General features: G+C 41.8%; 2 protein-coding genes and 1 long non-coding RNA gene across 4 annotated transcripts in view; all 3 read right to left on the bottom strand.

The window, feature by feature from the left end:
* Nucleotides 1-7,903: 7,903 nt before the first annotated feature.
* On the bottom strand, nucleotides 7,904-9,069 carry LOC309860809. The gene is made up of 2 exons (XR_014309649.1): nucleotides 8,780-9,069; nucleotides 7,904-8,147 (listed from the first exon to the last, which is right to left on the bottom strand). It is a non-coding gene; the product is annotated as an uncharacterized lncRNA (long non-coding RNA).
* A 10,943-nt stretch (nucleotides 9,070-20,012) lies between these two features.
* ETF1 (eukaryotic translation termination factor 1) lies at nucleotides 20,013-51,755 on the bottom strand. Of its 2 annotated transcripts, none has more exons than XM_082725579.1 (11): nucleotides 51,598-51,755; nucleotides 51,207-51,437; nucleotides 30,538-30,713; nucleotides 29,875-30,014; nucleotides 27,441-27,579; nucleotides 26,450-26,640; nucleotides 25,083-25,212; nucleotides 24,374-24,529; nucleotides 23,944-24,008; nucleotides 22,997-23,144; nucleotides 20,013-22,331 (listed from the first exon to the last, which is right to left on the bottom strand). In XM_082725579.1, the coding sequence occupies exons 3-11, from the start codon at nucleotides 30,698-30,700 to the stop codon at nucleotides 22,249-22,251; spliced, it is 1,215 nt and encodes a 404-aa protein (XP_082581705.1). In that variant the 5' UTR covers nucleotides 30,701-30,713; nucleotides 51,207-51,437; nucleotides 51,598-51,755; the 3' UTR covers nucleotides 20,013-22,248. The 2 variants fall into 2 exon arrangements, with proteins under 2 accessions (XP_082581705.1, XP_082581704.1); XM_082725578.1 differs by having other exon boundaries at nucleotides 51,334-51,437.
* Nucleotides 51,756-64,209: 12,454 nt separating this feature from the next.
* The window catches only part of HSPA9 (heat shock protein family A (Hsp70) member 9), a 19,732-nt gene continuing 12,306 nt past the window's right edge, over nucleotides 64,210-71,635 (bottom strand). Inside the window, exons 11-17 of the mRNA XM_082725523.1 lie at nucleotides 69,306-69,533; nucleotides 68,319-68,423; nucleotides 67,656-67,773; nucleotides 66,971-67,065; nucleotides 66,552-66,644; nucleotides 65,892-66,032; nucleotides 64,210-65,568 (exon numbers count right to left, since the gene is read on the bottom strand). Of these exons, the coding sequence (XP_082581649.1) occupies nucleotides 65,491-65,568; nucleotides 65,892-66,032; nucleotides 66,552-66,644; nucleotides 66,971-67,065; nucleotides 67,656-67,773; nucleotides 68,319-68,423; nucleotides 69,306-69,533 (858 nt within the window). The 3' untranslated portion in view covers nucleotides 64,210-65,490. The remainder of the gene's footprint in view (nucleotides 65,569-65,891; nucleotides 66,033-66,551; nucleotides 66,645-66,970; nucleotides 67,066-67,655; nucleotides 67,774-68,318; nucleotides 68,424-69,305; nucleotides 69,534-71,635) is intronic.

Below are 71,635 nucleotides of genomic sequence, written 5' to 3'. Positions count from 1 at the left end.
AGGTTCTTTGCTGTGTGGATACAAATTGCCTGTTTCCTTGCAGGTGGGTCATTTGATGGAGGCTCGCAGAATAGAAGCACCCGAGAGCTGCTGCTGGCTTCTAAATTTGAGGGCTGAGGGTTTTCTAAAAATCAGGAAGGACTTGTTTTATTAACTTGCTGAGCTCCCTCAACTACGTCTTAGAGAACTCTTGAGATCTTGACCCATCTTTGAATTATCTCTCTCCCCATTTCCAATATACAATTCCTGCATGTTACTAGGCTCCAAGCCTTTCTCTTCAATTTCTTTCTTTTGTTTATTGATGAGTTGATGTTAACCAGGTGGTCTTGTTGGTTATTCTTGGATCAGACTGTTTGCTTTGTGGGGTTCCCACTTATTAAGCAATAAAAGGAAGAACACAAGTCTGGGTAAGGGTAACTTTAACTCAGCACTGGGCCATTCAAAGTCTATGCTGTTCCTTTAGCCCCAGTCTGTTATCCAAAAAGCATTTATAAAATACCTACCTCATGTTAGACCTTGAGCATGCAGAGATATATGCGATCGAATCTGGGGCAGCACAGAGTTGGGTGTGGGGGAGATTTGGACATAAATAAGTACCTTATAGTGTAAAATATTAGAGGTGTGTATGGAACAGGGAATGACTAATTCTGTCAAGGAGAAGCAGATGTAGGAAAAGGGTGTGGGAGAAAGACTGGGAGTTCACAGAAGGATTTGCAGCAAGGATTTAAAGGCAAGGCGGTCAGTGTGTTCAGAAACCAATGAATTAATGGTAGTGTGGCCAGGAAGCAAGGAGAGGAGGGGCAGGGAACACGGCTGGAAAGGCAGGTCGGGGCCAGGTTTGGAAGCCTGTACTTTTCCTAGAGGCAACAAGGACTCAAGTGTTGTGAGAGAGAAGACCAACAACTTAGTATGACAGTGTTTCTGGGGTGTTTTGAAAGGTCATACTACTTCCTGCCTCCCTGGGAGGGTCCTGGTGCCCTTGTTCCACTTGTAATTTAGTTATTGCAGTAGTAACAGTAATGATAACAATAATTTGGGCTGGTCATTTGAGATCCTACACATGCTCTTTAATTTCAACTTGTAATAAAGTATGAGTCACTCAAGCCCAGCTATTCGTTTCAGCCCATTTTCCTTCAAATAATTTAGAACGTGTAAATATGCTCCAATTTAATGGGTAATCAGTGTCTCATATATATATATATTTAGGTTTTATTTATCTTTTTCCCTTTTAAAAATATTTAATTTATTTATTTGACAGAAAGAGACAGTGAGAGAGGGAATATAAGCAGGGGGAGTGGGAGAGGGAGAAGCAGGCTCCCCACTGAGCAGGGAGCCTAATGTGGGACTCAATCCCAGGACCTCGGGAACATGACCCAAGCCAAAGGCAGACACCTAATGACTGAGCCATCCAGGCACCCCAAGGTTTTGTTTTTTTTTTAAGTAACTTCTGTACCCAGTGTGGGGCTTAAACTCATGACCCCGAGTTCAAGAGGCACATGCTCTCCCAACTGAGCCAGCCAAGTGCCCCACAAGCCATATATATATATATATATATATATATATTTTTTTTTTTTTTTTTTTTTTAAGATTTTATTTATTTACTTGACAGACAGAGATCACAAGTAGGCAGAGAGAGAGAGGAGGAAGCAGGCTCTCCGCTCCGCGGAGAGACTGATGCAGGGCTCCATCCCAGGACTCTGGGATCATGACCTGAGCTGAAGGCAGAGGCTTTAACCCACTGAGCCACCCAGGCGCCCCAAGCCTCATATTTTTTGTTTAAGTTTTTAAACATTCACAAAAGGAGGAGAGAATAGTGTAATAAACCTCTCTGTATCTATCAAGCGTTCAACAACTGCCAGTTCACGGCTATCTAGTTTTGTCTATACTGCCCTTCACTGCCACCACACATTGGATTATTTTGAAGAAATTCCAGACATTATATAATTTTCTGTGTGAATACTTCAGTATATATCTTTATGAAGTATTTTTTAAGGTCTTTGGTTAAATCAGGGCCTTAGATAGACCATGCTTTCCATTTGGTTTATATATCTCTTAAGGTTCTTTTCCTCTGTAATAGTTCTTTTTGGCCTTTATTTATTAAAGAAATCAGGTTATTTGTCCTGAAGAATTCTCTACTTTTGGACTTTGACAAACTTCACTGTTTTTTTCCCCCCTGTAAGGTTTTTTAATATGTCCTTCTATCCCATGAAGTTCCTATAAACTAGTTGTTATACCTAGAGGGTTGATTAGATTCAAGTTCACGTTCTTTTTTTTTTAATATTTCATTTATTTATTTGACACAGAGAGAGAGAGAACAAATGGGCAGAGTGGCCACAGAGAGAGAGAGAGAAGCAGGCTCCCTGCTCAGCAGGTGACTTGATCCCAGGACTATGGGATTATGACCTGAACCAAAAGCAGACAGACACTTCACTGAGCCACCAGGCATCCCTTCAGGTTCACTTTTTAAAAGACACTATTTATTTGCTGTTGTAACATATCCAAAGGCACATATTTTTTTATTGTCTAATTTTCTAGATATATTTTAAAAATTGAAATACATATAATGTAAAATTCCTCATTTTAAAGTATACAATTCAGTGTGTTTTAATATATTCACAACATTGCGGTACACTATGTTGTACCGCAATGTTGCATCTCTAATTCCAGAACATTACCATCACCCCTAAAAGAAATCTCATAACTATTAGCAATCACTCCCCATTCCACATCCAGTCCCCACCCCCACCAGGAAACCACTCCTCTTATTTTTCTGTGCATTTGCCTGTTCTGGGGATTTCATATAAATGGAATAATACAATATGTAGCCTTTTCTATCTGACTCTATTCACTTAGCATAATGTTTGTAAGATTCCTGTATGCATCAGTACCTCATTCTATTTTGAGGCTGAATAATATTCCATTATATGGATATACCACTTTTTGTTTACCCATTCATCAGTTGGTGGACATTTGGATTGTTCCCCTTTTGGCTATTACAAATAATGCTGCTGCTATGAACATTATATAGAGATTTCTATGTGGACATGTTTTCACTTCTCATAGGTGGTCTCTTTTTATGATGTTAAAATTAATTGGTGGATTCAAGTATTAATGGGATTAGAAAGTTCCTTTAGTCTTCCACCCAATAGAATTCCTGATGACTGGTGATCCTTATCTAAATCCATTATCTTACAGAGGTTACAGAATGGTGATTTTCCATTTCATTCCATTTCATTTATTAGCCAGAATCTAACAATAAAGAATTTAGACTAAATGACGTTTGTTAAGGGTTGTCTAGCTGGCTCAGTCAATAGAGCTTATGACTCTCGATCTCAGGGTTATATGAGTTCAAGCCCCATGTTAGGGGTAGAGTTTACTTAATAATAAAAAAAAAAAAATCAAACTTGTTCAAAACCAAAGGGCAGGATAAATACTTGACTGTTTTCTTTCTTTTATCAAATAACAATATTTTGAACTTTCCTATATAGAACCCTAATAAATTCTGGGTCCCTACATGGTTAAGGCTCTAGGTGGAGTTACAAATAGAGAATTATAATCCTGGAGCGAGAAAATAAATATTTTATTCCAATCTCTACTTGAGGAATTATAGGGGATCCATTCAATGCCTCATAGCGATAGTTCATAAAATTCCTCCTATTTCTCTCTTTCCAGCCCATCTCTTCCAATTCTCCATCCTCTTCCTGGTTCTTTCTTATATAGATCAGTTTAGCCTCTCTGTCCCAATTTTTCCCTCTCCCAGCCTCTCAGGTTCTACATCTCATTCTCTCTCTCTAACCAGCAGCACCCCTCTCCTCCTTCCCCAGCATTTCTGATTCTACATTTAAAAAGATCCAGGAACTGGAGTGGCAAAGACCAAACTCTTTTTTTTTTTCTTTAAAGATTTTATTTATTCATTGGATATAGAGAGAAATCACAAGTAAGCAGAGAGTCAGGCAGAGAGAGGGGGAAGCAGGCTTCCCATTGAGCAGAGAGCCCGATCTGGGGCTCGATCCAGGGCTCCATCCCAGGACCCTGACTGAGATCATAACCTGAGCAGAAAGAGGAGGCTTACCCCACTGAGCTACCCAGGCATCCAAGACCAAACTCTTTATACTAGAAAGTGGAAGTACCCGGCTAGCTCAGTCAGTAGAGCATGAGACTCTTACTAGAAAGTGGGATTGGATTCTAAGCTGGAAAACTTTTTTAAAAATGATTTTATTTATTTATTTATTTGTCAGAGAGAGAGAGAGAGAGAGAGAGCGAGCACGTGCACGTGAGTGAGCGGGTGCACAAGCCTCGATCCTAGAACCCTGGGATCATTCATTAGATCTAATGATCTGAATTAGATCTAATTATCTGAATTAGATCATTAGACCTGAGCTGAAGGCAGTGGCTTAACTGACTGAGCCACCCAGGTGTCCCTAAGCTGGAAAACTTTTGATGGATAGGTAAAAGGAGAGAAAAAAATGGAGGGATATTCACCTAATAAATCTTACCATCATATGTATTTTCTGCAATGATCATGCATAAAAAATACATTAAAGGAATAAAAAATACATAAATAAAATGTTAAAAAAAATTTTTTTAAAAGATTTTGTTTATTTATTTATTTGACAGACAGAGATCACAAGTAGGCAGAGAGGCAAGCAGAGAGAGAGGAGGAAGCAGGCTCCCTGCTGAGCAGAGCCTGATGCGGGGCTGGATCCCAGGACCCTGGGATCATGACCTGAGCCGAAGGCAGAGGCTTTAACCCACAGAGCCACCCAGGCGCCCCTTTTTAAAAAAAATTTTAAAAAGATTTTATTTATTTATTTGACAGGGATCACAAGTAGGCAGAGAGGCAGGCAGAGGGGGAGGTGGGAAAGCAGGCTCTGTGCGGAGCAGAGAGCCCTATGCGACGCGGGGATGGTGGGTGGGGCTCCATCCCAGGGTCCTGGGATCATTACCTGAGCGGAAGGCAGAGGCTTTAACCCACTGAACCACCCAGGCACCCCAAAGAAAATGTTTTTAAACATCAAAGGGATGGTAGGAAAAGAAAGAAAGGAGCACTACACTCTTTCACTTTCCAGTTCCCTTTTCTCTCTACATAGACTGCTGCATCCTTGACTTGCTATTCCTGGGAAAGTGAAGTGGAACCTTTCCTCTGACTCAGGATTCCAAGTGTTTCCCACCCCCACAGCCCTGCAGCAGGGGTGGGAGCAGTGGAGTCTTCTCCTGTAGCAAGGTACAGGATCCTCTGGGAGAGGCCACTGGGAGCCTTCCCAGGGGAGAGGCTGCAACTCTGTGGTCTCCCTGATTGATCACTGGGTTCTCCAACCTCTTCTCCAAAAAGGACCCCTGTTGGGCAATAAGGAGACCTCCTAAGGGCTGTTGTGTTTATATGTTTTTGCATCTCTTAGGGAAATGTCAAAGCATGGGATGGGGTGGGTAGTGGGTAGTGAAGCCCTCTCAAGGTTTCCTCTTGCCTTGGGAATCTGGATTGGAGATGACCAGAGCCCCAAGACACAAGGCCCATGTGAGCCAGGCCCATCCATCGAAACCCTAGAAATAGTCTGGTGGCAAGTCTGAACTAAAACAAGGGAACACTCCTGGCCAGGTTCTCGCTTGTGTGGCAAGCACTACAGAAATGTAGGTGTGGTCAGATTTTTGTGGTCTCAGCCTATGTGAGCAAAAGCTCCTGAGGACATGGAGAAGCCTTGGTGGCAGCAAGGCCAAGTGGTCAAGCCCAGGTACTCTGGAACCACAGAGTCAAGTTCTGATCCTTCAGTATGTTGTTCACATTACTTAGTGATCACAGACAAGTTCCCTACTTTGTGAGCCTTAGTTTTCACCTGTAGAAAATGGACATAATGGTTCCATCTCATTTGTTGCTGGTGAGGATTATATAAGATAATGTCTACAGAGTGCCTGGCCCACTCCCATTAATTGGGAGCTCGTGTTATTGAGGAGCCCACAAACTTTAGCCTCCTTATCTCTAAAACAGGGATAACAGTAGGATCAACCTGAGGGCAACGATTTGATAAGATAATAAATGTAGCATGGCTGACACAATATTTATACATAAATATTAACCATTAATACTATTAATACTTCCTTTGTTTTGCTTGAGGTCACTACCTGATAGTGCCCTTCTCCTATTGTTTTCTTCCTCACCCTGTTCTGGTTGCCAGGAGTCTTCTCATCTTTTTGGACAGAAGACTTGCAGAAAGAAAAATGATCCAGGAGTCTTTCTCCTTCCTGAGAACTGCCTCTCCTCCCCTCCCATCACAGTCAAATCCAGGGCTTTACTACTCATGTCTCTCCTGGGCAAAGCTCTTGCCCAAGGGTTCATTTTAGAGACTTCTATAATCTCAAGAGGATCAGTATTAATCTTCCCCACCTACAAGATGAGTGACAGCTTAAAGCCCAGTGCTTCCCAGCCAGGGAAAAAAATGGAAGTTTCCTTTTTTTTCTCAGTGTCTCTCCCCGCCTCCTTTTTGCGGGGGAGCTGAATGTGCTCACTCTGGAGGGAGTGAGGGAAGCCGGGGCTGGCTCTCATGCAATTTTGCCTAGACGAAGCTGGCAGCTGGGAACCACTTTCCCTCAGCTTGCCCTCTGCCGGGGAAACTCCATGACGGAGACAAGGCAGCTGGCAGGGGTTGCCTCAAGTTTGAGGATGCTGCTGCTGCTGCATTGCCACATATAGCCATACAGGACCCTGCGTCCATGGAGACCGATGTCAATGCCCATTTTGTTCCTGAGCACCTCCTAGAAGGGCAGTAGCTTGGGACCCAGGTGGGGTTAGGAATTCTTTTTCAGTAGCAAGGTAACAAATATAAAGAAACACAAGACCTAGTATAAAGAATATGAGACTGGGGAGGTGCCTGGGTGGCTCAGTCATTGAGCATCTGCCTTCAGGCTCAGGTCATTATCCTAGGGTCCTGGGATCAAGCCCAACACTGAGCTCCACATCGACCCCACATCAAGCCCCATGTTGGGCTCCCTGCTCAGCGGGAAGCCTGGTTCTCTCTCTCCCACTGGGAATCTGGAGACTCTGGGTTCAGGTCCCAATGCTACCACTCCATGACCATGTTATTTTTGGTCAATCTGCATAAGATCTTTGTCCAAATTTTAGTTTTCCCATTTGTAAAATGAGTGTCCTAATACCTTTGTCATAGGGACTTGGGAAGAATCAATTGAAATAATGTATGGGAAACTACAAAACAGGATATGGTTAATAAATATTCATGTATTCCACAGAGGGACTAAGGAGAAAGGAAATCACTGGCTTCTGGAGGCTTTATGGTTTATCAGCTTATTCTACAGAATTAAGCACTGGGCATCATGCCATTTGTTGGGTGCCTGGTTTTAGTGAAGATATGTGTTTATCGTTCACCACAAGATCTGAAGAGACTCCCTAAATATTCTGGGCCTCAGAACTGGTTTCTCTGGGTGGTGGAGGATCAACATGTAGGGCAGAAGGAACCTGTTCCTCAGAGATCCAATCAGCATCTCCCTTAAGTCCTTTGCTGCCCTCCATGAACCAGACCCTCTTTTGCGCCACCAGCACCATTCCCATCCTGGGGGAAGCCAGAATGACACAGCTACGTGTTACCCAACGATCGACAGTGCAGGGAAGGAGCTATGTCCCTGCTGGAACTGAAAAACATCCTTGAGGGCTGCAACTTTTATAGGAAAGGTTACCATGCCAACAACAGCCTCCTTGGCCAACAAGGATGAAAGGAAACAAGGCCGTGGGTGACACACATCTATTGTGTGTGTCCACAAACTTGCCTGGAACCTCTTAGGGGCTGCTAACTGCAGCTCAGCAGCATGGGGCTTGGACTAAAGGCAGGAAGATTCAGGTTAGATATAAGTGGGACTCCAGGACAGGCAGAACTGACAAGGGCAGGGCAGGAACAACAAGGGAAGATTGGGAAATATATTTCTGAGATTGATACCCATCTCTTGTTGAAATGTGTGGGTGTGGTACTGACAGCAGGTGTAGGAGGGGATGGTGTCCTAGATACCAGATTCTGGTTGTGATGAGAACTTCAACTTCCTATATGTTCTTTTTGTCCTTGCTGGATGGTCCTGGTCACCTATGCTCCAGGGTAGGTAGAGTAGAGCAGCAGCAGGGAGGACAGGTCACCTGTATGGTGGTGGAACTAAGAAAAGAGAGTATTAGGGACACACACACACACACACACACACACACTCCTCTGGTAAAGGTATCAAATCTTGGCAGTAAGGCCCCAGAGAAGCCAAAGAAAGGACCAGAAGAACAGCCAGCTACTCAAGCCCTTCCTATTTTCTTCTCCCACCTCCCTGCTGGGAAAGTGCACAGAGAAAGTCAATTAACCTATCAACTTCCCGTCAGGCACTTTATACACACACACACACACACACACACACACACACACACACCAATGCATTTGCTTATCACTACAACCTCACGAATCAGGAATTATTATCTCAATTTCACCTATGAGGAAATTGAGATTCAGGGAATCTCAATTCCCAACATCAACCAGTTGGTATGGGGAGAAGCTGGAATTGGAACCTTCTCTATGCGAATCTCACAGACTCGAAGGAAAACTAGACCTTAAAGTTGCCCTATTTTCGTCTGGAAAGATCTCTTCTGAACCCGTCGCCTCCCATATAGCCCTTCATCCAGGTTCCCAGGAGTTGCCTGGGAAAAGGCGTAAGGGACACAGGCATCTGGTGACTGGAAAAACCGGCCCACCTCCCCCGCCCCTTTCAATTGTTAGCGTTACAGAACCGCCAAGGAGGGCCTTACTCGCTCGTTGACGTGCTTAACGGGAAGCCTCTCATTTTCCGAGAGGAAACTGAGGCTCAGAGGAGAAGCCGCTGTACCAAGGTCACAGAGCGAGTGCCTGGCGGAGCTGGGAATCCAACTCCGCTAGGCCAGGCGGCAAGTCGGCTGGATCCCCCGCCGCGCCGGCCCCCGAGAGCCCCCTGCTGTCCCCCCATTCCTGTGGCCCCCGCCAGAGGAAAGGGTGGAGGAGGAGGGGACCGCTGGGGGGCGCCGGCCGCGGCCAGGGAGGGGCCCGGCGACCCAGCGCGCTGTGGGGGTGGCGCGGCGCGACGCGGCGCGGCGCCGGAAGCGGCCTCCATTCCGGGCGCACGGCCCGCCCCTCGCCATGTTTGGCGCTTCCTCCCCGGGCCCTACAAGGCGCTTCCTCCCTGTCCGAGGCCCATACAAGGCGTTTCCTTCCCGGCGCTTCTGGCAGACGGCCCGCGGGCGGCTGTGGGCGGGAGCCCACGGTCAGGAGACACGCTGCCAAGGAGGGGGCGGCCGGCGGCGCTGGGAACGCGCGGCCTGGCCTCCTCGCGGCCGGTCGTGGCTGAGGTAAACGCGGACAGGCGGACTTGGGAGTATACGTGCAGGCAACGTGCTTTCTTTTCGTCCCCAGAAGGGCTCAGGTTCCCACCAGCCCCACGGGTTTCATTTTTTTTGCCCCCCTGCCCTCCTCCATTTCTGAACACAGCACACTTTGCTGCAGAACCCTCCGCGGCTCCCAGCCTAGGGCCAGAAGCCCAAACAGCCAACTGGCGTGAGGGCCTGCCGCTCCTCCCTTGCTGCTTCTCTTGTTGCAAGTGGCTGTTTGGTGTTTGTCCTTTCCGCCCTTCTTGCTGTTTCTTGCGAGTCTTCCCGCCTTTACTAGAGCTGTCGGCTCTGGCAGGAATGCCCTTCTCACACCATTCTGGGAGAACTGCTACTTATCCTTTACTTGGTTGAGACATGTTGGCCATCTGGAAATCCTTCCCACCCCCAACTCCTAGGCATGTTATGTGTAATAACAGTATTGTACACCGTTTGTTTATTGAGGCTGCTATTTGATCTCACTCATCATTGCATTCCTGATACCTAGCTCAGTGAGAGTTTTGTTTTATCTGGGTGAGGAGAAAGAGGGAAGAGACTCTCTTTAGACCCCAGTGCCGTTTCACCATGGGCAGGGGTACCTGACTTTAGGTCTGTCCCCTATCACCCTGTGCTCCCTGTGGTTTCTTCAGCCCCAGAACTCTGCATAAGTAGTTTGACTCTGTAGGGAAGGTTGGAGGGATGATGTGGGAGAGCCAGAGCTGGGGCAGGTGTACATCTTCTGTGGGTCTGAGGTCTGGAGCAGTGCACACCGGCTGCCCCCACCACTCTGGAAGGCCCCGGTTGTTCAGCTTGACAACTCTGGTTTATCCACTGCAGGAACCCCAGCAGCAAGTCCTTACAGGCCTTCCCTGCAGCACCTCCAGGGACTTAAACCTGGCCCTGCCACGTGGTTACCCTGATCTGTCTGCCTGGAGATGAGCAAAGGTCAGAGAGAGGGACCAGACCTCAGCAGACCAAACCAGGAGCCTCTCCTGAACCCCTGCCCCCCAGCTTTTCCAGAAGTGCAACAGTCATCAGCATGCAGGCTTTCTGCTGGACCAGTGAGCGCGTGATTGTTGTGCCTCAGGTGAGGCAGGGAAACAAAAGCTCAGAGCTTGGGGCTGAATCAGGCAGGGAATATGCCCCAGAAAGGGCTTCTAGTGCCAAGCAGCCTTTGGGCTTGATCACTCACAGGCTCCCACTTTCTTGGTTGTGCACATTTGTGTATATGAGCGTGTGCACACTTGCCCTTACACACATGCTTATGCTTGCTCACACTCGCTCACACACACACACACACACACACACACTGAATAAGGCTGAAGGATAATGAGCTTTGTTGATCTCCCTGACTCCAGGTTGTCTGAGTGCCTGTGAATTGAATGGAGAGGAGATGAACTCTAAGGTTTAGGACTGAGGGTTTAGGGCTTAGATTTTTTTTGGGAAAATACCCCAAAACAACAAACTGCGTTTCAGGGCCTGGACTGCATACCCAGGGCTTTTGATGCCTCTGGCCTTGTTTTTCCATCTAAGGCTGCAGGCCCCCAGCAGCCTCCTCTTCCAACCACTGTCTAGGATTATGGGTAATGTAGTCCAGAGGCCAGCCTCTCTGTGGTGCTGGTTCCTGCCCTCCCCTCCTCTCCTTCCCCCTGCCAGCCACCACCCCCTTCTGCTCCAGGCTGAGGGCAGCACAGGGTGAGAAGGCGGAGCTTTCTCCTTGCAAGGCTGGGAGATCCCCTGCTGGAAACCAGCAATCTATTTATAGCTGAGCCTAGCAGAGGGGGAAGGCCTGATAGAAGCCAGGGAGCTCCAGCAGCCTTCTCTCTAGCTACAGAATTTGCAGGAACCCCAGGCCTCTGCTGGGCAGGCCTTGTGTTCTATTCTGGGTGAAAGGGCTTTGAGCCTCAGAAAGTCCTATGAAGCAGTAGGGGTCCTCGGCTGCTCCCTGCTTTGAGAGAAGTAGATTACTACGGTGGCCCTCAGACCTGGCTTTTGGGCCTAAGGTGGGAGTATTTGGAACCTGAGAATTGGTAAGGTGAGACTTTTTGCAGAAAAAGCCAGTGTGACACCCAGTATAATGCTTGCCTGGTATTTCTGTGCATTTTTGTTACTGTTTTTCTTTGCTTGCTTTCTCAACTAAGTTATATTATCTTAAATCACAGGAACTAAACCTTTTCTTGTCACCAACCCCTTCTTCATTCAGTTACAGGTGATCTTGCCAAAAGCAAAACCAAACCCTCCCTTACCAAGACTCGGTTGGATGCGATTTTTAGTCCCCCCACTGACCAATCCTTCCAGTGCCCTGTGCCTTTCTCATCAAAGCATGAAAGTTTTACTTGACTGGATTCCTCACTAGATTGGGCATTCCTTTCTGACATGGATTATGTCTCTGTTGTTGACTACAATAGCACCCATTGCCTGTCATCATAAACAATTATTGGATGAATATAAATAAATGAATATGAGCTTATGATAGCCAATATTGTTTGTGGAGTACTTGGTACATGCTTCACTCTCACCTTTAATCACAGTGTTTTACAGGTTGGAAAACAGCTCCAGCCATGTAACCTGTCTTTCACCAAGATCTTGATAGGTGTTAGAACTGTGATAGGAATTGGTATCTGACTTCAGAGTAGTGCTTAACTGTTGTAAGAGGCTGCTCTTATGGTGGTACCCAGCAGGAACATCTGGCTCCCAAACAGCAAGATGGAGGAGATGGTTAGATGAGGTGGACAGACATGTTTGAACTGACCTCACCCCATGACACAGCTAGTATAGCCAGCCAGGAGAGCTGCCAGGGAATCTTCCTAAGAAACTTAATGAGATAGACCTCTGATCTGCTAGAGGGTAAGTCCTGAGGCAGTGGCCATGGGGCCTGGAGATGACAGATGGGCTCTAGAGGCTGAGCAGTGGTGTTTGGGGACTCCTCAGATATACCAGGGACCTCTTATTTCTGAATCCAGTGGATTTTTTTAGTCTTCTTCTTACTTCAGTAATTTTTAGCAGCATTTGACTTGTATGTGATCATCTCTTCTTGAAGCCCTCTTTTTCATGGCTTGATAAACAGTGTTCTACTTGGATGTTAAGTGTTCCAGTGCTTTAAGACTCAGCTCCACATTGTCTTCTCAAATATGAAACAGATTTCAAAAATCTGCATTGTCATCCTCCTGCCTAAAACACCTGAATGACTTTTCATAATCTTCAGAATAAAGTTTCAAGTTCTCAGCAAGGCCTTGAAGCTTAGCTTGTTCTGTACTTGTTGGCCTCTCTTCTAGTTTCATTTTCTGTTGCACTCCTTCATTCTCTGAGCTTCCTCCACACTGGTCTTCACCTACCTGCTCAACTGTACTCTCCCCCTCCTTCCCAAGTGTTGGGAAGTTCCTCATCTTTGCCTAGTTAACACCTTTGTGCTTAGTTCAAGAGTCATTGTTCTTTTTTTAAAAATTTTTAAGAGATTTTATTTATTTATTTGACAGAGATCACAAGTAGGCAGAGAGGCAGGCAGAGAGAGGGGGAAGCAGGCTTCCCTCCGAGGAGAGAGCCCGACTTGGGGCTCTATCCCAGGACCCCGAGATCATGACCTGAGCCGAAGGCAGAGGCCCAACCACTGAGCCACCCAGGTGCCCCAAACGTCATTGTTCTCAGAAAAGCCTTCTCTGGGCTCTCTGGCTTGGTCAGAGTCCTGTGCAATAGACTTCATATGTGTTCATTGTAATAGGAATTTCACATTGCTCAGGCTTTAACTAGCCTGAAAGCCCACTGGGAAGGCAGTTGTGGTCTTTTGATCCTTATTGTATTGTAGGGTCTAGGATAATACTGCCTGGGGGTAGTCACTTATTTTATGGAACAAATGGAAGAAACAGTTTATTTAACAAAACACCCTATGTTAAATTTGAAGGAGGCGAAAGAGAAGTTGAGTAAGGTTAAGTTAAATTGTGTACAAGGTCACGCAGTTAGTAAGTGGCAGAGTTGGAACATAGTTGTCTGGTTCCAGTCCCTGTGTTCTTAACTCCCCGACCTGTGCTGCCTCTCTACCTGTTAAGTACTTTTTGAAAATAAAGAGAATGGAAGAAGGGAAGAAGAAGGGTATCTAAGAGACAAAGGAACTCCTGCTGTCTCCACTTATGGAAATGGCAGAGTTGGAGATTAAGAATAAAAGATTAGGGGAGTTTGTGTGGCTCAGTCGGTTAAGCATTCAATTCTTGATTTCAACTCAGGTCATAGTTTTAGGGTGGTGAGATTGAGCCCTGCATGAGGGCTCGGTATGAGGTCTGCTTAAGATTCTTTCTCTCCCTCACACCCTCTCTCCACCCCCTCCCCTTCTCTCTTTGGAAAAAGAATGAAAGATTAGGATATTAGCTGTGCTTGTAGTGAGCATAGTATAATTATAGAGTTGTCCAATCACTATGTTGTACATCTGAAGCTAATGTGACATTGTGTCAACTGTGTTTCAGTTAAAATGAAACATTAGAATAGAATAAACAAGTCTAGAGGAAAAAAAAGAATGAAAGATTACATTCTATCAAAAGAGCTGTAGGAATGGCTAATAAGCACATGAAAAGATGCTCAACATCATTAGTCATCAGGGAAATGCAAATGAAAACCAGAATGACACCAGCAGTGAACAATCCAAAAAGGAAATCAAGAAAACAATTCTATTTATAGTAGCATTCAGAAGAATAAAATACCCAGGAATAAACTTAATCAAGGAAGTGAAAGATTTGTACATAGTTGAAGGAAACTAAAGACCTAAATAAATGGAAAGACATACCATATTTGTGGATTGGAAGACTTAATATCTTTAATATGGCAATACTACCCAAAACAATCTACAGAGTCAGTACAATCTGTGTCAAAATTCCAGTGGTCTTTCTTGCAGAAATGAAAAAGCTAATCCTCAAATTCATATGGAATTACAAGGAGACCTCCCAATGCCTCAGTGGGTTCACCAACCTGGAAGCTCTTTGAACCCCATAATTTAGAAAGAGTTTTAATGGAAGCATCATTACACAGACATTCATTAAATCATTGACCATTGGTGATTAACTTAACCTCCAGACCTTCCTTCTGCTAAGTGGGGCTGAACATTCCAAAACCTGATTAGGCCTTTCTGGCAACCTGGCTCCATCCTGAAGCTATCTAGGGGGACCCTGCCACTAGTCATCTCATTAGCATATGAAATGCACTCATCACTGTGGAGACTTCAAGGGTTTTAGGAGCTATGTGCCAATACCTGGGGAAAGAGACCAAATATATATTTCTTAATGTATCACACTCCTCAGCAATAAAAGGGAGTAAACATGTAATAACATGGATGTTTCTTAAAAGTTAATTTAAAAGGAGCTAAATCAAATAAGTGTAACCATGTAAAAGACTACATGTTGTACTTGTCTAGTAATACAGAGTTTCTAGGAAAGGCAAACTAGGGAGTCAAAGCAGATCAGTGGTTGGGTAGGGCTGGGAGTGGGAGCAGGATTGACTGCTGAAGGGCACACAACCCTTTTGGGGCAATGGACGTTGGATTGTGTTTGTGCAGTTGTACAGATCTATTCCATAAACTATATTTACAGTGGGTGAACTTTAAAGTTTTTAAATTATATCTCAATAAAGCTGTAAATAAACAATAACAAAAGATGATAGCTGGGTGAAAATAATCAGTGTCCTAAAATCTGAGCGGCATCCTGGTCTTTGGATCAAGACAGGACCAACCCCTCTGCCTCTCCAAACCTAGTTCTCTCTCCAGGCTCCCCTCCTGCTTACCAGGCAGGTCAGGTAGTCCCAGATGAAGTGGGAGCCATTCTGCCCATCGCTTCTTTTCCAGCACTCCTCACTCTGTCATTCCTTACTACCTGCCTCTGCTCCTGAAGGACAGGGATAGTGCCTGCCATTGTTCATCACTGTATCCCAGCATCTTGCACAGGCCCAGCACACAGGATAGGTCTCTAAATGCTCAAATGAAAGAATAAGACCAGGTTAACCCAGATCTAATTTAAGGAATGGTGTGGTAGTGGACTGTGTCTGTGGAATCAGAAAGCTGGGGAGATTGGGTTTCTGAGGGCCTTTGCTCAGCTGCCAAGGGAAGGGCAACCCCCTTCCTTCTGTGCTACCTATCTTCAGAATTAGAGTTTGATAGGGGTGTAAGGGAGGGCCTCCAGCCCTGAGTACAGGAATGCAACATTATCTAAAGGAACTTCACCTCCTCTTCCCTAGATGACATCCTGCCCTATTACTGATAGAGTCCTTTTCTGGAGGCCTTTCAGTGGGGATTGTATCATGAGATGGTTGGTCCATCCCATCCCTTGGACAGCCTAGGCTGAGAATGTATGTGGCTCTGGATGGCCATGTAACATGGGGCAGGTGTCCCCACATCACACTGGTTATTCCTCCTTCTTAATCCCACTCCGATCTCCCACCTATCTTCTCCCATGTGGCGGATTGTCCCTGCTTCTTTGCCCTTACCTTAAAAGATCCTTGACATTGCTTGGAGAGCCTCTGTCTGAGGTTTCCACCCTCCTTTCTTGGTCTGTAGCCTCCCCTGGGGAATGGGCTTGCCCTCCAGGTTTCCTTTGTTTGGGGATGGAGAACTGAGCAGAAGGGGCTGAGCCCAGGGTATCTCAGCAGAGTGGAAAAGCTAGAATTCTGACAGGGAAACCTAGATTGGGCTAATCTGGAACCCTGGGAGCTGGAGAAGCAAGTTAATCTAACCACTCAAGCCAACCCTGACTCACAGGGAAGTGACTTCAAAACAGCTTTCATAACCCCACCTAGATGTTGGCCACATTTCCCCTCCCAGCTAGGTCTTTGGTGTCAAGCCGTTTACTCTCTGATCTTCCCTGTTCTCATCCCTGACAAGGGGGAGAATGGAATTTTGATGAAGAATAACAAGATCATCCATGTGTTAAGAGCAAAGAATTTGGAGCTCTAACATCAGGTGTTCATGTTGGCTTTGCTCATTTGCTGCACAAGCATGACAGGTCATTATGTTGTCTCTGGGGTTCAGCTTTATCTTTCTCTCTTCTTAATTTATTTGACAGAGAGATAGCACGAGTAGGGAGAGTGGCAGGCAGAGGGAGAGGGAGAAGCAGGCTCTCCACTGAGCAGGGAGCCCGATGTGGGGCTTGATCCCAGGACCCTGGGATTATGACCTGACCCAAAGGTCAGTTGCTTAACCGACTGAGCCACTCAGGCGCCCCAGCTTTCTTCTCTTTTTAATGAGGGGATGGAAGTAACAAGGTCCCCTTCAAATACTAAGTTTTGATTCTTTAAGAAGTGAAAGTGTGGGACAACAGAAGAACTGGATAAGGGTGTGACTGTAGACAAAGGACTAGAATATCTAATGACACTGTTGTCCCGAGAATGGGCTCTAGGGTCCCAGGTACAGCTCTGCCTCCTTCCCATCATCCCTACGGTTGTTCACTAAGCTAGGGGTCAAGGGCCTCCAAGAAGCCCTGTACTTTACATGGCCTTATCTCATCCATCTAGCATCAGACCAACCCCAAAGTGATTTTCTTTTAATATATTTTTAAAGTAATTTATAGAGATTGTACCTAATGTGGGGCTTGAACTCAACCCAGAGATCAAGTGTCACATGCTCTACTGACTGAGCCAGTCAGGTGCCCCCAACCCCACAGTGATTTTATCTCTGAGGCATGTGACAGCAGCTCCTCTCATGGTCCTGCCTCTGCTTTCTTTTGTAACCTGGGCCAGGTGGCAAAGACTGGATAAGGATTTCTCCTGGGCTGTAAACCCTATGGCAGAACTAACTTCTAAATGATGACATCTGAGTCAAACCCAGATCCTGAGTGAAAACCAAACTTGAAAGAAGAGCTAAACCAAAGTTGTGTTTTAAATACCTTGTGAACCAGTTTGAATCTAAATACTCATCATCACACTGTTTTATAATGGTTGTTCATGATGATTCTAAACTGTTATAGTTAATGCTTTTTTACTTCTATATTTCTGAAATTTCACAATTTTTCTTAATGAATAGGTCTTAGTATAAACCCTTGATACTTCATTGTGTATTTTCTAAGAAAAAGGGTATTCTCTTACATAACCACAGTAGAGTTATCAAATTCAGGAGATTTAACATTGATACAGTACTTTTTGTCTAGAGTCCACATTTCAGTTTCTTTAATTGTCCTGCTGATGACATAATTAAGAGCAGGGGCAGATGCCCTAGTCTCTGAGAAATTCCATTTTGTGTGTACATTCTTTTCTGAAGATGTTGAATCAATTACAGGGATCTTTTAGAGAATCCAAGGAAGCTCCTTTTATCCATCAACTGTGGTTGTGCTGGGTTGACCAGTCAAAACTTGTATGTGTTGGGGGAAGGATAGAATTGCTAGATGGGTACCTTCCAGATGAATCTGAGCTGTTGGTTGTCCCTGAAAGCACAAGGGCTGGTGAAGTGAGTCCACAAATCTTCTTAGTAGTATTGGCCGACTGTTCTCTCCCTTCTTGAGTGAGGAATGATCTGCATTTACATTGGCTTTGTAACCACATAGACTTGTCTTTGAGTTCCAGATTTTGTCACTTAGTAGCTTATGAACTTGGATGGGCAGATATAAAATAATATCCACCTCATTGTTTTTCTAAGGATTAAATGAGATGATGCTCTTGCACAGTACTTGTGTATGGTAACAGTTCAACCAATGTTGGTGATTGTAGTTATTTTACAAATGGGTAGTTCAAAGCCCACATTGAGACTCCTGGGTTCTCCCTGATGTTTGGTCATCCCTACATCTTTTAGTAGTTTGCCCTCTACATTTCTCAAAAATTTAAGGTAAGCAAGCTGTCCCAGGTACCTCTTAATGCCGGTCAGAAATCTCCCCACCAGAAGCAACAAATTCATTCCACAGCCAGTAACCTTAACTCTAGCACCACCTCGTGGTTGCCAGTGCAGACTCACCCTGGCTACTTCCAGAGGACCAAGGTTGGTAGTACAGGACCATCGGAGACAGCTCCCATCTGAACCCTTGCAAAATGCCAGGCACTGTACTATGCATTTCACATGCTTACTGCGTTTAATCCTTGACAGTCCTTATGGAATAGGCATTATTACAGGTAGGGAAATTGCTGTTCAGAGAAATTAAAATAATTAGCCAAAGTGTCACTGACAGATTTGCTCACCATGATGCTACCCTTGACAGCATTAAGGCTGGAAAATCTCCTTAGAATTACAGACTTCCTTACCCTGGTGGGGAAAGTAAGGAATAGGGACTTAGCTGAAATCACAAGGCCAACTCATGCAGAGCCAGAACCAAAGGTTTTGTCCTAAGAGGTGACTCTTTGATCTGGACTCTTTTTTTTTTTTTTTTTTTTTTGATCTGGACTCTTGACTAAGCCCCATGATGAACCTGCCAAGCAATTTCAGATTATACCTGAAACAGCATTCCGAGACAGGGTTTAGAGTTTATTATCAAAGAACCCTGGAGATGAATTGTTTCCATGTGTACCTCTAGTTCCTGTTGTTCAGCCATGTCCTCAGCAACTTTGGCATCCAGTGCTTCCATACCCTCTGGCTGGTCATTTCCTATGTCCCTGAGGCAGAGTCCCACCAGGGTGGGACTTGGCAGGTGGGAGTCCCAGCAGGCGCTCGCCCAAATTGGCAACAAGGGAGAAGCTGGCATGAGGCTTAAATTCCACCTTGGCACTCAGCCCTGAATCGAGTGTGCCTGTCTGGGAGCGTCACAGCATGAGAACCGGAGCCAGAGAACAAAAGATGGCAAACGCTACAGGCCCAGACAGGCAAATACAACAGCCCACGTACCCAGCACTAGTGTGCTGCCTTCCAACTTTTGACTTCAAACAGCACCTAGGGATGCCATTAGGAAGAAAATTATATACCTCCACCATGCACAAGCAAGTCTACCCCCTATCAGAGGGTGACTAGGTTTCATCAAAGCTGTCATCTAAATCTGGCAGCACTACTGGTCAATTTTGTGAAATGTATTTCCTTAAATAGGGAGAAAGGAAATCCTGCACCACTAGGCTTGGTTTTTTAACTAGGCTCCCTAAAACACCAAATAGGAACCCTAAGCACTTCCATCTTTGGAAAAAGCAAATGAAAATCTGCAAATGAAATTCTCTTCTCTTGACCCAACTTGGAAGGCTTGCTCTAGCATGAGGTTATTACTCTCCTACCTAGTACACCAGGTCTGGGAGAAAAGCAGCTTACTTAGCTTCTGCTGTTCAAATCTGGACCGTCCCAAGGTAACCAGATGTAGAAAAAGGAGTAACTTTGGAATTCGGACTGGGGTAAAATCTGGCTTCACCACTGCAGGCCTGTTTCATCAGTTATAGAATGGGCACACCATCTACCTCCATGAAATCTCCAGTTACATGGGATAACATACTTGAAAGAGCTTTTTAAAGAAGAGGCAGGTTTTCCTTTGGTGCACACAGGAATCAGGAAAGCTACAAACTAGATTTGCCCCAGCACCTCCTTCTGATGTTAACTTTGGGATCATGACCCCAGGCATCTTTTGTATATACCTTTCCATAGGCAAACGTAACAAAGAAAACTAAAATCTAAGGCTTGAAAAGTTATTAGCTATTACTACACCTTGGAGAGCTCACTCATATCTCTGTGGCTCAGACCTCGCCAGGGAACAATCCTAAAGAATCTCAGGCACACAAAATGTATTCTTAAATATGGTTTAATACTCTTCTCCATTTCTGTACATCACAACACCAAGATTTCGCTGCTTAGGATCTCTCTGTAGAGGCTATAGAGAATGCAAAGGCTACGGTTTTCACCCCCTCTTATTTATGTGTTTGTATGTGTAAGTGTAATACATATCAGTATATATTGATACACACATCAATATATAATGCAATATATATCACCAAAGAGAACACATTGATTAAAGAAATACAAAAATTTGGCATCATTTCCAAACTTAAATAGTAAAAATAAAAACTACAAAAGGAGCTGCATACCCTAAATGTATCATGTGAAACAACAAGCATATTCAAAAATGTAAATTTACATCCAATTTCTCTGGTCTTGTCATATCACATTAGACCCATTTACAATGGCAAAACCCTAAGGTACTGCTGTGAAGAGAGCATGTTTGCTCGCTCTTGGGTGTTCTGCAAACAAACAGCAGAGCCCAAAGCAAAAGCCTGTTCCGGTGAAGCCTCCCACGTTGGTGAATACCAAAGAATTGACTCTTCTTACTGGGGGTTGAGACATCAGGTTATACATTGAAAGACAGTCATTTGGACCTCAGAGTACAGTGTGAGAACCAGAAGCTTTACAGTTAAGACATACTCCCTTCATTCAAGTGAAACAGGATTATTGGAACGATAGGCAGGTCTGCAACCTGGGAACAAGGAGCTGGTTCAGACCAATAAAGCTACGAGTGACTGAGTCAAGTCAGTGAAGAACAGCAGTCAGGCACTAAAGTGTTATAAGTACCCAATTTGAAAACCAAATGCACCCCACTACCCTATCAGTGTGGGAATGATACCAATTGACTTTTAAAACCTTTGGTCCTTCAAAGTCCATTTGGTATACTTATTTCCATTGCTACCACTGGGCACATCCTATACACTTTATTCACTGTTACCACCTCGGGCACGCCGTGACCTTGCATGTCAGCTGGGGTCCAGTCCCACTTAGAGCCCAGCTGTGAAGCATAAGCTTCAGGTTTTCAGGCCCACTTTTGGATCCACCATAGTTAAGTCCTTGGTGCCAGAAGCTGTGTCCCATCCCGTCCCACCCCTGCCCTCCCTACCCCCTCCCATAATTTCTCTTATGAGAGGTGCCTGTTAAGTCCCATATTTGAAAAAGATGCTCCAACCCCACCAGGAGGTCAGGGGTTTATAATTACATGCACAGTCATACATGTCTTGTCAGTCGTTCTGTGAAAAACCTTGCAGTTCATTTGTAAAAAATCAAAACATTCACATAATCTCATGCCATCCAACACAAGGAAAACACGACCACCTCCCTCTTACCAAGGACAGACCCAAGCAAAATAAAATATTCTTTAAATTTCTTTGAGTCCACTTAAATTGCAAGTTTTATTTCTCCCAATCCCAGCAATAGCACAGAAGCCCCATCATACCCATCCGAACTGGTTTCTAGTAGGCTATTATGGGAACCCTTGTCAATGCAACTGATGCTAAGGGTTCCCAAACCCTAGGCACAAATGTGCCTGCAAAACAGGTGGAAGGAAACAGTGCACTTGGCCCAAATGCTTCATATATGTCAGTTTGACTTTGCAATGCAGTTTGCATCCTTGAAACTGACAGTCTGGAGGGGGAAGAGTAGTGTGAGGGAGTGAAGTTCAAATTGCCTCCTATTAGCTCACCCTTTCAACATTAAACAGAGACCAAGAGAGTATGGTTCCAACATTTCACCGCGTGTATTTCTTCTTATGCAGTCTAAGCTGAGAATGCCATGTAAATGGGTCACTGCGAAATGCAGCAATTTAATTTTTCTCCAATCAAAATAAGAAACAAACCAGTATGATCTCATTTCTATTAACTTTTGAAGGTTTACAGCAGTTAAAGTATTTTTGATTCTATGTATGAAGATTAAAAAAATCATTTTTTTTTTTTCATAAAATACAAGAGCAACCAATTTCACCATCGAGTAAAAGTAAAAACTGGGATTCTTTTTTAAATTAGTCCAAAGTGGCATTTTAGGAACTTAGTTGTAGGCTGCTGCGCTGACACCATGACAAACCAAAGTGTAGGGTTGGGTCTGGTTTTGTTTCGGTTTTCTTTTCAATATCCAATGCTCATGGATTAAGTTCTGGAAATGTTCCAATTGTAAGGCAGGGATCTGTTTGGATTCCACCACGGGTATGCTCCTTGGGTTGGATGCTGGAGGGTGAGGCACGTTTTGCCGGACCCATGTCGACTACCTAGTAGTCATCAAGGTCAAAAAATTCATCATCTCCTCCTTGGTATTCCATTCCCTGGAAATCTACTCGGTACCGCAAGATACCTAGGGAAGCAAATCAAAGAGTAAATCACCTATGTTTACAGGATGGTGAAGGTTCACTTCAATAAGCAATTTGTAGGGGTACCTAAGTGGCTCAGTTGGTTAAGCGACAGCCTTTGGCTCTGGTCATGACCCTGGAGTCCCAGGAGTCTGCTTCTCCCTCTGACTTTACCCCCTCTTGTGCTCTCTCTCTCTCTCCCTCTCAAATAAATAAATAAAATCTTTAAATTAAAAAACAAACATAAATAAATAAATAAAAAGGAATTTGTAGAATTACAGGAAACAAATGATAATAAAAAATGGTCCTAACCATGGGGTGCCTGGGTGGTGGCACCGTTGGTTGGGCGTTTTGACTCTTGGTTTAGGCTCGGGTCAGGTTGTGATGTCCAGGTGGTGGATCAAGCCCTATGTCAGGCTCACGCTCAGCACAGTCTGCTTGGATTTACCTCTCCATTTCCCCATCCCTCCTCATCATGCACATATACTCTCCTCTCTCAAATCTTTAAAAAAGGGTCCCAACCAAGGAACGTGCAACCATGTGTTGCTTCAATCTCCTGCCATGGTCAATGATAAACCACTCTGCCTGAAGTAACTTGACTTTTCGATAGCCAGGAAAGCTTTGGCTTGAGACCCTGGCCTCAAGTTTATTTTCCTTACTTGCCACTCACCTCCAATTCCACCAAATCCTTTCACAAACTGGGATCCTTCTTGTGACTTATCTGTGACAATTTCCAATGTAGCTCCAAATTTTTTATAGTTATTAGCAAACCATTCCAGCAGGGGCATGCTCTCAATCAGCTCATGTTCTTGTCCTGTCTATAAGGGTGACCATGAGATACCAAAAAAATGTATCAGGCTATACCAAGACTTAGCGGCCCTATCCTCCCTATCCATCATTATTAGCATTCTTCCTCTCATTAAGTGGGTATACAACTCTCTCTATGAACTGTGGTTTCTACTGACATAATTCTAATAGCACAGAAGTTCTATTTTCAATAACATTCCTCCTCAGGCTGTTTCACTGATGAAATGTCAACACACACTTCTGGTGGTTCCTGTTGTTATTTCTAAAGTCAGACAGTTGTAAAATGTCTCCAGGCAGCACTCATTTAACAACCCAGAAGAGATGCACCAGAACTGGTTTAGGAGTAGCCTTGTCAAAAAAACAAAGTCCTTTAACTCCCAATTTGAGGAAGTTACTATCCTTAAGGGATCTGTGCCAGGCAGGGGACACTTTACTACAGAGATGCATTTAGACTGAACCTGCAGAAGGTATTTCAGTGTAAGAGCTGAGCAAGTAAGTGAAGAAAGCAATACAGATTCACAGTTCAGAAGAGGCACTAGTTGGTCAAATCTTCTCTACTCTTTCAAGGATGAGAATGCTTAACTACTCTAAAAATAATGAACCACCATAACCATGTCATGGCCTCCTTCCTTGGAGTCAGACTGGTGTGTAGCAGATAAGAGGTGATCACCTCCTGCTGCCCCCAACCCCCAAGTGCCAACAGCATGGAATTTGGTTTCCCAAGGTGGATATACTCTTATGTTGCCAGTGCTCTAACATGAATTTATGTTTCCTTGCATGTACCAGCAAACTAGGAAAACAACCACATACCTCTTTGTCTGTGAAATGAGATTTATCCTTCTCTTGTTCTGGAGTTAGATAGAGAATTTTCTCCTCTGCAGTATTAGGAAAAAATGTGTTAACCTGGTTTTCATATACTAACAGATGTAAGTCTCATGAGGTAAGTGAGGCTAGATAAAAGGGTTTCTGAACTCCTATCAACCTTCTTTTCATAAACATACTAGTCTGCATGCACTGTGTGTCTACCAGGTACAATGCTCTTACCATACATAAACACCAAAGATATTCAAGATACAGTTCTTTTCCTCAGGAAATTTAACAGTCTTAAGCAGACATTTATCAGTAAAAGCAAAACAATTTATGAAGACTGAAGCCACCTCCCCCAAATCTCCACCTCAAGCTCCAGAACAAAGAGCTCACTAACAAAAAGCAATCTTACTTTATTTTCTAATTCTCATACCTTCTGTGCCTTGGCAATGAAGAACGTATCTCATGATATCCAGATTTTCATAGACTATTAGAATCTCTACAGCTCCCATTTCTAAAGCCTTTAGTGTATCTTCAACTCCAAAACAGTACTTGCCCGTGTCCTGGCTGATTTCATCAAAGTATCGTCCTGTGATTAGGAACAGGTCAGTAAGTACATATATTAAAGTTTCCTTTGTAGATAGAGACTTTCTTGCTCAAAATCCGAGAGAAAAAAAAAATTAACTCAAAAATGAGTTAAGTGCCAAAAGTCAGTGAAAAATGATTACCACTCTAGTTGAGGCTCCAGAATTCCACTCAAGAGGTTAATGGCTGGGCCAAATACACAGCCATTTGGAAAAGTATGTGTGCTCCGTTAAATCAGAAACAAAGCCAAATAATGGCCAGATTAATCTCTATTTGGACCTCTATTCATCACTCTATCACAAAGGAAAATACGCAAAATATGACTGAAGTTTTTGGCTCCTATTGCCAATGGGTAAAAAACAGACATATAAGCACATTTATTGGAATTCACAACTAAAGGAAGATTAATGATTACACTGAGGAAGTTTTTTAATACAACTGCTAAATCTTCCTCCTTTACCTTCTCAGCATCTTGTTACATACATATATCATGTATATACAAACACACACGAGAACATTTCAGAAAGTTAAGTAAGTAAATTGCATTTCACTGATACCTATTAATTTCTTCTCTTGAATGAATTTCACGTTGGAGAGGACTTCAGTAGATAACTCAATAGCTTGGTTGAATCCATTTTCGCCACCATAGGAAATATCAACTAATTTTAAAACTTTTGATTGCAACCTCTGACATACACACACACATATAAAAAAAAATCGTTAGTACTTGAAAACACCTTTACTGAGACCACTACTTCTTAATGGCATGCAAAGCTCAGCATTATGGAACACTGAAGTCTAAGGAGAAGAACACAGGGAAAGAACCCAATTTATTCACAAGCAGGTCTCAGTGAGCAACACTGTCAAGGTTAACTTCCCCAGCTAATTATATCACCATTCAATCAGACCTTAAGAGGCCAACTCATTAATCACCAATAAGACTAAGTTTCTTGTTAAGGAAACGGGGTACTGTTAGTCCCTGCCATACTAAATTTGTAGAGTACAATACCACTTCTTTGGTTGAGACTTCTATGGTAATGCTACTCCCTCTCCAGTAGAGCACCTTGGGAATAGTGTTATGTCAGGGCCAAGTTATAAGTTTCCTTGACATCACACTCCTTTTGGAAGCCAATTATGGCAATCCACTAAACTAGGAGCTGGCATAGGACCAGAATGATTCTATATAAAAATGGTTGGCTTGGGGCACATCTCAGTTGGTTAAGAGTCTGCCTTGAGCTCAGGGCATGAACCTGGGGTCCCAGAACTAAGCCTTGCATGAGGCTCCCTGCTCGGTGGGGAGTCTGCTTCTCCCTCTGAACCTCACCCTGCTCTTGTGCTCGCTCTCAAGTAAATAAATAAAATCCTTTAAAAAAAAGAAATAAAAATGGTTGGTTTTAAAAGATAGAAAAGACCCAGGAAAGTATGGGGGAATCTTTCTTTCTTTAAAAACAAACAAACAAACAAACAAAAACAAACACAAAACTCCAGGATCATGAACTGAGTTGAAGGCAGACACTTAACCCAGGCACCCCTGGGGGAATGTTTTTTTTAAAACACCTGGAGTTCTGCCTGTTCTGACATAGGTTGTTTTCTGTTTGTTTTTTAGAGCTAGGTTTTTTTTTTTTTTTTTAAAGACTTTATTTACTTATTTGGCAGAGAGAGAGATCACAAGTAGGCAGAGGCAGGAAGAGACGGGTGAAGCAGACTCCCTACCAAGCAGAGAGGCCAATGCAGGACTCAATCCCAGGACCCTGAGCTGAATGCAGAGGCTCAACCCATGGAGCCACCCAGGCACCCCTTTAGAGGTAGGTTTTTAAACATGAAATATATAACTTCAAAACCAAAATAGATGTGCACATCCCAGAACTCAATGGACACACTTATTCCCACCCAACAACTGACAGAACATCAACTTCTCACTTACCTGATCAAACATATCAGATTGACTTAGTTCAGTTTTAAAGTCAGCTGATCCAGCTAAAACAAGACCAGCCACATTCACTTTGTCCCCAGAAATAAACAGCTGTACAGCAGTCTCAGCTACTTTCCGAACATAGTTATGTCGCTTTTCCATTCTTAAACGAGCAAAACGCAAGGCTGATTGACCTCCTCTACCTTTGACATAAAAAGTGGGGGGGAAAGGGGCCATCATTAAAAAAAGTACAAAATAATTTGCTAATTAAAAACTAAATAATCATGTCATTACCCAACAAAAGGACAAACAAAAATCACTACTTCCTTAACTAAATGTTTGGCATATACTGACATTTTTAGAGAGTAACTACTAATTATTTTATCAAAAGAGAAGCCACAGGCACCAAGGAGTCATGAGTCATTTCATGATGCTTCTCCCATCCTCTGGATTTATTCCCCTCCATTACACAGTCGACCCCTCTTTAAAAGAAAAAGGTTTTATTTTTTAAAGCAACCTCTACTCCCAAAGGTGGGTCTTGAACTTAGAACCCAGAGATCAAGAGTTGCATGCTCCGCCAAATGAGCCAGTCACCAGCCCCTCACAGTTGACCCTTAAATAATAAAGGTTTGAATTGTGTGGGTCCACTTATACATGAATTTTTTTGGATAAATACCGAATAGTTCTGTATTATGTATTTTCTCTTCCATATGATTTTAATAACATTTTCTTTTCTCTAACTTTAAGAATACAGTACAAAATACAATATAACATACTAACATGTTAATCGACTGTTTACGTTAATGCTAAGGCTTCCCAGGAACAGGTTATTAGTAGGTAAGTTTGGGGGGAGTCAAAAGTTAAATATGCATATATTCAATAAAAGTTATGTGTAGCTGGGTCGGTGCCGTTAACCTCCACACTTTTAAAGGGTCAACTGTAGTATTCGTTTCCTTATTGCTAGACACAAGGAAAGTGGGCTCATGTTCTCTTCCTGTGTTACCATGTTTCTTTGGGAGATCCACAGTGAATTTGTGCAGGACTTCTCTTGTGTTTCCTTGGAGTGTGCCAAAAAGTGCACCACTACCATCTATTACAATGAAGCCAAACTTGCTGTCATCTGAAAGTAATGCTGTAAGAGCCTGGAAAGCAAACATAAGTACCATACAATAAATCCCAAAACTTTTCTAGAGTCAAGACAAAGTCTAAAAGGACATATGCAAGCACTTTCACCCCATCCAAGATGGTATGACTTAGAAAAGCCATTTTATGGAATAAGTTAGACTTCAGTTATAACTAACCCATATGTACAATTCTGAACCAAAGGCAGGAAAAAAAAAACAACAGAGATCTAGGGTTCAGATTTATTCTAGTCCTTGATTTGATTTAGAGTGATGGCAATCCATGGAACATCACGTTCAAATTTAAAGTCTAACCTCAAAAAACCAAACCAAAAAAAAAAAAAAAAAAAAAAAAAAAAACCAACCTCCAAAGCTACTTTCTGTACAACCCCAGCATCAACAGGCAATATTCATTATAGCAAAGAGTATCCTATAAATTAACTCTATAGAGTAGGGCTCCAGAAGTAAAAAAATTCCAGGAAAAAAGTCTATAAAAAAATTTAGTTTTGAGATGTTTCACTTAACTCCTATGTCTTGAGCATCCTTAATGATATCAGGATATAAAAATCTTATTTTAAAGGTATTTATATAGCTAAATGATTTGGTCTTGGTGGGGGAAACCCCTCCTTCTGGGTTAGCATGTAATTACATCCCTGTAGTTCTGCCTCCTGAAAGAGCAAATATTTAAATAGTCCTGGGAACCCATATGGATGGGCAAGTTTTCATGATGGGAGTCTGCACCTGCTAAATGACAACTGCTAGGGGCCAGGCTTTTTTGGAGTTAAGAAATACCCATTCCATTTAAACTAGGGAAGAAAATTTCTTTTAAGAATTGACCAGAAAAAAGATTAATCATTAAGAATCAATCTTTAACCATACCATGTCTGATAATTAGCATTAAGACATGAATGTTACGCACATTACATCACAATCTGTTAAGTAGCTTGATTGATTTTAGGTTTTCAGTAATTCTGCTCATCAGGGAATACTTACCTTTGTAAGAATGTGTAATTATCCTGATTAAACAGGACATAAATTGTGTGGTGCAATATGTCACATTCATACCTAGTAATCAACATATCGATTAAAAGCCAAAATAAACAAAGCTAGCAAGATTAAACAGTACCTTGGAAGAGTTAAGGTTTAGAAATACCAACGAAGCTATTAGTAAGTAAGTTTAAAGCTAGATAACACGAGTAGCAGGTACTATTTAAATTAACAAGACTCAGAATCTAGAGAGTTTACTAGATACAGGTAAGTAGGACCGGGTAAGACCTTCCCAATGAAGCTTTTGCCAGAGGAGGTCGGCAAGACAGCCAAGAGAAAGTCTCAACCATCAATGCAACAAACAAAGATCCAACTGGAATTGGACTTCCTGTCAAGTTAGCAAAAATCATCCACTGTAAACTGTGTTGACAAATGTCAGTTCTAATTCCAATGTAGAGGTTTTTCCCTAGGTCGATGAAAAGCAAAAGACTCAACTAGGAGCCAGCTGTGAATTCCTGATTGTTCTACTATTGACTGATTTAGGTCACTCTAATGAGGCTTCCTTTCCACCCTTAAATTTTATCTTATGGCAGATCTGTCACTCAAAAGTTTCATGGGGGTGAAAAAAGCTCTTACAGGCCTCAAGATTTGTAATTTGTGAGCTGAAAACTAAGGGTGCTAGAATACCCAAGTATCATGGGTATACAGGAAGAGACAGAGATCAGGTTAGGCAATTACATCCTCACCTCTAACTAGTTCTCTAAACTCAGTTTAGCACTTTCCTCAAACATCCTGAATGATTATGTCACTGTGTCATGATAAATGTAAAGTCTTTTTATTTTTTTTTGAAACAGCTGGCCTTGTGATACAATGACTTAGTGAACAGTCTGGCAATTCTTCAACAGGTTAAACAGTTACCAAATTACCCAGAAATTCCATTCCTAAGCATATAGCCGCCTCTCCCCCATGAAAACATTTTGTCATCCAAAAATCCATACATGTATGTTCAGGGCAGCATTATTCCTAATAGCCAAACAGAAATGCCCATCAACTGATGAACAGAAAAATAAAATGGGGCCAAGTAACATTTGGTGATCAAAAGGGATTAAGTCCTGATGTACTTAAAGAAACCAGTCGCAAAAAGCCATCCACTATACGAAATGCCCAACATAAGCAAATCTAGAGAGACAGTAAAGATCAGTCATGGCCCAGAGCAGAGATATCTTGGGGGGGTGGGGGTGGGAATGAGGCAAGGATCAGTAATAACCTCTAATGGGTATGCGGTTTCTTTCTGGAATGATGACAATATTCTGTGCTTGAACTTCTTACCTCTGTATGGAATTTGTTGTCACACAAATACAATGACGTATTAATTGGTTTGAAAGGTTCAAAGTCAATGTTGACTTTCTTTTCCTTTCCTTCTTCTGTTACAATTGTACCACAGTAAACAACCAGGCCATTTGGAGGTACTGCAAAAAACATAATTTCTCTACTTAAATCCACAGCTAATTTTCCTCAATTAATAGAAAATATTCCAACAGCCTACTGTCCCTGCTCCCTTATTTTGAATTCTTTTTTAAAGATTTTATTTTTCAGTAATCCCCATATACACAGCATGGGGCTCAAATGTACAACCTGGAGATCAACAGTGACATGCTCTACCAGCTGAGCCAGCCAGGTGCCCCATGTCCCTGGTTCCTTTAAATCTTAATTTAAATAAAGCAGAAATGTTTATAAATCTCTCCTGGAGAATTCTCTCCATAATTTCAAAAATTATTGAGATGTTTTAAAAGGTAGGATTTATGTCTTTAAGTAACTACTACTTTAAAGAATGTTACTTAAAAAAAAGAGGGGGGTTTAAATTCCAACCAAAGGGACACTGCTGATAGCTATCTGAAAAAAACCCATTAGTGACCAAGAGCATCAGGGGATCAAAATGGAAAATATAACCAAGACAAAGTAGAGGAGGAAAATGATCAAGCTCTAGATTACCTTTGTTATAAAGTTTGAGTCTTTGTTGTACAGATGTAATGGCTCCCAGGACTGAAAGGCGGTTTACTCGTGACTTAATGTTAGATGCAGTTCCAAACTCATCTGCTAACATTTTTGCCACTCGTGAAATCTGGTCTTTGGGAGGAATGATCAATGATATCATGCTTGTGCCATTGCTGTGGGAGAAAGAAAAACATCAGAGGTTCAAGTACCACGTAAGTGAAGAGTGAGGAGTTTAAATTCATGCTTATCATTAGTACAGTGAGCTAATGATAGTCTCTTAAAATAGAAGCCAGTCACTCCCTAGGTGACCAGGAAGGAAGAACTACAGTGTGATCAAAGTATGCTAGGTTAGGAAGAGTGTTCTGAATATGGTAGGTACTCAATTATTTGTTTTTATTTTTTCTTTCTTTCTTTCTTTTTAAAGATTTTATTTGACAGGGAAAGAGACTGCAAATAGGCAGGCAGAGAGAAGGGGGGAAGGAGGCTCCCTGGTGAGCAGAGAGCCCGGTGTGGGGCTGGATTCCAGGACCCGGAGATCATGATCTGAGCCGAAGGCAGAGGCTTATTAACACATTGAGCCACTCAGGTGCCCCAATTATTTATTTTTAATTTAAAAGGTTTTATTTATTTATTTGAGAGAAGAGCACAAGCAGGGGGAGAAAGATAAACAGATGCCCCAGTGAGTGGTGAACGTGATGCTGGATTCAATCCCAGGACCCTGAGATCATGACTTGAGCAGATGTTAGACACTTAACCAACCAAGTCACCCAGGCGCTCCAGTACTCAATTATATGAATAAATCTTAAGTAGTAAAGAAAAGGCAGCACTTTAAAGGGATGCTCAGGAACTCCTCATTCTTCAAGGGCAAAGAGTTAAGTTTTCATAAGGAGGTGGAGGTTGACAACAGGCTGGAATTTGACAGAGTCCACGGCGAAGGCCTGGAATCTGATGGTTCTTTCAGTGGGAGACTCTGTCACAGGATGATGCAACAAGTCTTTACAAAGTCTACATGAAATAACAACTGAATATCATCCTGTCTGCCCCTTCCCCCTTTAAATTCCAGGCTCACCATGAAAATTTATAATCATTAATTTAGCACCCTAAGTAATGTGATAATGGGAAAGGAGTGTCTTGGAATTCACACAAATATCTCAGTTAGGAAATCACACACTCACTCTAAGTATATCCCTAAATGTACTTTACATATTCATCACTGTTGATTTTGAGAGGATTTATACACCACACACAGCATACACTGAGGACCTGGTTAATTCTGGGTGCTCAAACAAATTTCAGCTTCCAGAACTAAAAAACGAGGACCAAATTCTGAACTATGGAGGGCACTACTACCAAGGCCTTGCCAATATGGGAAGGCTCTTTTGAGCAGCCACCAACTTCTATCTATGATGCCAATACCATCTTTTTAACTACATTATCTGAACATACTTATTAACAACATCTCATTTCAGTATTTCTAGTTCTACCTGAAGCACACACAATACTACATTACCAAAACATATCAACTCATCACTAATCATTAGGATAATGCAAATCAAAACACAAAACCACTTCACAGCCACTAAAATAGTTACTATCAAAAAACAAAACATGTTGGCAAAGTTGTGGAGGTATGAGAACCCAATGCCGTGCTGGTAGTAATGTTAAATCATACAGCCATTATGGATAACAGCATGGCAGTTGTTCATATAATAAAACAGAATCACCATATGATCTAGCAATTCCACTTATGGGTCTATCCTCCAAAGAGTGAAAGCTGGGAACCAAACAGATACTTGTGTACTAATGCTTATAGCAGCAACATTCACAACAGCCAAAAGACAGACACAGAACTCATGCCCACCTATCCATCTTTTGCATGAAGAGTAACACAAAAAGTGCCACAGAGATAGAGTGGAATATTATTGTCTTTTTTTTTTTTTTTTAAGATTTTATTTATTTATTTGACATAGAGAGAGATCACAAGTAAGCAGAGAGGCAGGCAGAGCGGGGGTTCCCCACTAAGCAGAGAGTCCCATGTGAGCCTCGATCCCAGGATCCTGAGATCATGACCTGAGCTGAAGACAGAGGCTTAACCCACTGAGCCATCCAAGCACCCAGAATATCATTCAGTTGTAAAGGAAATTCTGATACATGCTACAATATGTATTAGCCTTGAACAATTTATGCTAAGGGAAATAAGCCAGATACAAAACTATACAATATAATTCCACTTATATGAGGTATCCAGAATAATCAAATTCACAAAGACAGAAAGAACAGTGGTTGCTGGGGGGAAGGGGAAATAGGGTGTCTGTTGTTTAGTGTGGTTTCAGTTTTACAAGATAAAGAGTTCTGGAGGCTGGCTGCGTAACAATGTGAATGTATTTTTGACCCTACTAAACTGCATGCTTAAAATGGCTAAAATGGTTAAATGTTACACTGTGTACTCTACCACAATACAAAAGTTGAAAAAAAAAGTTCATTTATGATAAAAAAAAAAAAATTAAAGCACACATTTGCCTCCTTGACGTAGCAGTTCTCAACCTGGATACGTATTAAAATCAAGGTGGGGGGGCGCCTGGGTGGCTCAGTGGGTTAAAGCCTCTGCCTTCAGGTCAGGTCATGATCCCAGGGTCCTGGGACTGAGCCCTGCATCGGGCTCTCTGCTCCACAGGGAGCCTACTTCCCCCTCTCTTTCTGCCTGCCTCTCTGCCTACTTGTGATCTCTGTCAAATAAATAAATAAAATCTTATAAAAAAAAATTAAGGGAGGGAGAGTTCACTCTAGGTGGCCCCTTCTCAAAAGCGGTTCCTGTAAGTTCTATTCCTTAAGATGCTACTCTCATCTCTCTTCTTAAGTTTAGGAAATGCCAATATAATCAACTCTCAATACCCAAACAGGATGGAAAAGTTACTATTTAAAATATTAGATTATCGGGATGCCTGGGTGACTGAGTTAACTGTCTGCCTTAGGCTCAGGCTGTGATCCTGGGGACCTGCAATGGAGTCCCACATCAGGCTCCTTGCTTGGCCTTGCTTTGGAGGGGTGTGTGTGTGTGTGTGTGTGCGCGCGCGTGCTGGGGCCTGCTTCTGCCTCTGCCTGCTGCTCCTCCTGCTTGTGTACGCTCTATAACATTAAATAAAATCTTTAAAATAATAGATTATCTAGATCACATGGAGTTCATCAAAATTAAAAACTTTTGTGCTTCAAAGGACACCATCAAGAAAGTAAAAAGGCAACTTACAGAAATGGAGAAAGTATTTGCTATTCATCTAAGGTTCAACAGTTAACACATGATCCAGCCAATCCATCCACAGCATACCATTCTAGGTATACGCTCAAGAGAAATGAAAAAGATATGTACATACAAAACTCACGCTCACGAGGCATTAGTAACAGCAGTCACGAAGGAAAAAAAAACCCTATGTCCAACTAATGAACGTGTAACAAAACGTGGTATATTCATATAATGGAATATTATTCAGCAATAAAAAGGAATGGAGTATGGATATTTTACCCTATACCAAGTAAATGCAGTCACAAAACCCACACATTTTATAGTTTCATTTATATGAAATGTGCAGAACCAGCAACCTGGAGGCAGAAAAAGCAGAGTGACTGCCAAGGTAGAATGGGGGAGTTACTAGTAATGTGTATGGGGAAGGGAAGGGGGAAGAGTCTGTCTGGGTTAATAAAAATGTTCTAAAATTATAGTGGTGACTGTTGAACTCTCAAAAAACCAGTATACTGTGTCCTTTATTTTATTTTATTTTTTTTTAAGATTTTATTTATTTATCAGAGAGAGAGGGAGAGAGCGAGCACAGGCAGACAGAATGGCAGACAGAGGCAGAGGGAGAAGCAGGCTCCCCGCTGAGCAAGGAGCCCAATGTGGGACTTGATCCCAGGACGCTGGGATCACGACCTGAGCCTAAGGCAGCTGCTTAACCAACTGAGCCACCCAGGCGTCCTACTGTGTCCTTTAAAAAGGTGGCAATTTAGAAGGTAACTGGCTGGCTGAGGAGAGCCCGCAACTCTTAATCTTGGGGTTGTGGGTTCAAGCCCCATGTTGGGTATAGAAATTACTTAAATAAATTCTTCAAAACAGAAGCAGCAGCAAAACCCAAACCTGCCCCCAAGTGAGGAGGGAGCACAATTGGGGGAGCCTGGCTAGGCTCAGTTGGTGGAGCATGTGATTCTTGATCTCAAGAGTTCTGAGTCTGGGCTCCATGTTGGGCATAGAGCTTACTTGAAAAATAGATAAAGAGGGGCTCCTGGGTGGCTAAGTTGGTTAAGTCTCTGCCTTCATAGCTCAGGTCAGTTATGATCCTGGAGTCTGGGAATCAAGGCCCATATTGGGCTTCCTGCTCAGCAGAGAGTCTGCTTCTCCCTCTAACCTTCCCCCCTCTAAATAAATAAAATCTTAAAAATAAATAAAAATGGGGTGGTGAGGTTATGGACATTGGGGAGGGTATGTGTTATGGTGAGTGCTGTAAAGTGTGTAAACCTGGTGATTCACAGACCTGTACCCCTGGGGCTAATAATACATTATATGTTTATAAAAAATAAAAAAATTAAAATGAATAATTTTGCAGTATATAAAATTGTGTATCTATAAAGCTGTTACTAAAAAAAAAGTCTATGGAAAAAACTCATAACATGATACTCCTTTTAGTATATGTGCTGCCGAAGCAAGCACCATGATACTCCTTTTAAAATCTCTTCGTCTTTTAACCTGATAGCTTACTAGAAAAGCCAAAGTTTTTTTCTGAGAAATGTTCTAACAATTGCTAATTTTATGCTAAAACAAACAAACAAACAAACAACCTTATAAGGAGAATGAGTGGCAATATGAACAGACTCAAATCTATAAACACACATATATAGGAAATTAATAGTCTCAAATCTAATAGCTTCTGTATAAATGGAGCCAATATATCGTATCATGTAATATTTATCATTTATAGTAATATTAATTTCACAAATTTGCTTTTCTGCAGTATTAGTGGTAGAAAGGGACCTCATTTACACAAGACCCTGCCCTTTCAAAGTTTTCTCCTAGTGGTAAATCCCACAGGTTCTCTCGTCAGACAGGTTTTCTCTACAAGCAGACAAGCTGCCTATATTCATTCAGCTCTTCCAACTATCAAAATACTTACTCTCAGGTTATTGGCTTATTTTCTATCTCTGAAATTGGCACTGTTTCTGTTGGGGTTTCTATTAAAAACACAGGAGGCCAGTTCATAACTTTTGTGATGTTCTACTCAATACAGGTTGATCACTGACAGACAGTACATGGTAAAGGATGGATACTATGTGCTCTGCTGCCACCCAAGTAGGGGAACAAATATTCTAGCCAAACCAGAGAATCAAGCCGACTTAAGAAGAGCGGCTTCACTTGGCATTACAAGCACAATCAAAATGACCACAAAGCAAAGCTGCTTCAAAACAATCCCTTGCTCATGCACACACAAACACACATTAAGTCAGGCATACCACTCTCTAAAATGCTTTTCGTTTCAATGTTCAGTGTAACCAAAAAGAACTTTTCTAAATCAGGACAAGGTGTCTAAAAATCCAAAATTCTACATACTATTCTACCTGTGGCCATGTTCCAGTTTCTGAACTAGATGGAAAAAGAATTCCCAAATGAAACAAACTGGTATCTTCTATTACAAAAAAAGAAAAATGCTCTTTACAGTCAGTGAGTTCACTGGATCCTATTTTTATGCAACCAACTGTAACAAACTGCTATTCTTCCAATAATTTATCTTGCTAGGCTCCTAAAAAGGAATTTCCAAAGAACCTTTCTGATAATTTTATATGCAGTTATGTCAAACTCCACAGGTCAAGGAGGAGAAGAGGAGTTCGCTGTGGGAGGGACTGGAAACATTAGGCAAGTCATTTTAACTTCAAACATGGACTCTATTGTAGCTGCCACCTACCTGTCTCTACAGGGTGCATGTGCATAAATTGACAGCGGCTGTCAATTTATGCACAATATGAAAATACAGAAGATGAGGAAAAAAAGACAACATATTTTTTAATACCGACTTTACTATCTTGTGCTTGTTTTCAGATTAACAGTTCTCAAGAGAACACATTTCTCTACTCTATAGGATCCTGGAATCTTTGGGGACCAAAGGAATTATTTCTCAAAAGGGTTCAGTTTTTAAAAGCTGACATGCCCTGATTTACAGAGTAGTTTCCTAGGAGATAGAACTAGCAAAGAGGCAATCAGTAGGGAATGGAATGAGAAGGGGCTCCAAGGATAGCAGGGGTGAGGCACACTTAGCTCGGAAGCAGACACCAAACCCCAAAGGATGGAAGTTTGAGGATAACAAGGATGTTGGGACAAATTCACTCAGTAAACCCAAAATGCCTGAAGGAAAGCCTTAAAGCAAGATAATCATGCAGAGGACAAAGCAATGACCTTAAGATAAGCAGCTACTTACTTTCCACTGCAGATAGGTTAAGCTGATAAGTATTCATTAAGCAACTTTGCTGTATAGCACCAAAGGGGGACAATCAACCCTATGCTTTCATCCATGTAACACTCTAGATAGCGCATAGTAAAGACACCAGAGAATAGTATCTTGCCACAGGTTTCTACTTAAGCAATTCAGAAATGTAGCCCTGTCCCCCCCCCCCCCACAAAAGTGGTAGATAAACTGCTAAGCTAAACAGTACTTAAAAAGCTAGTTTTGGCCTCTTACTCCTTCTGAATTTTGATTAATACTTAAAAAAGTACCTTTCACTAGTTTGCCTTTATGCCTCTTTTTATTCCATGTGGGATGGTGGTGGTGGTGGAAACACCTTAAGTTTTTAAATTCATCGTTATTAAGTGGATGGCCTCCACCTTAAAAATTTAAAGGCTAGGGGGCGCCTGGTGGCTCAGTGAGTTAAGTTTCTGCTTTCAGCTCAGGTCATGATCTCAAGGGTCTTGGGATCGAGCCCCATATCGGGCTCTCTGCTCAGCAGGAAGGCTATTTTATAATACCCGATTTTTAAAGATTTTTAAAAAATTTATTTATTTGACAGAGATTATAAGTAGGGAGAGGGGCAGGCAGAGAGAGAGGAAGGGAAGCAGACTCCCTGCCGAGCAAATAGCCCAGATGTGGGGCTCGATCCCAGGACCCTGGGATCATGACCTGAGCTGAAGGCAGAGGCTTTAACCACACTGAGCTACCTAGGAGCCCGATTTTTTTTTTTTTTTTTTTTTTGGTATGTTCGGTTTAATAGAAGCAGATTAAAGTTTTTCCAGGAAAGTTTCCAAACAAAATAAGTGCTCATTTATCCCCAAGATAAGCCAATCAAGGTTGTTAGACTAGTTTGTGTAAACACCAAAATAAAATCAAGGAAGCTGAGTATTTCATTTGAAAGTAACCAAAACAACCCACAGGAAGAAGTGAAGTAAAGCTTTCACCAAAGAGTTGCTGGACACATATGCAAACTACATTCTTTTTAAAATTTAACATTTTTCATCTACTGTTCTGCTTTGTCCCTGTATCTTTTTTCTAAAATCAAAAAACTCTCATTCAAAGTCAGTGAATTGTGAGGTACAGCAATGATTCATATGCAGGTTGTAAAAACTGGGCAAAGCCAGACAAAGCATACAACAATGTGGCACAAAAGGCTTCCCAGGCCCTCTGCTCTTGGATTCCTTCTTGTTATCACCATATCTGGGGTACTTTCCCTTATCAAACAAGGTTCATCAATGCTTCTGATGAAACTAACTTCTGAGCAACAAAACAACGGGAGACAGAAGGAAGTAGTTGTAAATAGATTAAATGCGGAAAGTAAATAAAATTAGACAAAATTCAGGAAGGAAGGGAATTTTAAATAAAGAGCTAACAGCTTTTCCTTCCTTTAGTCTCAAATAAACTTTAAAGAAAAGTTTCTCTACCTAACATGGGAGGTTATGAGTGTACCACCTGTTATTCATCCAAGGTTTCATGTACCCTGAGCATTATGGATAGGGAAACATGTATAAGGTCACCTGAAAGTATCAGGACTGAAATGCCTTAAGATAGAAAATGCACAGTATTGAGAGCAAAGCCTGGACTATGGGGTGTGTGTAACTTTAGATCTCACATAGTTGCAGCCTTTAGATTCAACGTGCCTTTTGACCAATAAGAAGCAAAGAAAATCTAGGCACTCTTTGACTTGTAAAGATTTTATCAAGGTTCATCATCAATAATGCTCAGAAACAGTTTAGAAAGGTAGCTGGAAAAAACCAACATGGTTCACACAAGGCTGTCCACTGACAACCACTATTGCGTGAGAACCCTGAATCCTTGAGGGACTTTCTAAAAGAGTAAAACAAAAAATAAATGCTCATATACAAAAAGATCTCCCCTTCCTCTATTCTGATTCAACTGCTCTTGAATAGGGACAGTGAAGGTAGTCATGATTAGAAGAGGGAGCCTCAATTTTCAGAAAGACTGATTCAAATACAAGTCTATCAATTCTGATGTGTAACTAGGGCTGAGAATCACTGGGTTTGGCTTGCTTTCTGTGACTTTAAGCAGGATCTCTTGGCCAGCTTAAGCCAGAGATTCCATGAATTCATCCCAACTTACAGAAGACAAACTGAGCCCACTTGCTGTAGGTAAGCTACTGTCATTTGCCCTAGCAGCAATACAACCACAATGAATTGTCCAACTTTTCCAGGACAGAACACCCACTGCACACCAAATGCTTGCCACAGATTTCATCACCCCTCCTTAACAGAATTACTTTCAGTTTAGGACCAGGAGGAAGTAGACTGCTGACTACACTCTTCGTTGTGACTTAGAGGGTAGGCTCCCCAAGCTTTCATCCCAATGTCTGACGACTGGGGTTGTGCCTAGGATATGGGTGGCCAAGGATTCCCACCATCCCCTTTCCAAGCTCAAAAATCTCAGTCAAATCATTTCTGGGAATTGCTAAGCTAGCCACATTATAAGGATCACCAGCTGTAAATTAACGAGTTCCTCACCAATTTCTACTGCCTTTGTCATGTACATTTTTTATGATTTTAATTTATATGAGAGAGGGAGAGGGAAAGAGTGTGAATGCAAGCACATGAGCGGGAGGGAGGTGTAGAGGGAGAGAAGAGGAATAAGTAGACTCCCCGCTGAGCACAGAGCCTTGAGATCATGACCCATGCAGAAGTCAGATGCTTTTTTATTCACAATGGGGTTTCTATTTTTCTTTTACCAAACATGCAAAACTAAGTTTAAAGTTTGAGACTACAGCAATCTTTCCAATATGGGTTTAATATGGGAACAGTGTAGGAGGTTGGTTAGGAGCACAGAATTTTATTTTTTAAAATAAATTTTTAAAATTTAATTTTAATTTTTAAAAAGATTTTATTTACTTATTTGACAGACATAGATCACAAGTAGGCAGAGAGGCAGGCAGAGAGAGAGAGAGGGGGGAGAAGCAGGCTCCTTGTCGAGCAGAGAGCCCTACTCGGGGCTCAATTCCAGGACCCTAAGCTCATGACCTGAGCCAAAGGCAGAGAGGCTCAACCCACTGAGCCACCAGGCACCCCAAGATTTTTTACTTTTAAGTGATCTCTATGTCCAGTGTGGGGCTTGAACCCATGATCCTGACATCAAGAGTCACATGCTCTTTTGACTCAGCCATCCAGGCACCCCAGGAGCACAGATTTGTGTAAGAGATTTGGGTTTATGTCATGTCTTATCTGTATAACCTACAGCAACTTACATAAATTAATCTCTCTGGGCCTCAGTTTCTGCTTTCTTCATAAGGTCATGAGAATTCTGTAATATATGTCACATGCCTAGCATGGATAGCAAATATTAAGGGCTCACTAAAAGGTAACAAGATAGAACTCTACCTTGTTGTACCCTACCCCTCTGCTCTTTAATAGTACCTTCAGAAACAGCACAGCACAGCTAGAAGGGAGAGGGGAAGCAATTTAGAAGGTGGTAAGTCTTATTAGAATCTGAGTAAGTCCAGGGGTGCCTGAGTGGCTCAGCGGGTTAAGTCTCTGCCTTTGGCTTAGGTCATGATCTCAGGGTCCTGGGATCAAGCCCGATCTCTGCTCAATGGGGTGCCTCCTTCCCCTTCTCTCTGCCTGCCTCTCTGCCCACCTGTGATCTCTGTCAAAGAAATAAATAAAATCTTTATTAAAAAAATCTGAGGGACGCCTGGGTGGCTCAGTTGGTTAAGCGGCTGCCTTCAGCTCAGGTCATGATCCCAGTGTTCCGGGATCGAGTCCCACATCCGGCTCCATGCTCAGCGGGGAGCCTGCTTCTCCCTCTGCCTCTGCCTGGCATTCTGTCTGTCTGTGCGCGCTCTCTCTCTGACAAATAAATAAAAATAAACTAAAAAAAAAAACAAAACAAACAAACAAACAAAAAAAACTGAGTTAAGTCCAGAAATAAAAGGTAACTTTTGGTAGGTGGTAATTATGTTACTTGGATTAAAGGTCTTACCAAATCTTCCAACAGAACAAATGAAACAAACCAAAAATGCAGTTCAAAATAATAAGGCTAGAACACTAGAAATGGTTTTGTAATTTATCCTAAGAGAGAAATACAGAAATCCATTACCCTCTGAACCTTAAAAAAATTTTATTATATAAAAGCTTGAATAGCTTCATCCTATACTATGGTATGGGTTCACATTATTTTGATATAACCCACAGTCAGTCACTACTTCTGTCTGGTTATCAGTAACTTCAAAGATCTAACCCCATTTTCTCTTCCACCAAGTATCGAAAACTGAAATAACATGCTGCTTATACTGTCTATATAAGATTAAGGGCACAAATCATTATAGCACATGAATTTGATAAATAAACAAACGGTTAATTCTCAATGTGAGAAATAAGATCTTCCCTATATAGTCTCTTCTATACCAACACCAGAGATTTATTCTAAACTACCATACAAAATACCAATGAAAAATTTGCTAGCTTTGGAGAGGAGCTAACACTTGCATAGAAATGACTGCTTTAGCTTTAGCTTTGCCAAAACCCCAAAACCATAGTCTTTAATAAAATAAAACCAATACTTCCAAAGAGTCTTCTTTTGCTATCCTTAATTTTGTTGATCCTCAACTTAATGGCCTGCTGCTGCCCCCCCCCCCCCAGACTCTATCATCTCTGATACTGGTTAGAGGCGGATGGGGCTGCCTTTTATAAAGAGCTTGCAGAATACCAAAGGAGGAGGGTGGATTCTGTTACTGTTCAAAAGGCTAGACAGAGTTACTTGAAATTGGTTTATCCAACTGACCTCAGGTCAGATGCCATTACCAGAGGGGACAAAGCACAAGATCTGAACATACCGAGACACTAAAGCAGCTTCTATCATAGAGAATAGAATAACTCACCTGTTCCAGCAAAAATTTCCAGCAGAAAGTTTACAAAGGTTCATTTTAGTATTTTATGCTTAACAGCACTATTACTTAGTCATCCAAAACAAAAATGCATGTATCTGGTGTACTTTTCTACAGTTATAGGCATTTATTTTGTCTTGAAAAGAAAAATTATAGTGGCGCCTGGGTGGCTCAGCTGGTACAGCGTACAACTCTTGTTTTCAGCTCAAATCATCATCTCAGGATTGTGAGATCAAGCCCTGCATTGGGCTCCATCGTGGGTGTGGAGCCTGCCTAAGATTCTCTCTCTCTCCCTCTGACCCCTGCTCTAAAAAAATAAATTAATTAAAAAATATTTTAAAAAATTTAACACCTTCACAAAAGCTAACCTAGTAGAATGTTCCACCAAGGACCAGCAGAAGCTGGAAACTTTCTCCAGTATTCATACATCAAGGCAAAGCCTTGATTATCAATCACAACCAGATTTAGGGGCCAGTGTTCTACACGGGATCCTATAAATGAGACAGTTCACCTAATGTTTCTTTACCACAATGCAAGTATTTTTCAAATAAAACAAAAGCCACCGCCCTCCTGTTACTGTTCTAATACACAAAATGAACTTCTGGGGAAGGATTTAAGAGCAAGTTATTTCTCTCACCATTGATGCTCATTAAGATTATGTTTGGTTCCCAAGTTCTTCCTTGGGTAGATATGCAAAAAAGCATGCCTGTTTTCCTTTTATCTTTGCTCCTATATCCAGCACACCTGCTCCCTCCAGTAAAATGCAAACCTCCTTGGACAAGAGTCCTTTCAAAAGGGAATGGAAGATGTTTATACTTAGCAAAAGAAATTTCACTCAAAGAGCAAGGCAGTGTGGTATAATAGGATCACAGGCTCTGAAACCAGAAATGTGGGAACAGAAAATCTTGCACTGCCCCTTACTAGGTTGTGGTAAGACACAAGCTACCTAACCTTTCTGTATTTCAATTTCTTCATCCATTTAACGGTTGTAGTAGTTTCCTCAAAGAGCTGTCGTGAAGAGTCAAAATAGTTGCTATTCAATTCATCTTCAGAAAACTAGTTTTATTACTTTACTAAAACATACCTCAGTCATGAACCTCTAACCCTGTCCTTCCTGAGGCTCCTCCTTGCTTAAGTGGAAGGCCAGAAGATGCCAGAAAATGGGGGTAGCCAAGAAAGGAAGAAAACTCTTTTTTTAGTAAAAAAGCTAAAAATATCCAGAGGTATTAAGGAATTCCTGTTTGGAGATCAGCACATTTTCGCTACTTGCAAACTAAGGTTTATTTAGGTTGAAAGGCAAACTGTTGGGACTGTCTTCAGCTCTGTCATGGCAACTTTACGAACAAGGCACACATGCACAAATGCTCTGTGCTATTTCAATACCCTGACAGCTCACCAACCATCAACCAACACAAAGCTCTTGGATCTAATTTTAGACTAACTGGCTTTCAATCAGGAATGAATGTCAATTACAATTTCAAAGCTGCAGATCAGTTACAGCTCCACTCCACTACTGTATCAAAGATACTTTATCAGCCAAATACTACTACTGGCCTAGGTAACATTCTATGACAATTGCCTCCCCTAGGAAATTTGCTGGAGCAGTTACACAATCTCTCTTTTGGTTTCTGACAACGTCCAACACCTCATTCAAGACCCTAATCATCTGTTTACACTATGCCCACTTCAACATGTACTGTGTTATCTAGTTCTGGAAATGGCTCATATCATCAATCCACGGTTGTGTGTCAGACCATGCTCTCATTGTATTACACATTTCTTCCAAATGTCCAATGTCTAACTTACAGCAGATATTTGATGAAGCTTGTAAGTTGACTGGTTAGTAGTAAAAATGCATTTGCGGGCTTCATTTTTCATATACCTTAGATGTGAGTTTGGGGGAAAAATCTCATCTGAAGGCCCCAAACATGGTAGGGAAAAGACAATCTTTTATTTTGACTAGGATCACTCTTCTAAAGGAGACCTTAGAGGATCAAATGAAAATATGAAAACAGAAGAGCATGGGCCCAATATCCCCAAGTTATCCGCACAACAAGAGGCAGTTGCCAGGTATCTGAAAATGTCAAGTCCTCTGAAATGGACAGGAAGGATGGTGACACGAGACAAAGCATAAGCAGGATGAAAACTCTGGATCTGAAAATTGCTGTTAAAGATACAGAACTTGGAGGCTTTAAAAAAAAATGAAAGCAAACACATGAATACTTATATGCACCCATTACATACAAATTAAGTAGATGAAAGAGAAAGGGCTGGATTAAAGCACAGTAAATGTGATCAATGTATAATATTAAAGAGTCAAATCTGTTTTCATCTTTGTATCATGAATGATAACGAAATTATGGCTCTTAAACTCAATGATGTTTAGGGGGAGGTGAGAAAAAAGCAAAAAACTTAATTTTCATTCACTTATATTCAAAGGAAAAAAAGGTTTAAAAATAAGAAAAAAGGGAAGTTTTATTTATTTATTTGACAGAGAGAGACAGCAAGAGAGTGGGAGAGGGAGAAGCAGGCTTCCTGCTGAGCAGGGAGCCTGATGTGGGGCTCAATCCCAGGACCCTGGGATCATGACCCAAGCCAAAGGCAGACACGTACGACTGAGCCACCCAGGCACCCAGGAAGTTTCCAACTTAACAGACAGCAGGCAAGGGTTTAAACTGTGTCCACACGGTGGCTTGAGATAAAGTTGTTACCAAAGGGAGCCTTCATGTTCTTTGAGGAAAGTGCCCACAAGAAACCTAATTTCCAATATGTTGGAAAGAAGAACCATGAACCCCTCTAATCCCTTCTCGCTCTCATTAAGGTAAGAGGCTGCTGAAGAATTAAGAAATCCCTTTAGAATGTATCCTATGAAAGGGTTCTGTTCTGAGATCCCTAGAAAATTCACTGGACTCTGAAGAAATTTCTGCTCTCCATGTTCTCAGTTGGGACAGTTCCAGCTATGGGTCTACGGAAAAGATACTAATTTTTCCTTCTGAATCTTAAAGAAGGATGTAAGACCATTCAACCATGACACCAAACTTATTTTAAGTTTTCTCACAACAGAACATCCAGCACAAGGGGCCACAATGGGCACACTCTTAACCCTAGGTCTAAGAAAAAGGGCCCTCTCCTAATGCTAAAAGGGTCCAACTGGTCAGGGGAGGAGGGGTAAGACAGACACACCTATAACCCAAAGGGCATTTGGCTTTAAATGTTACTCTAATTAGGTACTGCGCTTTCCTAGGAGTATGTCCACAGTAAGCCTTCCTTTCCTGGAAGGGTATCTGCTATTACAATGAGAAGTCTGTCAAGAGTTGACATTCAAAGACAGTAATTGTTCATTAGGTTCACAGTGCACAGAACACTATTCCTGAATACAAGGGCTGTTAGAACTAGTTCTGGGTTGAGGAAAGCAAACTATGACACTCGGGAGTTGCCTCAAGGACACTACCATAAAATATACTCTCTCCTTCTTCCCTTTATCTTTTTCCTTCTCATGGCTCAGACCTGTTAGTGGCATCTGTTTCATGACCTCTTCATGAGAGGCCACCAAGACCTCGGTCTGTAGCTGTACTCTGGTCTACATTCATCTCTTCCCAAGAAATTAAAAACATTCTAATTCTTGACTTTTCTTGGGGGTGGTAGGTTTTACGCAGAAGAGAATGGGAGGGGAAAAAAAAAAAACCTCTCTAAAAGCCTGAATATTCTGGTATCACTTTAATTATAAGCAGCCCTTTAACGTACGGAGAACTTAATTAAAAATTAAAGTACCTAAAGCTCATGGCTTTGAGAACATTCCATGTATCATTTAGGTAAATGTTCTATTAACCAACAATTCTTATTTGGGGAAGGTATTCAAACACATTTGATATACTTTAATTGATCCAAATCATATCAATAGTCCATCCATATTATTTGTTAAAAAAAGCCTAGACTGTAATCTCACAAAATTATTTTCTTTTTAAGGCGGCTCCATATTGGGGCATGGAGTCCTACACAGGGTTTCTCCCCCCCCCCTTTTTAAAAGATTTTATTTATTTATTTGACAGACAAATCACAAATAGGCAGAAAGGCAGAGAGAAAGGAGGAAGCAGGCTCCCGGCTGAGAGAGCCCAATGTGGGGCTTGATCCCAGGACCCTGGGATCATGACCCGAGCAGAAGGCAGAGGCTTAACCCACTGAGCCACCCAGGCGCCCCCCTACACAGGGTTTAAGTTCCTAACCCTGAGATCAAGAGTCACACACTTGAACCAACTGAGCCACCCAGGCACCCCTCACAAAACTACTTTTTTTTTTTTTTTTTAAAGAATTTATTTGACAGAGAGTGAGAGAAAGAAAGAGCACAGGTGGGGGGAGCAGCAGAGGGAGAGGGGTAAGCAGGCTCCCCGCTGAGTAGGGAGCCCGATGCGGGACTTGATCCCAGGATCCTGAGATCATGACCTGAGCCGAAGGCAAGAGGCTTATTAACCCACTGAGCCACCCAGGTGCCCCCCCTCACAAAACTACTTTTAATTCAACATGTGAGGAATTTAGTAGAGATGTTAAAAAAATGGTTATGTGGTATAAGAAATATATTTGGTCTTTGTCCATGGCTTTTGACAGAGCTTCTAAAGCCCTTAGAATTTCCTAAGGGTGATAAAAATACGTTTATAAAAAATAAAAAATTATTAAAAAAAAAAAAAGAATTTCCTGGGTGATGGGTTTTGTCATTCCCAAGGAATTTCTGTGGAGTACACCTCAGTTTATAATAAAGTGACTTAGGGTGGGGCCACTGAGGTCACCTGAAAGATGAGGTAACTAAGGGTTGGAATTTTCAGCTCCATCCACAGCCCTCTAGGAAAGGTTTGTGGTGTCAACGGAGTCTGCAGATTAAGTTCTATAAAGCCTTGAACAAGAGTTAATGAACCTCTGGGTTGGTAAGCCCAGGAAATACTCCCCAGTTCCAAAGAAACAGAAGCTCCTGTACTCAGATGCTTCTGGACCTCACCTTATGTATTCTTCATTTGTATATATACTCATAAAAAAGGACAGTGGACATAAGTGAAGTGCTTCCCTAAGTTCTGTGGGCCATTCTAGCAAATTATTAAATCCCCAATTTAAAGGCTATAGGTCAGAAATAGGAGAGGCCCAGACTTAACACAAATGGGTACAATCTTGTAGGACTGAGCACTTTACTTTATGGGATCAGATACTAACTTTATGTAGTGCCAGAATTAGATTAAATTGTAGGACACCCACAGCTGCTGTCCACTAAGAGTTACAGAACTGCTTGGTGTGGGGGATTGCCCCCCCAATCAGGTATCAGAACTCCTTAGAGTAGAGGAGAAAAGAAGCTGAATATTTCAGGGAGGGAAAGGCAGTCATGTTAACTAGGATATTTCTATTTTCTTCAAAGTCAAAATATCTACAAGTTCTTTTAAACTAAACAGTAAGATTTAAAAATGCCCCCCAAACACCCATAAGACTCAAAGTTAACAAACTGTGCAGATCTTCAAAGATGGGTTATCTGACTAAGCCTTCATTATTTTTGAAATATACAAGGTTCTCTGGTCAAGGTAAGTCGAAAAATATTCTAACACCCACAGATGCAACTTAACCCAAATTATCCTGGTCTGTTTGTCACATTTACCACCGTCCTTGGCCAGAACAGGCTCTGGCAATGATTTTATTCCCTGAAAACTATAAATCTTCCAGCCTTGTATCTGGAGCTACTTCTTGCTGGGTCAGAAAACATTAGTAGGAAAAAACGACCAAAATTTCCCACTCTCCTTTCTTGTAAAACATATTTACCTACTTTAGTTCCTTATCCTAACTATCCACAACCACAGTTCCATTCACATGGCCCTGGTTCCAGTTCTGGCTTATGTACACATTTGTCCTCATTAAGCCAATGGTGGAGAATGTACTACGAGCAATCATAAACCAGGAAGAACTTCCACTAACTTCAAGTGGGACTTAGTATATCAAAAGAAGTGGCAGGTTATTTTATTAACGCACAAAGAAACTAACATTCAACCAGACTTTTATGAAACTAAATAAGTATATTCCACAAACTTAAATTTAAGATCTACGTGTAACACTTCTTTCAACTCAGAAAATTAAGTATGATGTGGACTACAAAGACTCCAAGTTCCCTCTTTTAACCATTTTGGTTCTTACAAGTGCTATTCCACAACATTAAGATAGCCTGTTATAGGGGCACCTGTATGTCTCAGTTGGTTGAGCATGTGACTCTTGGTTTCAGCTCAGGTCGTGATCTCAGGGTTGTGAGACTTAGCTGAGCCTCATATTGGGCTCTGTGCACAGTAGGGAGTTTGCTTCTCTCTCTCAATAAATAAGTAAAATTCTTAAAAATAAAATAGTCTGTTGTAGCTTAGATTACAATCTGAGTCATTCCGGTCTTGTATTTTCAGAAAACATAACATACATTCATTGCACTTCGTAACATATTCGTTCAAGGCCTGGGCTCTGCTACACTTCAGATACCAAGTTATTTAACCTCTCACCTCAGGTGCCTTAGCTATCAAAAGGTGGCAGTATTTCTTTTGAGGATTAAATCAAATAGTGTGTTACTTAACACAGTGTCTATAATATACTAAGCACCCAATAATTATTGTGCTTAGAAATCTCACTTTGTTCAGATGTACTTAATTACTGAGTCCATTTTGCAATGGTTCCCTTTTTAAGCTACATTTAAGTGATATTATCTAAAGATAATCATAAACTGACTCTCAATTTCAAAAAATTACTCTTTTGGTTAACTATAAGCATACCTTACAGTTACTGTTAAAAACAAACCAATATGATTTTCGTGCCCAGAATTCTACAATGCTAAAAGGGTTAAAAAACAAACCAAACAAGGAAAACCCCAAACAAAAAAACAAAACAACCCAAACAAAAAAACATTTCAAAAACTATTCTATTAATCCACCACTAAGTTTCACTTAGTGCTAATAACCATGCTTGAACACATCAGTTTTCTCCTTAAACCCAAAGACTACCCCCAAACACCAGCACACAAAGATTCATTCTGTCATCCAGTTTGTCTTTAAAGATCATTACATTTCTCCTTAAAATATTTTAGCATTAGGCAAAATATTTTTTACCGTACACTATAATAATCTGAGCTGACTTTAATACAATTCAGCCAAGAACAGGAATCTTCTACTCACTAAAAGAATTTGGTATATACCGGGAAACTTCTGAGCCAAACTGAATACAGTTGTGGCTCCTCACCAATACCCAGAGATGGCAAAAGATTTAAAATTTTCATGGGATCAACATGCAACCAAATCCTCAATAAAAGCAAAGTAGGACATGATTATCAACCATATTATTTGTTTAAATGAAGACCACTTTCCAGCTATTTTAGACAGCTTAATCCTTGTCTAAAATGTCCACACTAACCCCATCACTTAGAAGCAAAGTTGTGCATGAGAACCTCATTTTTGATGTGCTTTCAACTTGACTGAACTGTGCTAATAAAAGAGATAAAGCCTCTAAAAGCTTTAAACGGTAGCTGAAGAGTTTCAAGTAGCTAGGTAACATGGCTATGAGCAAATCAGAGAATAAGCTTCCTTCATCATGCACTAGAAGGGAATGCTGTTACTACATAGAATGTTATTTTTAATGTTACTACACTCAGACAACAGTCAAATTACAGTCATAAATTCACATCTTAAGAGTTTTTCAGAGAATGTAATGTATGCAGATTCTAATGTGTGACACTGCCTCCAACGTAAAGACATACAAGAACAAATCTACAGGTCATATCAAACTTTAATCACTGCAACAAAAATCCATAAAAGCCATACTCAATTAAAAGTAATACAACAGAAGATCCTAGTGAAACTAATCTAATTCCTGACAGTACATCACACATAAGGAGTCATGACCTGTACTACCCCTCCAGTATATGTTCACACTTGGGAGAATAATTATTCTACCATGAGGCAAAAAAACTGTGTGTGTTCAAGTTCCTGTAAGATTATTAAAAAGATCTATTTTATTACATTCAAAGAAACAAACTTAAAAAAATTAAAAATAAGCCGCCATCTTCAATTTATACTAGGTAAAGAGTTAGCAAAAGCCCAAGTCACTGAATGGATAGCCAAACTTTCAGAAGCTTAATTTCAAGCAGAACTGTCACTAATTTAATAAGAAAACACAACAGCAAAACCAATTTAACAACTCTGGGCCTTCCATGTAACTAAGCACACTTTATTTCATGTAGTAACAATTAAAAGCTTGATTAATTCTATCACTGCAAATCAAGCAAATGATGACAAACCTGGGCTGGAAACCAGAATGTCCAATTCCTGTGTTCAAAACAAATTTTCAACATGGCCTGGGGCAAGGCACCCTGCTATTCTAAGAATGCTCAGACATACAAATATGTAATGTTCCAAACACTTTTTTTTTGAGCCACTTCCTGTAAGCAAAAAGTTCCTTAACTGGGAAAAGAACAAAATAAACAAACTAAGAAAATGGGAATACCTGACACACCTTCTCCAAACGAATAATTTTAACTTAAAAAAAAAAGAGGCATATACAGCCAGTTTCTATCTAACCTTCCCATAGTATATACCCACAAAATTTACAAAAGGAGACCCAAAGCCCACCTAATTCAGTTCTAAACTTCAACAAGCATTAGTACATTAGGCTCTACTATCCCTGAAAGTTCCAGAGAGAGGCCAAAAAGGACCCCGTAGTTAACAGTTCACATCAATGGCCCCATAACCCTGTTTCTCATGTATATACAGATGCGGATTCGTCCACCAAAATCTCCTCTCTGCCCCACCCCCCCCACGTTGGCATTTTCATTTCATAGGTGGGTACTTCAACAGCTAACACCAGGAACCTCCGGGGTAACTGGAGGACTTGGGGGAAGTCATCTCGGAAGAGGTGGAAAACCCAGAGATATCAAGGAAAGGCAGAAAGAGGCTGTCCCTGGCCACCTCTCCTCCTTCCCGTCCCATCCAAACTTCACCGACCCGGTTCAGAAGACCGGGAGGGGGAGGCCATTTTAATGAGACCTGGCTGAGAAACCTGAAGAGAGGAAATTAGGGAACGACGTTCAGAAAGGAAGGCCGAGCTCTTTCCCCCAACAGCACCCAAGTAGGGTGGCAGCAACTGGAGCTCGAAGACGGAGGTGCTTGATTCAAGGGCCAGAGAGAGATTCAAAAGTAGCAATGGCCTTCCACGAGGGAGTCAAGGGGTCCGAACCCCGGGAGCGGGGCCCCTTACCCCGAAGCAGGAGAAGGACCCCTTCCCCGGCCAACCGCGAAGACCCTTGCCCCTGAGTCGGGGGCTACTACCCAGAGATCCAGAAGGCGGGAGTTGACTAGTGCCTGGTTCTCCTCATCCGGCCATGCGGCGCGGGGGCGGCCATCCTGAGGGGTCCGGGAACCAAGAGAGCACGGGGGGGCCGGACGCGGCGCTCACCCGCGGGCCGCCTCCAAGCTCTTGATGAGCTTCTTGATCTTCCAGATCTCCACGTTCCTGTCGGCAGCACTGGGGTCGTCCGCCATCTTCTCGCCTCCTCCTCCCTAGAGCGGCCCGGCGGGGCCCGGAGACACCAAGACCACAGAGTTAGCGCCGCCGCTGGGGCAGAGCGGCCCCCTTCCTAGCCACCCCCAAGAGGCCCTCTTCTTCCCGCCTCGCGCGGCCCGCCGCGGCGGTCGCTGGCCTCTCCCTCCCTCGGCTTACCTAAGGGCCCAGTCCTGGGCGGCAGCGGCTGCTCCTCCCCGGCGGCGGCTCCGCGGCGGCGGCTCTGACGTAGGACACCGGCTCCCTCTCTCCAGGCAGCTGCATGTGTTGCAATCCGCTCACATGGGGCCTGTGACATCACTTCCTCCGCCAGAGGCTGAGTGGAAGTCGGCGGGCGGAAAGGAGGGGGCCGGTGCGGAAGAGAGGAAGCTCTGCGCGCGCCGCGACTTGCCATTGGCTGTCCGCGCCACGGCCTACAATGAGCTTGCTGATTGGTCGCATCTGGGGCCGCGCGGCCCTGTGAGGTAGGGCCCGGGGCGGGGAAGTACCGCCTTCCTTCCGGTCCGGCTAGCCCGGTGCAGGAAGCGGGCGGAAGCCGGTGGCTCTCGCGAGGATTTATTTAGCGACCCGCCGGCCTCCAATGGGGGGTGTTTTCTAGAGGGCGAGACGGAAAACGTCTTTTCCGTCCCTCTTTGGTGGATGGAATGGGCATCTGAAAATCTACGACACGCGGCTAGACGATCGGGCTGGGACTCGTGATTTGAATTGCGCCTGAGGAGTCTTAAAGAAACGCCTCAAACTTCGTGGCTTCATACCTGGCAAAGTGCTCGTCGGCCGACGTGCGTCACTGTTGCGCGGACGAGTTAGTTTTTAGCCTTCCAGCCCGGGTGTGTGGATTAGGAAATTTTCCCCAGGTGGTCCGGGACGCGCCACCCGCAAAGGCAAAAGAGGCGCGTTGCGTCTCGCCTGCTGCTCACATGGGTTCATTTTGAACCTGGGATTTTGTGGGGACGGGAGGGGAAAGCAGGGGCTACGCGAGATTGGAAACCGTGAGGTATCTGAGGCCACGGATCGTTTGGTGTGAGGTTTTGAGAGTGGAGGTGAGGAGAGTTTGAAGCAAAATGGGCGGCTATATAAGTTAGAACTTTATCTTTTTGAATTATAACTTTTAGTTGACTATGTCTCTCTTCACCTCAGTTGGATTTGTTCAAATATTTGGGGCCAAACTGTGCTAGAGTCAGTTTTCCTGAGGATGCTAAGGTGAACTGGATATAACAGTGCTTACCTTAGTGGAGCTTTCAGTTTCGTTGGGTTTATAACCATTTGTGATTGTATACTTTTGTATCATAAAATAATTGCATAAATACCCGGAAATGCTGTGAGAGTGTAATAAAAGGGCCTGATTTTGGAATGAGACCCAAAGAATGAATAGGGGTTTGCCAGAAAGCATAAAACATTAAAAAAAAAAAAAAAAAAAAGTGTGTGCTTGAAAAGCCAGTATGCTGGAACAGTTTCAGGAATGGGTAAAGTAGCTTGAGGTGGAGACAGGACAGATCATGTAGGGTCTTGAAAGCCAGGTTTAGGAGTTTGGCCTCTTCTCTTAAGAACAATGGACATCTTAAAGGATTTATAGAGGTAGGGAAATGACATTTATGGACAGTTACGTTTTTAAGGAGATGGTTCTGTGGATAAGAGAGAGCAGAAGTAGAAGCTTAGAGATCGTTTTGGCTGCTGCAGTCATTCATGTGAGAGATAATTGTAGCTTAGACTTAGGGTGATGATAGTGCAGATAGAAGTCAGTGATATAAAGGGGGTTAGAATGGATAGTACTGGATGATGGATTGGATCTGGAGAAAGGAAGAATGTTCCCAGAGTGTGGAAATGGTTGCACTTACTGAGATGGGAAATATGAAGAGCAGGTTTTGAGGGATGATTGAAAATTTCCTCTTGGGCATATTAAATTTTGAGACATGCAAGTGGAGATGTCAGGCAGTTGCATTTATGTTTGCTTTGAGTCCTTTTTCATGTTATCTCAACTTTGCTCACACCTTTAAGATGGGGGTATTATCCCCATTTTATAGATAGGGAAACTGAGGCAAAGAACGGTGAAAGAGACTTGCTCTGAGTCACATAGCTAGTTTATGACTTCTAGACTTCATGTTCAGTGCCCAGTGCATTTTATCAAGCAGCAACTCCATTACCTCTGTTGCCATAGGGTGAGGACACATTTCCTGCAGGAAATGTTTCTTCCCCAGCAAATGAATTCCCAGGATAGTATCTCTTCTTTAGGTACCATTTTGTAATTCATGGCATATGTTCATTCATTACATAGTATTTATTGTACTTTTGTGTGTCATTCACTGTGCTTAGTAATGCACCTTCTAAAGTAAATAATAATAAACACTGTTACTGACTGGATGTGTACCATGTCCCAAGCTTTTCCCTACTTCATTTCCTTTACCCCAATTCCTACTTTTTTCACTTGGTTCTCTTGATCTACATCTCTTCATTTTTATGTTTATGGCATTTTTTCAGGTCAATATTTCATGGCTTTCTAGACCACCTCATAGGCTTGCTTTTATAGGTGATTATCCTGAAATAAGATGGTGACATGTCAGAATTACTGTTTGTCAGCATTTGAATCATTCAGACTTCATAATTACTGAGATATGTAACTTGTTTCTTAGAATGTTCTAATTCCAGATAGTTTATATGTAGCTCCGAAAGCTTACTTGCCTCATTACTGTAAATTCACCATCTCTGCATTTGGAATTGAAAACCAGTGTCTTAGTGGCAAATACTGGCATTGATTTCTAGCAGAAGAGATTTGAAAGGAATAGAACAGGGATGATATTTCCTTCAGCAAGGAGGAGGCTTTATGAATGCAGCCATGACCATCAGTGTTCAGGAAGAACCTCTTGTGACATAAGACTGATACAGATTTTTTCAAAATGACATATGATAAGGGTAGATATATAGCCTCTCTTGGCACAGGTTGTCCTTTTCTGGAAAATGAAGGATTTGTTACTTGACCTCAGAAGTTCTTCTCTAGGTCTAATGTTAAATAATAAAGTTAAATACTGGGGTGTAGATAACATTCCTAGTTATGGGTGGAGATGGGGAAGAGAAGAAGAATTGTTTTGATGATGTTGAAAGTACCAATAGCAACTTGAGAACACAGTGTTGTTAGGTACAGAATGAAATTATTGGTTGCTAATGTGCAGGCCAGTTTTAAGAATAGCCAAGGTGAAGAAAGCAGGGGAGAAATGGTTGTGGGAAGATTTCCTAAGGGCTGTACCCTATGACTCTTAGGGAAGTCAGGGGGATTGTTAAAGGAAAGATCTCTAGAGCTAGGCAGCCTTAGGGTTGAACCCTGACTTTGCTCCTTATGTTGTGCAAGTCACTTAAATCTTGCAGAATTTGTGTTTATCTATAAAATGGGGATACTGCCTTTTTTGTGGGACTACTGGATTAAGTAAGTTGTGTAAAGTGTCTAGTACCATTTACAGCTCCTGTGTCATAGTGAATGCTAGTTCTGTTTTTAGTTTCTCCTAATTTGTTCTGTCCTCTTCCATTGTTTTCAGTACCCATCTGTTGACCTGATATACTACTTCTAGCAGAAAATTGAAGTTGAGAGCCTAAAGTTAGAGCAGACCCAAATTACAATTCCTAGGGATTTTTTTTCCCTAGTGGAAAGAGGGAGCCAGTAAAATGATCTGTGGGATCTTTACCCTGTTTCAGTGACTGGTGTGTTAATAATTGTTAGAAATTTAGAACTTTTCACAGCTGGAGTTTAAAAGATTGGGTATTTGTGTGGGGAGGGTTGTGTGGGTGCCAAGAAGCAATTGTGATTTAGACCTAGAAATTGGGCCTTGGGCTGATCAGTATCTAATAGTCATTGATAATACCTGCCTTTACTGTCATTGTGGCCTTGAGATCAGTCTGTAACTACAGGGGTTTTGTTGCTTTGTGGCAGGATTTTTATGTGATTTTTTTTTTCCCCAAATGGAAACTATTCCTGGGGCACTAAATGTTTTGAAGCTTTGGCAGTGTATTTGTATTAGCTATCACAAGGGTGTCCAACTAGATATAGTCGTCCATGTTTGTTCTTTCTCCCTGTTAGCATTCAACATTCTTGTGAATTTGCCCAGCTTGGAGTTGTGTGTTATATACTAAGGTCCCATGGTTATAGATAGAAGAGCAGGAATCTCTTAATGATGTTTAATAATAGCTTAAGGAGAAGGTCTTTTTTGCTACTGCCTAGGTAAGCAAAGCACAGGCATCATTTCTGTGTTTGTGGGTATCCTAGTCAGGTAAGTTTGGGACTTAGGTAAGATTCCCCTTGGGATATCCTTAATGTTTATTAGCTTCTAACTGGTGTTGTAAGTGTAATACTAGAATTCGGAGATCTCAGTTCTATGTTCATGGTGTCTTTTTTAAAAAGATTTTATTTATTTATTTGACAGAGAGACAGCGAGAGAGGGAACACAGGCAGGAGGAGTGGGAGAGGGAGAAGGAGGCTTCCCACTGGGCAGGGAGCCAGATGCAGGGCTCAATCCCAAGATCCTGAGATCACGACCTGAGCTGAAAGCAAACGCTTAAAGATTGAGCCACCCACACGCGCCCCCCCCCCCATAAGATTTTATTTAAAACAAAACTAATGTGCCTAAAAATAGTTACAGATAATCTGTGGGTTAGACTATCTGTGAAGTGGGGCATCTAGGTGGCTCAGTCAGGGTTAAGCATCTGACTTTTTAAATTTCAGCTCTTGTCATGATCTCGGGGTTGTGAGATCAATTCCCATGTTGGGCTCCACGCTTAGCAGGGAGTCTGCTTGCCCCTCTCCTGTTGCTCCTCCCTCCTGCATTTGCCTGCATGCATGTTCCCTCCCTCTCTATCCCCACCCTCCGCCAAGTAAGAAAAATACTGAAGTGCTTACCATTTCATGAAGTGGTGAAGATCAGTAAAGGAATGTCTGGTCTGCCCTCAAGTTCCTGGATGTACCTAAGCATAATGAATTTGAAGAATGAAGTTCCATAGATTCAATCCTTAAAATACATGAAGAAATCTTACAGTCAGTAAAAGCCAATGAAGAAGACCTAAGCTATAGTGGTGTAGTGTAAAACTCAAAGATTTACGTAAGTTGACATAAGACAAGGTTGCTTAACTGTAGTACAGTGTGTGAAAGTGACTTGAAATGGTGAAGTGTAAAGTACCATTTATTCCCCTGTGGACACAGGGTGTATAATATAACCCTTTAGTGGGAGGGGGGACTATAAGGAATTATAGCAGTTTCTTCTCTAAATGATCAAACATCTGTACATGAATTTGGAATCTTGTTAAATTAAGCAGATGCCATTATATGCTTTACCCTATAATGATTTCCAACTATAAGAAAAAAAATGCAATAGAGAACACTCATTCTTTCTGTTCTAGAATTTTTTTTTCTTTTTTTCGAATCCCTGTTACAAGGAGCACTCACCAGCTGATGTGCCTCTTCCCATAACATGAAAGAATAATTAGCAAGATGAGACTGACCCATGCCCTTGGATCATTTGGGGAGGGGAGTAAGTGCTTTTTGTTTCCAGTGGTGCTTTTTTTTTGACTCAGTAGACAATTTTAGAACAGTGAGACAGAGTATAATTTTTTAGTTCAATTTCATAAATACTTCCTGGATACCAGTTTTCTCTCTAATACTGGGATATGTGCTGAAACACTTTAGATACGATGCAGTTGTTAAATTTGCAGTCTTTTTTAAGGGGAAAAAGAACAAAGGAATGTTAGATAGATAACCATATAAAAAGAGAAGTAGCTGTTTATAGGACTGAGGCAGATATGAACAAGAGGATCCTGGGACACCTTTTTATATAAGAAAGGAAATTAACAAAGACTACGGGGGTCTTTTTTTTTTTTTTTTCCTTGCACAAGTACTTATAGCAGCCTAAAAAAGACTTTTCTTTATTGAGATGTAATTGACATATAACATTATATATTTCCAGATGTAACAATATAATGATTGAATATTTGTATATATTGTGAAATGATCACCATAGTAAGTCTAGTCAATATCTGTCAATGTATATCGTTTCCAGTTTTTTTTCTCGTGATGAGCACTTTAAGATTTACTCTTAGCAACTTTCAGATATGCAATAATTATTAATTAGAGTTACCATGCTGTACATTTCATCCCTAATACTTTATAATTGGAAGCTCATAACTTTTGACCTCCATCACCTATTTCACCCACCCCCAACCTTCCCATTCCCCCCATTTCCTCTCCTGCCTCTGGCTACCAGCAGTCTGTCCTCTGTCTGTGTAAGCTTGGAATTTTTTGTTGTTGTTTTTTAAAAGGTTTTTTTTTTTTTTTTGTCAGAGAGAGAGCACAAGCAAGGGGAGCAGCAGACAGAGGGAGAAGCAGGCTTCCTGCTGAGCAAGGAGCCCAGTATGGGACTTGATCCCAGAGGGGCTTTGGGATCTTGACCTGAGCCACACAGGTGTCCCTGTTGTTTTTTTTTTAAAAGATTCCCTGTCTAAATGAGATCATATAGCATTTGCCTTTCTCTGACTTATTTCCCAAAGCATAATGCCTTCTTCAGGGTCTATCCATGTTACCACAAAGGGCAAGATTTCATTCTTTTCTGTGACCTTAGAGTAGTATTTTTTTTTAAAGTTACTTATTTGAGAGAGAGAGAGAGAGCACAAGCAGGGGGAGCACAAGCAGGCTCCCTGAACAGGAAACAAAATGTGGGCCTAAATCTCAGGACCCTGGGATCACAATCTGAGCTGAAGGCAGACACTTTAACCCACTGAGCCACCCAGGCGCCCCTAGAGTGTTCTATTATATGAGTGTGCCTGTGCGCGCATGCACACACATGCTCATGTATCACTTACTTCTTTATCTGTTCATCCATCATTGGATGCCTGGATTGTTTCCATATCTTGGCTATTGTAGCAAATGCTGCAGGTATGGGGATTCACATACCTTTTGTTTTTATTTTTATTTTTTAAGATTTTATTTATTTATTTGTCAGAGAGAGAGCAAGCGAGAGCAAGCACAGGCAGACAGAGTGGAAGGCAGAGTCAGAGGGAGAAGCAGGCTCCCCGCGGAGCAAGGAGCCCGATGCGGGACTCGATCCCAGGATGCTGGGATCATGACCTGAGCCAAAGGCAGCTGCTTAACCAACTGAGCCACCCAGGCGTCCCTACCTTTTGTTTTTAAATGAGAGTGTATGCAAACGCTGGGTAGGGGGTGGGGCAGAGGGGGCGAGAGAATCTTAAGCAGGCTTCACACCCAGTGCAGAGCCAATTCAGGCTCGTGACCCTGAGATCATGACCTGAGTGAAAACCAGAGTTGGATGCTTAAGTGACTGAGCCACCCAGGCTCTCCTGCATTTATCTTTTTGAATTAGTGGTTTCATTTTCTTTGGGTAAATATGTAGAAGTGGAATTGCTGGATTGTATGATAGTTTTGTTTTTTAATTTATGTTTTTAATTTATGAGGAGCCCCCATACTGTTTTCTATAGTGGCTGCACCAATTTACATTCCCATCAACAGTGCACAAATGTTTGAATTTCTCTGTATCTTTGCCAACACTTGCTATTATCTTGTTCTTTTTTTTTTTAACGAGAGGGAGAATCTTTTTTTTTTTTAAGATTTTATTTATTTATTTGACAGAGATCACAAGTAGGCAGAGAGGCAGGCAGAGAGAGGGGGGGAAGCAGGCTCCCTGCTGAGCAGAGAGCCGGATGCGGGGCTCAATCTCAGGACCCTAAGATCATGACCTGAGCCAAAGGCAGAGGCTTAACCCACTGAGCCACCCAGGCGCCCTGAGAGGGAGAATCTTAAGCAGGCTGCACACCTGTTATGGAGCCTGATGCCAGGCACCATCTCACAACCTTGAGATCATGACCTGAGTGGAAACAGAGTCAGTTGATTAACTGTGCCACCTAGGCAGCCCTCCTGTTCTTTTGGTATTAGCCATTCTGACAAGTATGGGGTTAATAGCCCATTTTTTAAAAATTTGCATTTCCCTGGTGATGAGTGATACTGAATACCTTCTTATGTACCTGTTGGTTATCTCTTTGTCATTGGAAAAGTGTCTATTCAGATCCTCTGTCCATTTTTTTATTGGATTGGATTGGGTTTTTTGCTGTTGAGTTGTATGAATTAATACATTTTGAATATTAAACCCTTTTCAGATATATTATTTAGAAATATTTTGTATCATTCACTATCTTGTATTTTCATTTTATTTATTTCCTTTGCTGTGCATAAGCTTTTCAGTTAAATGTAGTCCCACTTTTTTTTTTTTTTTTTCCTTTTGTTGACTCTGCTTTTGGTGTCAGATCCAAAAATCATCACCAAGACTGATGTCAAGGAGATTATGGCCTTTATTTTCTTTAGGGAATTTGATAGTTTTAAAAGTTTTTCATCCATTTTGTGTTGATTTTTGTGTATGGTGTATGAGAGTGGCACAATTTCTTTCTTTTGCATGTGTGTTCAGGTTTCCCAACACCATTTATTGAAGAGACTGTTCTTGGGGTCCTATCAAAAGAACTAAGAAGCCAATAGGAAGAGTTTCCACAGGCCAAAAATACAACACTTTGAGCATCATTAAGAACTACAGTGAGGGGCGCCTGGATGGCTCAGTGGGTTAAAGCCTCTGCCTTTGGCTCGGGTCATGATCCCAGGGTCTTGGGATCGAGCCCTGCATCGGGCTCTCTTCTCAGCAGAGAGCCTGCTTCCTTCTTTCTCTCTGCCTGCCTCTTCCCCTACTTGTGATCTCTGCCTGTCAAATAAATAAATAAATCTTTAAAAAAAAAAAAAAAAGAACTACAGTGAATTGAAGCATATAAAATGAGTTAAAATCTCTGAGCTCACAGTGACACCTGAGAAACCTCATTAGTCTTACCTTTGAATACTACAAAATCAACTCATTCTTAAAACCAGTACATAATCCTTTTCTGTATGAACTATACCTCAGGGTAACTATACTTAAGAGGGGAAGTTTCTCACTGAAGAGGTATTCCAACTAAAAAGTGAAGATAGGATAGTATCACCTTTTTTTTTTTTTAAGATTTTATTTATTTAGGGGAGAGAGCCCCTGCATGAGAGCTGGGGGAAGGGCAGAGAGAAGGAGAGAATCCCAAGCAGACTTCTCGCTAACCATGGAGCCCGAAGCAGGGCTTGGTTAGTCGCTTAACCAACTGGGCCACATAGGTGCTTTGGGATAGTACTACTTTTAATGAAGTCAGAGATCTAGGTAATGATCATCAGTAGCTGTTAAAATTACCGAAGAGGGCGCCTGGGTGGCTCAGTGGTTAAGCCGCTGCCTTCGGCTCAGGTCATGATCTCAGGGTCCTGGGATCGAGTCCCGCATCAGGCTCTCTGCTCAGCAGGGAGCCTGCTTCCTCCTCTCTCTCTGCCTGCCTCTCTGCCTACTTGTGATTTCTCTCTGTCAAATAAATAAATAAAATCTTTAAAAAAAAAAAATAAAAATAAAAAAATAAAATAAAATTACCGAAGAGCCAGCCAGAATTACGTACCCTCTAATGGAAGTACACACAACCTATTCTTGTCAAGAAACAACTTGATTGGGGATGGAAGAACATGTTAAATGACATCACAGGAATGCAATCCTATGAAACATAGTGAAATGTAGATAATAGGACATAGTAGGACTGGTGGACCAGTTTCTTTAACAGATTGCAGGGTGCCTGGGTGGCTCAGTTGGTTACATGTCTGACTCTTGATTTTGGCTCAGGTCATGATTTTGGGGTCATGGGATTGAGCCCTATGTTAAGACTATGCACTCAGCAGGGAAGGCTGCCTGAGATTCTCTCTCCCTCTGCCCCTCTCTCCAACATTCTAAAATAATATCTTTATAGATAGATGGGTAGTAAAGTGTGGGGAAAAGGAAGCAGAGTCTTAGTGAACATATGAAGCAGTATAGGATGTGGACTTTATTTGGTTCCTGGCTCTTTTAGCAACTGAGAAAGTTGTGAAATGGGTACCTGGTTGGTTTAGTCAGTAGAGCTTTTGAGTCTGGATCTCGGGGGTGTAAGGTCAAGCCCAACATTGGTTGTAGACATTACTTAAATACTATCTTAAAGTTGTGAAATGGGTAAATTTGGACATTTGTTTGCAATGGAGTTGCTCTTGTCTTTTATGTGTTCATGATAGTTGTATTTTATAGAATAATCCTTTTTGAAATAATTTATGTTAGAGTAAAATAATGAGTGAAACAGCCAGTGTAGTTAGGGTTTCATGGAGAGCGTAGACCAAGGATACTTAGGAAACACAAAGGTAAAACTGAGCTGGCACATGGCAAGGGGGCAGGGATCTGGAGGGTTTGAACTGAATTTAAGCTATACCAGTGGAGTGAGTTTCCATTTAGGAAAGCTATGGTTTCATTCCTTTCTTGGTCACAGATTCAAGAAGTTCGTAAAAGCAGTGGACCATTTCTTCAGAAAAATTAATACCGTTTTACATTGTGTAATTAGTGTTTTATGGACCCCTTGAAGTCACTCATGTGGACTCCTTGTTCTCTTAACTCCCAATCTCTATCTGCTAGGTCAGGGGCTGTAAGAACCTGTTTAAGAGCCTGTGATTTAGGGACGCCTGGGTGGCTCAGTTGGTTGGACGACTGCCTTCGGCTCAGGTCATGATCCTGGAGTCCTGGGATCGAGTCCCGCATCAGGCTCCCAGCTCCATGGGGAGTCCGCTTCTCTCTCTGACCTTCTCCTCATTAATGCTCTCTCTCACTGTCTCTCAAGTAAATAAATAAAATCTTAAAAAAAAAAAAAAAAGAGCCTGTGATTTAGGTCAAACTTTAGGGCCCAAACTCATGATCCCCAGATTGACAGTTGCATGTTTTACCACTGAGCCAGCCTGATGTCCCTACGTAGAATGTATTACTTTCCTGTTTCCTATCTCAGACTTGAAACTCATAGTTATTAAAGGCTGATTCAGCTGCAGTGTTCTCTTTAGGGTCAAGATTATCTTCTTACTGGGTCACCTGAGTGGCCCAGTACACTTCTAGTCTATTAGAAGTTTAACACTGATTTTGGCTCAGGTCATGATCTCAGGGTTGTGAGATGTAGTCCAGTGTTAGGCTCGGTGCTAGATACAGAACCTGCTAAGATTCTCTCCCCTTCTGCAGGTCCCTCCCCCAAATCTCTGCTTTGTGACCTGCTACAGCAGACACGGGTTTGATAATGAGGCATTGTATTAGGTTTAAGCATTATCAAATTGCTGATAGTCGTTTTAAACCTGTGGAAATGGCTTTCACTGGTTCTTTCTGTAATTGCTAAATTGCCTCCATGCTGTACAGATTGAGTAATGTAGGTCACCCTATAGTTCCTTTATTTAAGCTTTCATCCGTTTCATTATTCCGATACTAGAGGAAAGGAGACAGCTCTTACAAAGCAGCCTTAGGACTGCAGAATGGAGTCACAGTGGTATCTGAAATAGTGAACAGCCTTTGCTTAGTTTATTTTCAAGGTCTGGATTGTCTCTCACTTTTAAGCTCATGTACCTTCTGTAAGAATTTGCTTTTACCTTTACTGTTTCTTCTTGCTATAGCATTTCTAATGTAACTGTTATACTTAAAATTAAGCCACCTTAGTAGCTTACTAAAAGTATCTTCAAAATGAAATATGGAGCAGAGCATCTTATTCTTCCTGGTAATTGATACATTGATAGAACACCTATGTACATGACTCTGAACTCAAGGAAATCATCAGGTGACAAGGGCCATTCTGTAAACTAAATGGCCTGTACCTTCAAGTCAGTATTCTATGTCTGGGTAGCTCATTTGGCTAAGTATCTGCCTTGGCTCAGGTCATGATCCCAGGGTCACATAAGGAGCCTGCTTCTCCCTCTGCCTACTGCTTCTCCCGCTTGTGCTTGCTTTCTCTGACAAAATCGTAAAGGAACCATTCTTACTGAAAAGGACACAAATGCTCCCATGTGATTGTTTTCAAATATTTGAAAGGGCGGGGGGGGGGGGATGTGCATGCCTAAGACCAGGGAGTAGGCAGAAGAGATTTGAAGCAGACTCCTCACTTAGCGTGGAGCGTGCCAGTTGCGGGATTATCCCGCAACTCTTGAGATCATGACCTGAGCCTAAAATCAAGAGTCAGATGTTTAACTGAGCCACCTGGGCACCCTGAAATGCCACTTGTGATTTCCGGTTACTGACTATTACGGGAAATGACCAGAGTGGCAAGGGTGTGATTTTAAGTGGGGGAAAACTACTTGGAAGAACCCAACAAGTAAATTATACTCATTGGTAGGAGTGAAGAAGGTAGTTCTGGATGTACATTGACAGTGGCTAAAATTTATTGACTTTTTTTGTTTAGGCAAGTCTAAGAAGCATATTTATTCTAACTGGAAAGACTACTTAGGAAGGGAAACCATCAGTTCCTTTTGGGCCCTGTCAGGGCAGTTGTCACCACAAAAGGGAGACTATACCTCAAGAAAGAAGACTTGCCTTTCAAAGTTGTTTGTACCATTTAGAATTTTTACTGTTAGGTACCTGAAATGCTGCTCTGTTTGCTACACATGGAGTAGCTTGAGATTGTATCTCTGAGTGCCTTTCCAAGCAGCTCTTTTACCTGATGCCAAAGATGGACCTTTAATAAAAAACTACTAGTTCTTACCTGGGGTGCTTTAGAAGTCCTTGAGGGGCTTATTATCACAAAGATTGGGAGACTCTAGAGACACTGACCAGAGATACTAAATAAGTAACTTCCAACATGCCATTAGATAATCTTTCACAAAGAATTGCACATCCCACAAGGTTCCCAAGTGTTCACATAACTGAAAACTTGAGCCTAAAATTTATTTTTCATATGAATCTCCAGAAATGTTTACATGGGTGTTAAGGAACACTTAATTTTTCAGGAATGTAATACTTGTGTAAACAATCTCCTTCACATTAGAGCACTATATTGACTTAATTATACATCAATTTCATTTTTAGATCTCATAGAATGAAAGGAGGCATTACATCTGATGGGGTCTAAGGCCATGTTCTTGACTGACAGATTCCTTTGGGCATGGTATATGACAGTAATTCGCAAAGGGGGGGGATACTGTTGGAAAACTTTTGGTAAATAATTCTTCACACTTAACTAATATAGGAAAGATAGTCACCCTTCTGCTTCTGAAGGTGTCAGCATTTAACCAGAACTGTATCAGAGAGTATGGGACAAGGCAACTCATTCAGGATTAAACAGGAGAAATGTAGAAAGAGTCAAATCCTGATGGATTGTCCTTGGTAATAGTATTTCATTATACTAGCCCTTCCAAATCCTGAATTTTGGCCAGTGTTAGAAACCTGAGTGACTTTTTAGGTCAGGGAATTGGGAAGTAGGATTCATGTCCTATTCCTGAAGCTAAATCTCCAGAGCATCACTCCTCAAAAACAAGAGATCAAGATGCTTTTTGTATTTATTTTAAAAAAAGAAACCCAGAATGATCAAAAACAAAAACAAAAACAAAAAAAATCAACAAGGACACAAGTGCCAGTCACAGAACAGAAGACAGCTAGAAAAATATGCCTTAGGGAAGTTAAGGAGCCCTATTTTAAAGCTGTATATTACAGCTATTTTTCCATTGATATAGTTACTCCTGCCCTACCTCCCAATGTGACACAGCTGGCTTGCCTTGCAAAGCCTCAGTTAAAGAACACCTTGTTAGGTATGTAACAGGCTGGTGTAGTAGTTCTCAGTTAACTAGAAGGATCCCATCCCCATATGATCTCATTCCAGGTCTATGGCTGACTACCTTCATTATTATGTTTCGAGGTAGTTTCACCTCTTGAAAATTGGGTACTAAAGCACAAAACATTGTTTCAATAATTATCCATAAATCATCCTCCCTCCCCACCCTTTACATGCTGCTGAAAAAATGAGAGAGTACTATGAACTTTGTATGGTTGAAATTCTCATTAATTATCATTAGCTAATTCTCACTAAATTTACATATTAAGGAAATTATATATAGAATACTGCAAAAACACAGTAAAAGACTGAAGTTTGCCCATTTCTGCTCAGGAAATCCCTTCACTCCCAAGCGTCGTATTTTGACTCCAAAGTTTATTGTTACTACTGTTTTTCCTCCTTTTGATCTTCCTTTTGTTCCCCAGTGCCAGAACTTCCAGAGCCTTCTCGCTCAGATGCCATCTGTTAAAATATTTGAGAGCAACTTATTCAGTATTAAGTCTGACAGTTTGTACTTTGATAAACTAAAAAAATGGAGGAGGCATACATATCTAGCCTATTCCACTCTCCCTCCCTCCTTGTACGTTATTGGTGGTTTCTGTGCAGCCCTCCCTCTGACTGCTATCACCCTCCCTCCCAATGCAGAGTCAAGAATGCAGTAAGAGTATTTCCAACTCCAATACTCCCAGTTCCAATAAAATGGCCATGTACACTGCCATCAGTAACAACAGTAATCAACAGTTCTATTAAGATCAAGTTAGGGATGTGCCCTTCAGCCCTTGTACCTTTTTGTATGCCATTTCGAAGAGCTTCAGTGATGCCTGCTGAAGGGAAGATGCTGCCTGCCTTATGTTTTCTCCTGTTTCGCTGTCTTTCCGAGCCAGAAGTTCCCTCATTTTGGAAATCTCTTCTTTTAGCTTATTGCACTTAAAAACAAAACCAAAAAACCAAACTCTTTTTCTGGGTTTCTTATCCCATTTTATGTAGCAGTAATAGAAACCTTAAGAAATTCCTATCACCGATAGAGGATTCATCTTTAAGTTTTTTTTTTTAACTCATCTTTAGAATTATATCTCCATTTCCTTATATAAAATGGTCCCAAATCAAAGTTTTTGTGAAAAATGGGAATTAAAAACCTTGAGAAACAAAAAATATCACTGAATTCTTATCAAGACTCACGGAGAAAAACTTAAAAGGGTGCTTGGGTGGCTCAGTTGGTTAAGCATCTGCCTTTGGCTGTTGGGAGTCCCATGGTCCTCGGAATGAGCCACACATTGGGCTCCTTGCTTAGCAGGGAGTCTGCTTCTCCTTTTCCCTCTGCTCTTACCCCCTGCTTGTGCTTGGTCTCTCTCAAATACACAGAATCTTAAAAAACCAAAAAATCCCACTTCACTGCCATTGGTGACAATGCCTAACTTCATTAACTATTTTAAAAGAGGACTCACTTCATCAGCAGGCAATTGGTCCTTGAATTCTTCCATTTTTGTTTCTGTGTCATGAATAATTCCTTCAGCCATATTAACAGCTTCAACTCGTTCCTAATAAAAATCAGAAATTTAGTATGAAGACTTCCCAATCAAGCAATTGGTTGAATGTCCCCACCAAGCTAGACAACATGCTTAAGTGATGCATATAGTTACAGAGTAAAAAAAAAAAAACAAAACCAAGTTATTGTGGTCTGAAAGAGTCTAGGATGTCTGTAAGTGATTATAGCTGGACTGGAGAACATAAGAATTCTGATACCGAAAGACTGAGCATAAGAAAGGGATTCTACACAAAAGTTATGAGCAAAGAGAGGAAAAATAGATTCATGTATCCATATTCCCCCTTTCAATTCCCAACTGCAAGAGTAGAAAGTAGTCACCTTCTTTCGCCGGTCTTCTTCCGCATACTTTTCTGCATTTTTAACCATATTTTCAATATCATCTTTGCTTAACCCACCGGAAGACTGGATCACGACTACAGTGAGAAAGAAAGGCATCTTATTATTATTTAGGTAAAAATATCTGCTTATTCTATTAAGAAAAAGAATACACCTGTACAGAGTAACCAATTTTGATATGTAATAAAAAGAATACTCTTGTCCTTATAAAAAGGAGGGGCCTGGGTGGTTCAGTGGGTTAAGCCTCTGCCTTTGGCTCAGGTCATGATCCCAGGGTCCTGGGATTGAGCCCCACCATCGGGCTCTCTGCTCAGCAGGGAGCCTGATTCTCCCTCTCTGCCTGCCTCTTTGCTGACAGATCTGTGTCTGTCAAATAAAATCTTAAAAAAAAAAGAAACCAAGGGTCTTGAAATAACATAGATTAACCGACTTGCCTGCCTACCAACACTTCACTGATCCAGAAGCCCAGTGCCTGCCTATTTGAGGTAATAAACACCATACCTGTTTAATGTAATCTGCCAACCAAGGAGAAAAGGAACAAAGAGGATTCATCCTCCACTAAAGGTGGGGGTAAAGCTATGTACAACATAGAAGATCTGTTTCTCAAACAAAGGAACTTCAAGGTCCCTTGCCTCACTCTTACAGTTGGATAAATAAAAACACTTACTCTGCTGCTCACGTCCTGTACCCTTATCTTTTGCTGAAACATGTACAATCCCATTGGCATCAATGTCAAATGTAACTTCAATCTGAGGGACTCCACGAGGGGCTGGGGGAATTCCAATCTAAAATAAATAAATATACGGAGTTAAGTTCCTCTCATGAGAGGTCCAGTGTTCTATTTCCAAATCTATATAGTCTTACTTGTTCCTAGGAAGAACAAATAAAATGTATAAAAAAACACAAATTCATAATAAGGGTGGTAATTTCATTGCTACCTGAAATAGCTTCATGACAGCAAGTAGCTATCATGGCTTTATGTATCTGAGGACCAGTGAATGAGAGGAAAAATCTCCATCACTGTTCATTTCACCAAGAACCAATAACAATGCTGAACAGGAGCCAATATCAAAAGGTCTTAAATAGTAATTGGAGATTTTTCCTAACTTTGTTATATTTTCCTGGCTCTTGTGTTCATCAATTTCTTAATGAAGTTCCTAAGACATCAGATAACAAGCAACACTTTCAGGTAAAAATCAAAGTCAAGGTAACACAGACTAGGTCCCCATGCGTTTTAACAGTTTTTTGTGGTATCATTAAGGATTAAAATGTAATCTAACTGTATGGAAAGAGAATGACGAGTACAGTATCCAGGATTCCTGATACCTACCAAAGTAAACTGTCCAAGAAGTTTGTTGTCTCCAGCCATCTCTCTCTCACCCTGACACACTTTAATCTCCACTTGAGTCTGACCATCAGCAGCTGTAGAAAACACCTAGGAACAAAGAAACTCCCTGGGTTGGCAATCTGAATGGGTTGCTTCCCTTATATAAAGTGCAAACCAAAGAAAGAAACTCACATCTCAACACTTCAGAATCCCAATCCACACCACATTCAGAATAAAGACTTATTTATGTCTTTGCAGGGAACTGGAGTAGGAGTAGCACAAAGAGTGTACAACAGCTATTGTTTCAGCTAAGCAAATACACTACACAAAGATACATTAGTAAACGGCCTCAAAAGGAGCTAATAAAGTGAGATGCTGAAACATGCTCATCTGAAGAAACAGGTCACAGACATTTTATTTATGCTCAGTCACGCAAAGTCACCATAGTTCTCTTCAGTGATGTGTTGGCAATACATCACTGAACAAAGAGCCATATCCATTTAGTATTAACAGCTTTTCAGAAAAACATCAAAACTGGGAAAGGCGGGAAATAATTCTTAATCTAAGGTTGAGCAAGCCACTGTCCAAGTAGCCTTGCTTGCTATCTAAGGAACCCCATCATACACCCACAAAACAAGTATGTTCTCTTAATCTTGGCCATGTCCTCCTCTTTACTGCCTTTCAGAACAGACGAGTACAGGGAATTTAGTCCCAAATGATGAGGCTCCTTTTTGCAAAGTTACTTAAATCCCCTAAAGAAGAAGATTGATACCCTCCCTCTAATCACTGTTGGCTGACATGTAAAGAAAATTTTTTCAGGAACAACAGAAGAGAACAGAACACAAGATTCTTAGCACTCACATTCAACTAGTATGGACTTCCAAGACAAAAAGTGAAGTTTTCTAATAAAAGCTCACATATGGAGGATGCAGTCACGTCCCTCACAGACCCTCGTATCTCTGGGACAATGGAGGAGTAAGTGATTCTTACCTGGCTTTTCTTGGTTGGGATAGTGGTGTTTCTGTTGATAAGTTTGGTAAAAACACCTCCCAGAGTCTCAATACCCAGAGACAGGGGAGTGACATCGAGGAGCAGCACATCTGTGACATCACCAGCTAACACACCTCCCTGAATGGCAGCTCCAATGGCCACAGCCTCATCAGGGTTTACAGCTTTGCTTGGGGCTCGGCCAAAGAGATCCTGTACAGTCTGCTGAACCTAAGCCATCAAAAATAAATAAATAAATAAATAAATAAATAAATAATAAAAGAGTCTGTCACTAACTACTAAATGCAACTACCCAAGAAGGGAAGAGTGTATCCCAAAATCACAGCAAATCTTAGGACAGTCTGCTTCAAAGAGTATTTATTCAAGTTACTATTTCATATGAGTTTTTCTCAATGACTTCAATGTATCAAGTGGGAAATACTCAAATACTTTACTTGACTATCATTCCTAAGCCCTTATAAGATATGGGAAGAATCGGTGTGCCTGGGTGGCTCAGTGGGTTAAAGCCTCTGCCTTTGGCTCAGGTCATGATCCCAAGGTCCTGGGATCAAGGCCTGCGTCGGGCTCTCTGTTCAGCGGGGAGCCTGCTTCCTCCTCTCTCTCTGCCTACTTGTGATCTCTGTCTGTCAAATAATTAAAAAAAAAATCTTGGAAAGAAAGATATGAGAAAAATCTACGTTTTGTTACTGGGTTTCCCATACAACACTTTAAATTAGAAACAGAGGGTAAAGCGGTGCCTCGATGGCACAGTTGGTTTAGCATCGAACTCTTGATTTCCTCAGACTCTTGGTTTTGGTTCAGGTCATGACCTTAGGGTTCTGGGATCAGCTGCATTGGGCTCTGCACTTGGCGCAGAGTCTGCTTGTCCCTCTCCCTCTGTTCCTCCCACAGCTCATGTGCTCACTCTCTCAAAAAATAAAATCTTCAAAAGAAAAAAAAGCAACAGAGGGTGCATGGGGTGAATGGGTGGCTCAACTCGTTAAGTGTCCAACTCTTTTTTTTTTTTTTAATAGTCTTATCCAGGGAACCATTGCACTATGGAAATAGCTAATTTTTTTTTTTAAGATTTTATTTATTTATTTGACAGAGAGAAATCACAAGTAGATGGAGAGGCTGGCAGAGAGAGAGAGAGGGAAGCAGGCTCTCCGCTGAGCAGGGAGCCCGATGTGGGACTCGATCCCAGGACTCTGAGATCATGACCTGAGCCGAAGGCAGCGGCTTAACCCACTGAGCCACCCAGGCGCCCAAAGTGTCCAACTCTTGATCTCAGAACAGGTCTTGATCTCAGGTTCATGAGTTCCAGTCCAGTGTTGAGCTCCATGCGAAGCATGGATTTACTTAAAAAACAAACCACCACCAGAAACAGAGGGTGTAAGACATCAGGATTTAGTTAGTCTAATTCCTCTTCTACAGATCAACTTACAAGCAGTAGTGGTTAATTCAGTAATTCAACACTGGTGCTAATGTGAAGCATGTTCTTCCTGCTTCTTTTATTAATGGTAGGAAAAAGTGCTACTTAAATAGCATCTGGGATAATTTGTTAGCCTAAAGATCTCTTCCTGATTCAAAGCTTCTTTTTCTCCAAATTTATTCTGTGCATATTCTCCAAAGCCCAGGAACAACAAAGGAAAATTTCTATCAAGGCCCATGAAAATTCTAATCAAGCTACAGCCAAGAATTGCATCTTCAACAGGTTCTGTGCTCAGTCATTCGTTTTCCACACACCTGTCTTATCAGAATGATGTGTTGATAAAATGCATCACTGCACAAATCCTTGTTGAAAAGATGCAGCCAGAAGCCCAAACACCATGGTGGGAAGACATTCCTGTCCAAAACTGCCCCTAGAGCTAGACAATACCAAGGTTTTAAGCTATCTCTGATGTCAAACTTTGTTTCATTTCTAAAAATACTCCCCAAAATGAAGTTCAGGATCCTCCATGCTACCACCCCAAAGACATCCGATCCTTCCCAATCCTTTTCCTGATACCTTTAATTTAAAAAGAGGCTGGGGCACCTGGGTATTAAGTGTCTGCCTTTGGTTCAGGTCATGATCCCAGGCTCCTGGGACTGAACCCCACATAGGGCTCCGGGCTCAGCAGGAAGCCTTCTTCTCCCTCTCCCTGCTTGTGTTCCCTCTCTCTCTGTCCAAAAGAGTCTAAAAAAGAACTCTAGTGAGAGAAGAAACTCATTGCCCTTTCAGGTCACTGTGGCAGGAAAGCCATATATTCATGTCCTTACACAAACCATTTGTCCAGAGAAGACATTATGTGCTTGCCCTGTCTGCTTTTCCATGCCAAAGATTCCATGGATCC

The sequence above is a fragment of the Mustela nivalis genome (genome assembly GCF_964662115.1).
Source record: "Mustela nivalis genome assembly, chromosome: 3".
In the NCBI taxonomy this organism is placed as follows: domain Eukaryota; kingdom Metazoa; phylum Chordata; class Mammalia; order Carnivora; family Mustelidae; genus Mustela; species Mustela nivalis.
The sequence above is the reverse complement of the archived record's forward strand: the minus strand, read 5'-3'. Positions and strand labels throughout refer to the sequence as shown.

Excerpts from the sequence above, each read along its gene's own strand:
- ETF1 (XM_082725578.1), bottom strand. The coding sequence starts at position 51,419 with ATGGCGGACGACCCCAGTGCTGCCGACAGGAACGTGGAGATCTGGAAG. Across the intron at positions 30,015-30,537 it reads ACTCAAACTTTATAACAAAG|TACCTCCAAATGGCCTGGTT; the intron begins GTAATCTAGAGC and ends TGTTTTTTGCAG. Across the intron at positions 24,009-24,373 it reads TCATTGCCAAGGCACAGAAG|AGGAGAAAATTCTCTATCTA; the intron begins GTATGAGAATTA and ends CTAATACTGCAG.